Here is a 72089-nt window from a genome sequence, read left to right as displayed (position 1 = left end):
CTACAAATTTACTGAGGGTGCATTCGATCCCCTCATCCAGATCATTGATAAAGATATTAAAGAGAACTGGCCCCAGCACTGAGCCCTGGGGGACACCACTTGTGACCGGACACCAACTGGATTTAACTCCATTTACCACCACTCTCTGGGCACGGCCATCCAGCCAGTTTTTTACCCAGCGAAGAATATACCTGTCCAGGCCATGAACAGCCAGTTTCTCCAGGAGAATGCTGTGGGTAACGGTGTCAAAAGCTTTGCTAAAATCCAGGCAGATAACATCCACAGCTTTTCCCTCATCCACTAAGTGGGTCACCTTATTATAGAAGGAGATCAGGTTGGTCCGGCATGACCTGCCTTTTGTAAACCCATGCTGACTGGTCCTGATCACCCTGTTGTCCTGCATGTGCCGTGTAATGGCACTGAGGATGATCTGTTCCATAACCTTCACAGGTACTGAGGTCAGACTGACTGGCCTGTAGTTCCCTGGATCCTCCTTCTGGCCCTTCTTGTGAATGGGTGTCACATTTGCCAACCTCCAGTCAGTTGGGACCTCCCTGGTTAGCCAGGACTGCTCATAAATGATGCAAAGTGGCCGGGTTAGCACTTCTGCCAGCTCCTTCAGTACCCTCGGGTGGATCTCATCCGGTCTCACAGATTTGTGTACCTCCAGGCGCTGAAGCAGGTCCCTCACCTTTGGATTACAGGGGTTTCATTCTGCTCCCCATCCCTGTCTTCTAGCTCAGGGAACTGGGTACTCATCATTATCTGGTATTGTTTCCGCTCTGAGACTTTTTAAAGTTAACCACAGACATTCATAATTACTTGAAAAAATTAACACTTGGGAAATGAAAACATTTATAAAAATTGCTGCAGAAGTACTTTTGGCATGAATCTTCATGACAGTAGACATGAAGAGTCAGACCACGCAGAAATGGCAATATCATAAACCCATAATGAAGTGAAAAGTGAATGTTAGAAAGAATGGCAGTTATGAAAGTTAAATAATTCTGATATCAACTCCAACATCAGTGTCTGCACCCAGTTTACTAAAGGAAGAAAAATCCCTGTTGATCACCAAAGCATCATTGATTCTGCCTCTCACAAAGTCTATGGCATCTAAAAGGAACCTGACAGATCTGAACAGCTATCTAGGGCAAGAGCTACTCGCTCATCAAAATTAATGCCTCCTAAACGGCTTTGAAAAGCTCACCCTTGACAATCATTATACAGAATGCATAATATACATAGAGCTCCACATAAAAATTATAATGCCTTATTTTATTTGAAGGGAAAGGTTAAAACATGACCTCTCATTTTACATAACATCATTTACTAAACTGTTATTTGATTAAAAGACTACTTAACATCGTCTATGTCTAATTTAGTGTGTTTTAAATTTCCCAGAATAATAAATATGAAGATAAAATAAGATGAATAATCAAGGAGTACTTTCTGTCAGAACAGCCAAACCACCCTTACTGCATCGGCTGATGTAGCTCAGGCCCTCATTTTTCTTATTGTTTCTGATTTCATAGCATGGCCAGACATCCTCATCCAGACCCACTCAAGCTGGATTAAAGCATCACCAACATATCTCCTCAGCTCTGTTTGAAAAGGGGACATGCTGTGCCACCCTCAAGCTGTGCAAGTCAGAATGGTATAGCTGAAATGACTATGTTTACCTGAAGTGGTGGAGGAAGTGCTCCCACCCTTTACTTCTACAAGGAAAGGTATGAAAGCTTCCAATGCACCACACAGGGTGAGGAGGGATGGTATCATTTTTAAGCAGCATGCCACCTTGGAAATGAAGCAGTTTAGGTGAACGGAGCTTAGTTCAGGCACACTGCTGTGCAAATGCACCTTTGCTGCTTCCAGAGTAGGCTCAGATCCCCTTACATCAGGCAGAAACAGTGGGGATACCAGGGACCTTATGCAGACTTCTGCACCCTGTTCTTATAATCAACAGTGATCTATCATGAAATGATAAGTGTTTTTGATTCTTGGAGAAGCAAGGAAGGGGGTCAGCAGAATTGCCACCTTGGACTTCTGGAGGGTGGACTTTGGTCTTTTTAGGAGCCCGGTTGACAGAGTTCCTTGGGAGACAGTACAGAAGAGCAAAGGAGTCCAGGAAGGCTGGATGTTTTACAAGAAGGAAGTCTTAAAGGCACAGGGGCAGGCCATCCCCATGTGCCAAAAAACAAGCCGTCAGGTAAAAAGAGCAGCCTGGCCGAACAGAGAGTTATGGTTGCAACTAAGGGGAAAAAGGAGAATTTATGGCCTTTGGAAAAAGGAGCAGGCCAGTCATGAGGACTGCAAAGGTGTTGCGAGGCTATGTAGGGAGAAAATTAGAAGTGCCAATGCCCAACTCGAACTTAACCTGGCTTCTGATGTTAGGGACAATAAAAAAAGTTTTTATAAACACATTAGCAATACAAAGAGAACTAAGGATAATCTTAGTAGACAGAGACACAAACACAGTGACAAAGGATGAGGAAAAGGTTGAGGTACTTAATGTCTTCTTTGCCTCAGTTTAATATCTTTATGAATGACCTGGATGAGGAGATCAAATGAACCCTCAGTATGGTTATAGATGACATCAAGTTAGGCAGGAATGTCGACCTGTTTGAGGGTAGGATGGCTCTACAGAGAGATCTGGACAGGCTGTATCAATGGGCCAAGGCCAATGGTATGACGTTCAACAAGGCCAAGTGACAGGTCCTGCACTTCTGTCACACCAACCCCACACAGTGCTACAGGCTTGGGGAAGAGTGGCTTGAAAGCTGCCTGGCGGAAAAGGACCTGGGGTTGTGGGTAGACAGCTGGCTGAATATGAGCCGGCAGTGTGCCCAGGTGGCCAGGAAGGCCAATAGCATCCTGGCTTGTAACAGGAACAGTATGGCCAGCAGGACTAGGGAAGTGATCATCTCCCTGTAACTCGGCACTGGTGAGGCCCCACCTCAAGTACTGTGTTCAGTTTTGGGCTCCTCACTACAAGACAGACATTGAGATTCTGGAGTGTGTCCAGAAGGGCAACGAAGCTGGTGAGACGTCTGGAGCACATGTCTTACGAGGAACGACTGAGGGAACTGGGGTTGTTTAGTCTGGAGAAGAGGAGGCTGAGGGGAGACCTTATCACCCTCTACAACTGCCCAAAAAGAGGTTGTAGAGAGGTGAAGGTCAACCTATTCTCACTAGCAACAAGAATAGGATAACAGGAAATGGCCTCCAGTTACACCGGCTAGGTTTAGATTGGATATTAGGAAAAAATTATTCACCGAAAGGGTTATCAAACATTAGAACAGGCTGCCCAGGGAAGTGGTGGAATCGCCATCCCTGGAGGTATTTAAAAGATGGGTAGACATGGTGCCAAAAGACATGGTTTATCAGTGGATTTGGCAGCACTAGGTTGATGGTTGGACTCAATGGTCTTACAGGTCCCTTCCAACCTAGACAATTCTATGATTCTATAACACCACTGTTGTAGGAAGGTTTATTTGCTTGACTCACAGGTGGGCCTGAATTGGCCATTTGTGTTTGTTCCAGTAACTCTTCTAAGTAAATCCACACCCGGTTTTACAACAACTTTTATATTCACGGTCTTTGTCTGCATCAGTTTACCAAGCTACTCACTTCTGTATGGCCATTTTTACACATCTGACATCCTACTTCCATTTTGTTTGTCGTTTCCCCTATTTTCCCTACCACTGAAACACCGGAGTATTCACCATTACAGTACCATAGACAAATCACCCCCTTTTACAGCAACCATACATACAATAATGCCAATCATAGAAAGGGGAAGAATAAAGCAGCAACCCTTCCCTTGGCTGTTTCCAAATCTGAATGAATTATCTCCTCATTAGAAATCATACTAAATTATGACATAAAAAAAATTAGGATGCAAACACTAACCTACAGCATGCAATGACATTGGTTTTTTTCACAGTCATCATTTATGAATGTATTGATCTTAGACTTTCATTACTTTCAATGAAAATATCTTGCATTCAAGAAATGAAAGCTACATAAAAGCTTTAATTTGCTCAGTGCCCATGAACTTTATCAAATCTTAATACCAACTGCAGCTGAAAAAATGCATGCAAAATTCAATTATCAGGGAAAATAACCACGCTAGATTCTGAAGGAGTTTTATTTGCTAATGTCCATAAATAAACATATTTTCATCAACATAAAAATCCAATGTGTTTATCACAACTCAATTATTTTGTTCTCATACCCCTATATATCTTTCCCCCTATGAAGTAAGATTCTTACTGTTTTATTTATTCTTGTCACTAGATCTTTTTTTTTTTTCCAGATAAACTCAATTAGGAAATTTTTTTCCTACTCATTATAGTTAATTTTATTCGCTAGCTTAGAATTTGAGCTCACGCTTGAATTTGAGGAGAACTATCTGGATCACATGCCTGGAGAACTGGAGCGTGAGGATGAGAAGGGAAAAAGGAAGGAACTTTCTCAAACTTCAGGCAGAGTTTTGCTTTAATTTCTCTCTTCCACCACAGCTATGTTCTGTTGCAGTAAAACAAAGTACTCACAGGAAAACAGAAATGCTAAAATGATGTACTTCTAAAAATTACTAATAGACTCTAGCTGTAACTCCAAGCACACAAAAAAACATTCAGAATACTGAATCAGAAAAACTAAAGCATTCACTGCTTACAGAAAATATGGCACAAGAAAAATCACAAGTTTGAGTAAAATTTTCAAAAGAGCATAGTCCCACATTGATTGATAGGAGAACTGGACTTTTTGTTTTTACAGAGAATAAAATTAATCTGAAAGCTTTCTACAGTTCCGAGAGTAAAGAGGAATCTTAAACACCCTGGAGAAGTTATATTGCAAATGAAATTTTGTTTTTAATGGACTAAGATTTTATTTTAAAGTAATTAAAATGTTATTACTTCATTTCAACTCCTTTCAGCTTTTGGATTAAAGTAAAACACAACTTCTCAAAACAGAAAAGAGCTGTTTCAAAGCAAAGTCAAAGTATTGTGTTCTGTAAACATCAAAATAGAATGCAAATGAATTGTTTTATTTTGCTGGGCTTTTGCCTAAACAAGAATTCACTGACATGGGCATGCTTCCACAAAATGGCTGGGTTTAACAAAAACAACATTTTTGATAGAAAAACCTTCTGTCTGAAAGTTTCTGATTAACACTAATCATACTGTTTCTAAATGAAAGTAAATTAGCAAGCAGCTACATCCCAGATTTTCAGATTTATATAGACACCTAAATACACAGATAGTCCCCAGCTGGAATATTTTAAAGTACATAAATGTGTACATTGCTTTTCAAAATGAGAATTAGCCTTCTAATCCTTTGAGATACTTTTGAGAAATTAATTTAAATCTGATTTTGCTATCACATTTTGAACTATCCTTGTTTCCTTCTTTCTCAGAGAATGTGCAGAAAATTCTCATTTTAAGCTCAACAGTTTAATTTTTTAATTATATTTTGTTTAAAGAAAAATTGTTTGGGGAAATCTTGGCAACTGTTTCCCAGAACAGAAGGTAGGAAAGCTTCACCATTCATGTTGGACTGTGTTTTGTCATTCCTACTTGACAACACAGAGTCACATCACTAGCTGGACTAATGGATCATTAGGGAAGGACTGGGATATCAGCACAGTTGGCTCTGCTCTGCTCTTGGCTGCCTTGTTTGTTCTAAACAAGTAATCCATCTGTTGTTATTTTCCAAAACTTAGAGGAGGAACTAATAACCAGAGCTAGGGAGCTGCAGTTGCCACAAACCCCCTGGCTGGACAAAGCTGGCTGCTCTACATGTCATCCCAATTCCTGGCAACTGACAGAAAATACTGCCAGCGTTTCTAAAACAGCCATCTCTCGTCATCCATCGAGGTCTAGCTTTCATTTCTGCAATATTTCAGACCACCTCAATGCTGCTGAATGCAGCAAGAGTATGTTATTCTACACTTTGCTATAGTATAACCAATACCAGAGAAACTAAAACAGAACAGAAAAGCAGAGGAAAGAGAAAGAGGGTGTGTGTATATAACTATTATAGCCAACTTTCAGGGAGAGAGACCCACCTGCATCTGGCCAGGCCTGATTTACCTCACTGACCTGCATATTTTTGTACATAAATCAGCCACGGTGTTCACATTTCATTTTCGTTCTGCTAGTCCACCCAGTCCCACCATTCGGTGTTTCCAGTCTTGTTTCGGACAGCCAAATCAATACACCTAACATCTGCACCAGCTGTTGTTCAGCATTTCTGCATGCAGCTTCCACAATCTCCCCAGAGACATGTTATCACCTCTTCAAGACAACAAGCTACTTGTGTTCTTTCATTTGCATTCACTTGCCTTTCTCAAAATAAGAGTTATATGGTCACCAGCAACTGGACCAAATCTTGAGTTGGTTCTGTGCCTCCCTTCTACCTGGGGGAGAATCTCTGAGCTGCCACGTGGAGGATGCCATGCCAGAAGTGCTTTTGTTTACCAAGCTGATGGGTTAAGAGCACTCTTGCACATGGGCCAGATGTTCTCCCACAATATACTCCAAAAAGTTTCACAGAGAAGGGCTTCTAAGTGAAGTACGAAGGGCTCAGTGCTGAAATGGTGCCTAACTGCAGTTCCTTTATGAAGGCAACTACATGGGTATCGCTCAACATTGCAGATGCTCACACTCCTAAATCCCAGATAATGGCAGCAAAGAGAGAAAAAACAGAGTTTGCAGTTTGTCAGACAAAGATGGTAAGGTGTAACTTAGGTGTTAAAAGCCATCAATTCCACAGTAACCATTACGAGTAAGTGAGTGGCACGGTGCCACTTGGGATCTCAGCAGTGCTGCAGATCACAGCCTCTATGATGCTGTGATCACCTCCAGTCCTGTCTTAGCACAGCAGCTACACTGACTTGCAGTCCTTGTAGGCCTTCAGAAGATAGTTACCTGCTCTCCTCTACAACACCTACTGCAAAGATGGCCTCTCCCTAGAGGGCTGTTAAGTCCCCTTCACACTGACCCACCCCTTTTACCCAAAACTCTGCAAAGCCATGAGAGCCAGAACCCCATCCTGACATGGAGAGCAACAGCTGAAAAACATCGACTGCATAAATACAGCATAGTCATATCCACACTGCTTGGATTTATATCTCCACAAAAACGATCCTCTATCTCCTGCCATTTTCTTATATACATGTCCCATTTACTTTTTTTTTAAAATATATGCCCCAGAAGTTTCACATTTCCATTTTAAAATCTGACAGACTATTTGCAGTGTCCCTTGATACCAAAATAAACACTGTAATACTTAATGAGATTAGGCAAGTCAGCAAGTTTTCAATATTGCTGGAAAATAAAATGTACTTTTTCCCTGTGAGTTCATGAAAACAACCAGGAGAGCAGGATGCAGTATTAGATAATGCTATTATTAGAAAACAAGGCTAAGGTTCTCATACTAATTAGCTCCCTATTGAGACTACCTTAACACATTTGTTCTGCTTGACACACAGTTTAGTTACTAAAGAGCTAGGCTTCAGTGGTGCAGGTTTTCTTTCTTTACTTCATGGCTTCTGAATATCTCTAATCAGAATTAAAGTACTATTGGGAAAGCTCTAGCTAAATAATTTTCAGTTTTCTGAGATAACTTGTTATTTAGACTACTGTACGAATTTCTCATTAAATGAAAAATTTTGTAATTGATAACTGCAAGGACACCAAGCTTGTCAAGAGTCATCAACAGGTAAACTAGGGCCAGGCAAAACATTTAAAAAGCACAAATAAGATACCATTTGTGGTTTTTAAGTAAGTACAAATGGTTTCTTATTAATTCTTTTCATCTCTGTCCTGATGGAGACTGGCAGGACACAAAGATTATGCAGGACAACACCTCCTACAGCTGTGGTCAATATTACTTATTTGCTGCCATAATTCAACAAAATAAGGACAATGATGAGGTCATGGAAGAGTGTACTAGGAGTTTCATTTTTGCAAACAAGAAATTATATTTTTATCTCACAATGCACAAGCCAATCAGTAAGGGCAAAGTTCGATAGACAAAGCTGATCTTAGAAGAATTTTTCATCAAGCTTTATAAGGAAAAATTCAGTCACAAACTCTGGGAAAATGCAACCAAATGAGCTACACTAAACCTGTCTACTGTTTTCTATCTGGATTTTATAAGAAGCAGCATCAACCTGAAAGATAATTTTTTAAAAGCTTTATCACTTATGGTATCACTGTTTTATCCAGTTAGGATGGAGGAAGACCATTCCAAAAGGACCAGCGACTAGAGTCCTCGACTAGAGATGAGGAATGCATCCATTTCTTCCGTTGAGTAATTTTCCCCCTCTAATCAGGCTGCTGTTATGGCTACTTGCACCAGGAGGCCCTCAGGGCCAGCCAGGGGCAGTAAGACGTGGAGGTGTCCTCAAGGCCCTGACAATAGGAGCTCAAGAGACAGCTGGACTGGAAGGACCATGATCCAGTCTGGCACATCTCTTGGGCCATTCCCCTCTCCTTTAGGTGTGGTGGGAGGGAAAAAGGAGTCTTCGTACCAGGTATAAGGATATTAATGTGCACCATCTTGGGAAGAAGTGTCTCCTTGCACTAGGGACAGGCAAGAAGACTCATCCCCACCTGGAGAGTTTGTCCCTGCAGAAGAGAGTATAACAGTGTGAGCAGGACACATCCATGCAAGCTGGGAGAGGGAAGGGCCTCCTACCTGGATGCAGCCGCAGTGAAACCAGGCGTGATTACAGAAGGGGCAGACCACGGTGATTTAGGAGGTCCTATCCTCCACCAGCTCTGTGAAGATGATGCATGTGCTATCCTCCTGAAGCACCTCCACGGTCTGCAGCAGGTGGTGGTCCGAGCAGAACAAGCTGGGAGAAGAGATGGAAAACATGAGCAAAGCCAAGGTCTGCAGGAGGCCATCCACAGCTCTGTACGAGGCTTCCCCAAACACTGTAGAGGCCACTGCCTCCCTGGGGCACTGGGAATATCATAGAATTGTTATGGCTGGAAAAGACCCTGAGACCTTTAAGATCATCAAGTCCAACCGTCATCTAACTCTACCAGGCCTAATTCTGAACCATGTCCCCAAGCACCATATCTAGATGGCTTTCAAACATATCCAAGGATGGCAATTCAACCACTTCCCTGGGCAACGTCTTCCAGTGTTTGACAACCCTTTCAGTGTAGAAGTTTTTCCTAATGTCTAACCTAAACCTCCCCTGGTACAACTTGATGCCATTTCCTCTTGTCCTGTCGACTATAACTTGCGAGCAGAGACCAATGCCCACCTCTCTACAACCTCCTTTCAGGTATTTGTAGAGAGCAATATGGTCTCCCCTCAGCCTCCTTTCCTTCAGGCTAAACAACCCCAAGTCCCTCAGCTGCTCCTTATAAGACTTATTCTCAAGATGCTTCACGAGCTTCATTGCCCTTTTCTGGACCCTCTCCAGCACCTCAGTGTCCTTCTTACGCTGCAGTGCCCAAACTTAAACACAGTACTTAAGGTGCAGCCCTCTTGTCACTCCTTTTCTTCCAGTGTGCCTCCCACCCAAACTGTCTCAGCATGGTCACAGCAGATGTTTCTATGAAAACACCAGGATTCCCCTACCAAGGCTCATGTTTAAATCCCCACAAGACCTGACTCTAAAAAACAACCCATCACCTCCCGCAACACCCACTTCAGCACGGGCCTGACATCTGCAGGAAGGAATGGGCAGGTTCCCTCCCCAGCAGCACCTCATTGGCACAGGCCCTTGGATGGATACTGGAAGACAGAAAAGCCCAGGAGCTCATCAGGGCACTGAGACAGGTGCCAGCACAAACTCTGCAGAAGCTAAACCTGCTGAGAGTTGAGACCGTGTGTGGGCAGGCAGTGCTGAACTGCAGGTTGGTTGAGCTGCAATAGTCTTCATCTCAGACCTGATCCTGAGCAAGGAGCACAAAGACTGAATGGAGCTGGGCAGAGCCCCAGCAGCCCTCTCCATGGCTTGGAGGAGCCCTTGGTCAGTGCCATCAGATCTGGGGCATCCCTCCTCCTCTGGAAGTTCAGTGCTCCCCTAGGAGAGCTCTGTCCCTCCCCTCAACACCCCCCCTTCAGCTCTTTGCAAGGCTTTCGGAGACCTGGGCAGACCCTGCCCAGGCATTCACCTCCACCAAGGATGTGGGGAATTGCTCCTTTGAAGACTTACCTCTCCTCTTCCCACTGCTCCCTGCCTCCCCAGTACAGGCACTGGCTGGATGAATGTTTGCTGTGGTGCTTCCTCCTCTTCCCAAGCTGGCTTTCTGCAAGAGAAGGAAGGAAAGGACATGAGCCTCCCCCAGCCCTGCCCTTGCCCAGAGCAAGCACCCCCTTCCTGGAGCTGGGACAGGGTTTGTGGCACCCCTGAAAGCAGGCCCCTCCCCTCCTCTCCTCCAGGCAGCCCCTCTCCTTGGGGACAACCTGGCTGCAGGGACCATGGGCCTTTGGGCCATTCCCCTCCCTTTTAGGTGTGGTGGGGGAGAAGAAAGGAACCGACATGTCAGGTACAAGCACCCCCATGTGCGTCATCTTAGGAAGAAATGTCTCCTGGCCTTTGCAGTGGGGACAAGCAAAAAGGTTCTTCCATGCCCAGAGAGCTTAGAGTGTCTCTCCAACATCCACAGCCGTCTGACATTTTTGGGGAAGAGGGACAACTGAGAGGAGCAGAACCCTGCTCTGGCATGCCCTTAAGACATGTTCCCCCCACCCCCACCCCCATATACCAGACATTTCTGTTTAAAAATAGTAGAGGCAACAACATCGAATAGAGATGAACCTCTGCAGATCAAGAGCTCGTCTACACCACACAGGTCTGTTTGGGGAAATTACTCTCAAGTAAAACAGCGTATGAGTCTCCAGTGAGCTTTTTTGTTTCATGTTATCTCCTCATGGGAACGGCCTTGGTAAATAGTACATTAACATACCACTAAATGAAGTTGCACATACTACTTGACAAAAACACTTCACTGCAAAGTTGGTCATGTGTTATAAATTTACATTTTAGGAATTGTAAATAAGCTCTTTGCCACACTGCATCACTGTCAAACAGATCGGGAAAAGCTGATAAATAGCACCATCTTTTCCAATAACAGGTCAGTCACACCACTCTAGTTTTCATAAACATGGGAAAAAGCAATGGCAAGGGAGCAAGTATTCACCATCCTTCTGTAGCTTGTAGCTTTGACTCAAAACTTAGTCAAGCTCCTTCCACTGAATTTAATGAATTCCGCATGAGGATTTTAATGACTGTTACATGCACGTATGGATCTAGTCACAAAAAAATAGAAGACTGCAATTCAATTAAGAGTCTCCAGAGCAGAGAGCGCAGGCTTGCAGCTCTGGTCATGCCTGGTGCCTGCTTTCCTTTTATGAGAGCTGACAAAGGCTTCTCTGGAAGGTCACAACCTCTGCTTGCTACTCTAAGATCAGCATATGGGATTTTATTTTTTTTTTTTTTTCCTCAGAATGACAGCACTTTACCTTTTTCACTCTCCGCAAACAAAGCATTGTGTCCATGTTGAGAATGGGGAAAAAAAAAAAGGGCAAGGAGGAGGAATGTCTCATGAAGTGAGGTGTGGCCCCTTTTTAGCTTCTCTCTTTGAACTCCACCAGATAGCAATGATAAGCCTTTTCCTTTTGCAATAAAAAGAATTTACTGACTCGGTAGAGGGAATAAAAAGAAATGTGCTGTAAAATGTAACTGCTGGGAGCAGTTAAAAAGTTCCACACACTTTTGCCTTCCTTTTCTGAATGCCTCATTTTGTAGAAAAGCACCTCAAAACCAGGAGACAAAAAAAAAAAAATCAGGACGGGAAAGGAGCTGTCATTCAGGGCTTGTGCTGCCTATTACCTGTATTATTGCATGTGTGTATGCATATATATGGGGGTGTGCTTGTGCGCGTGTTCATATACATGTATGTTTATATTATAATATCACAATTTTATGTTACATAAGTGCTTGTGAGGTACGATAATCTCAGTTATCATTTTATTATAAAAGAACTGTGTATAACCTAGCAAAAAAGGCGGTGAAAGAACAATACTATCCATTAAACCAGAGGCATTAGAAAACACCAGCATACGGTAATACCTCCTCACAACAGCTGTCAGAGCCAGAGGCTGCTGGTGTAGCTGGTTAGGAGTAGAGCCTTGAGTAGTTCCACTCGAGATTGCAGACTGCCATCTTCTGGTGATCTTACTTAAAGTCACACTTTGTAAAAGAGCTGTCTTTTGAATAAGGTTACTTAAAACATCCCCTTTATTCACACTGACTTTTTCAGAGCACATTTTGCAAGCACATTTATTCCAGTATAATTTTTTTCCTGATATCCCACGAAGTAGCTCAGGTTGCATCTATATTGCTTTTCAAGGTTTGGTCCGTTGCCAACTCAAATCCAAATTCAACTTGTGTCCACACAAGCCCATCCTCAAGCACTGACTTGAGGCTTGGGTTGGGGTGGGATGGAAGACATTACAGGTGACTTGAGGAAATGTTCTTTCTACCCAGGGATGCTCTTACCTTAAGCATAGTAGATGGCCCAGGTATACCATGGCTCACCAAAGGGCTCACTGTACCAGCCTAGACCATCTGGTGTTCCATCTGCCCTTGTGGCAATGCTACACAGACAGTGTTACACAATGAAGACAGCCAGAGTGTCCCATAGTAAGGAACATCTTTTGGGTTGAGTCATTGGCAGCCTTTGCTCAGTAACGTCTGTATAGCACAGTACGGGCATTATACCAGTCTTGCATTCTACTTCTCACAGCGTGCTCGTACAAAGTTCAGGCGGGTTTAAGGTTGGGCTGGAAATTGGTTTTGGTTCAGCCTTATAAAACGCAGTACAGGTGTGGCAGAGGCACAAGTAATGTGAAAAAGTTGGCGTATTTTTCATTGAAATTAGAAGCACATTACCCACAGTTTTCTTATTCCCTTCCACTAGGGTATATGGCATTTGGTTTATTTTGTTGAAAACGACAAATCTGCTATCCTTTGGCACAGTCTTCAAAGCAAAATACATTTCTGAGATATGTTTCATAGGGAAAAAGTTTTGAGATAAAGATAATACAGAAACTAAGATTTGATTCATCTCCCTAACCACTCAAAAAGAAAATTCACTTTCATATACACACCTGGAAAGGCAAGACTAAAACCTGATTGCTCTGCTCTAAAACTACTGTCTAGTGTGACTCCCATAGCAGCAGCCATAAAATTATTCTTTATGCAATAGAGTTGCCAGTCTTCCCCCACTTAAATGAACAACACTCATTAATGGAAAATAATGAAATTAAAATAATGAAAAAGTTCATTATAATTTACTGCATTCTTTCAGGCCAAAGAAAAGTAAACCGAAAACACTACAAGCTCAGATATAACCATAGACCACTTGCATTCACTGTATTTTGACAAAGAGGTTTCCCAAATTACCTTTTCAAACTCCCGGGTTCTCTTCTGAAGAGTAGCATCTTTCCTGCAAGGCTTCTCTTCTACTAGAGCAGTGCAGAGTTTGGTTCACTTTCACACATTTTTCACTTTCATTGTCATGGCAACCTTGTGCAGCAACCTTGCCAATCTGCTCTCAACCATACAGTCACCAGCTACAAATTTATTTTCTGAATTGACTGCATGTCTGGTATATGTGGCCAATTGGGAAGGACTTGTATTTTTTGTCAGGCATCCTCTCCCAAAGCCCCGCTTCTCAATTAAAAACAACACCACCCGTACACCCAAACTACCTGGAACCCAGAACAGCAGCTGACACTGGAGTTCAGCTGAAAACACAACTTTTTCATATGCTTTTGTTCCGTTTTATTTACTGTCATTGAAGTTTTCAGTTTGTCACTTTAATGTCAATTTTCTTTATTATTGCCCTTCTCTGTAAACTACAGCTACGTACATCTTGCACACACTAACTCCAAGCTGAGCCTAAGTATTTTTCAGCAATGGTTCTAAAAGATTATTTTAAAGCACATTTTAGCTATTTATGTTACAAAGGTGGAGATCTTAAAGACAAGGGAAAAATCAGTGACATTTGTCATTTATAATTTGTGAAATAACAAACTGCAAAATTTGAGCCCCTTACTTTTCTCTCACTGGCTACCCGCCTCGCTGCCACTGCTTTCATGTTCTTTCTTAGACTAGATTATTAAACAAGAGATATACTACTGCGATGCAAATGTTTTTCTGACCTGAGCTGTAAATAAATTAGATTGATCAGGCCTTAGTTTTTATCAGACAATAACTTTAGGCAAAGGTCTGCTGCAAAACAACTACAAAAACCAAAACAACTTTCCCAAACTTATAAACTACTTTCCCCGCTTTGTTTCAAAAACTACCGCTTTCCTTTGCTTTTCAATGGAGGTTACAAAAGATCTGCTTCATCATCATTTTGTTGGTGTATCCCATTCAAAAGGTCTCAATTACAAAATACTGAAATAAAATGCTTTAACATTCAGTTGATAGATGTATGTATGTAACTTACTATTCTGTGAAAGATTATTCATAACTTCCTGTTCCTTTATTGGGCTTCAAATGGAAATATTTGCTTCAGTCCTTTTTTTTTTTTTTATAACAAGTCATATATTGCATTGTCTATTAATCAAACAGTATTACCTGTTTCCCCCACAATGCGTGTATTATCAGTATTTTAAAGAGGGAGGAAAAACCTGAATGCAACTGCAGTTCCTTAATAACTCTGTTTTTTTTAAATACAGTCTATCAAAAGGATTTTCTAGAAAAAAAGAATGAAAGGAAATAAATGCAGAAGAAATGCAGCTCAGATTATCAGATTTTAAATCCAAAAAGAACTAATACCATCACACAGCAAGGGACAAGAGTTTCTCTTAAACTGCATTTGTGAAGCAAAATCACTTTAATAATCCCCAGCATGAAAATTTACTGCATCTATTATTAGCAATGGAAGTAACCTCAGAGTTTAACACCTGTCCCATACTGGGTTGGGCAAAATTCAGAATGCCACAAATCCACCATAGTCCCATTCCAACAGGGAAGTTCAAGTGCTACTGTTCAGCCTGCAAAATATAATCGCAATTTAGTAGTGGAACAGTGATTCTTAGAGTCACTAATGACTCTATTAATCTATTCCTTAAAAAAGACACAAAAGAAGTGCTATTATAAAAAATATTTTCGCTCACTTTTAAAAACCTTTAGAAAATATAAAATTTCTTTTAGGTCAGAAAGAAAATTGAAAAGAGATTTGAAGAAAAAAAAAAAAAGGAGCTTATAACCTATTTTTCAAAGAATGCAGAAAGTTTTGATCATGCAACTTGAAATTTTCATGTTCTATTGTGCAAATACATTCTCCATCCACTTCCCATTTTCTTTAAAAAGCATCTAACATGGTCCCTGAATTGTGAATGAGAGTGATGCTAAATGGCGAAATTGGAAATACAGTGAGACACCAGCCATTTCCTAAGCATTGTATAACAGATGAAAAGCTGTAAAAATTTATCTCCACGCAGCCAACCATAGAATTAATAACTGTTCAGTTTTTAAGGATCAAAAAAAATAGATCTACACCATCCAGAATAAAAAAAAAAAAATTATGGGCAGAAGAGAGATTACAATAGCCCATATTATTTAAGTCACTCTGTCAATGGTGAACCATAACTAATTGCATCTCATTTCAGGCTTTAAATGTGAAGATAAAAACCTTTTAAGTGTCCATTTCTGTTTGATGTTCAAGAGAGGTTAAACTAAAGAAAATCTACAGTGAATACGACAAGAAAAAGATCCAAGGGAAAGGTCTGACCTCTCTTCATTCTGATTTAAGTTTGATGATGCACTATACATGATAAGGGTACCACTATCTCACAACCCATCAGCAGGTAATTCATAAGGAGGTCAAAGAAAGGAAAAGGCCGTAGGATCATGCATAATTTAGCAATTTCATCAATAAACAATTCTTCAGATAATAAAAAAGAGCACTGAAAGAGGCATGTGGAGAGAAGAATGGGAACAAAAATACCACCAACACCGTCTTGCAAGCAAACTTTGACTTTGTGTGTATACAGGAAACTAGGTAAATAATTCCGCAATTTGCATCAACAACCATGATAATGATGCAAGGAAATAAGAGACACACGTATATTTATACTTTGTACATTACACTTGATCCACTTGGGTTGGTGATGACACCGCAAAAATAACTATAGTAAATAAATAAGAAAAAAGAATGAGGGAAAAAGCAGTAAATAATTATTCAGTCACCTTGGACTTCACAAACTTAGCTTTACTAACGCAACAGTCAATATTAAAGGCACAAAAGCAAAACCTCTGAAAACTCTTTACAGCCACAATGGTCTAATCAGACCTGACATAATTATTCTGATTCTTGAATTCTGTAACAGTCACAAAGAATTTCTCCCTATTTTGTGTTGCACTCTACTTGATTTTTATTTATTGTAGTGTGGTAAAATTCATACTTCTAAAAGTTACTGCTAGCAATTCATATTTCAAATTACTGGCAAACAGAAAAGCACAAATAGTTTTTTGATCATCCCATGGTCACATATTTTAATTTAATTTTAAGAAAAACTGTCAAACAGATTTCTACTAAGTAACCCTCCAATTTATAATACTAGAAAGAAATATTAATATGCAACATCCTATAACATATAGAAATATTTTAATGTATTGTTTATAAACATTCATTTTTAAACAGAGACACTAATAATGAATAAACAAAAATTAAATACAGAATTTTTTTAACTTGTTTTAACTTTTATACACGTTAACTATAATGCATCTATTCCAGTCAGCCTTATCACCACAGATCTTATAAGTGCAAAGTCCCATCCTGCTAGATATTAAACAAGATAAGGGAATAGTCAGGGAGAGTAGGGATGGAGTCAAACGCTTTACTGAGTTAACTGCTCTTAGCTGTGATACTCTGAATTTCCTTTCCACGGTACTTCTTTTTTCAACCCAAATATCATAAGGTGACAAGCATAGGAATTTTTACAATGGAAGGTGATATTAAAAATGCAAAAATTTAAGATAGCAGAACAAAGCTAAAATTCTAGTCACTGTCTATCACATCGGCTAAACATACACTGCGTAGGTATGCAAGAATAGATACAGAAGTAGTGTACAGCAATGTGTTAAGTCCTCAGAGAAAATAAAAAGCAATTCTTTGAGACAAAGCAATGACATTTTTTACTTTCATCTCAATAGCACGTAAACAAAAAAAATCACTAACTCTAGGAGTTACAAAAAAGGTCAGTTATAAAGTTAAATGGAACAATGTAACTCTCTAATGCTAATTTTATATAAATTAGATTATTTAGTTTTGATTTTATTCTGGATTATCCTCTACTATCCAGGGATTATTTCACATACAGAACATTAGGTAATTACAGGCGCCTATCAGCCCGTATTAGGTCTATTGTTTTGTGAAAATCCCTCTCGTCTTTTCCTTTTGCCCTTTTTCAAGAGGAAAAGTGATAGCATTTTACATCCAGGCCTAAATTGAAATTGCACATGCAATTCCTATACCGCTGAGATTACGCAATGAAGACATCTGCTTTGCTTTATCCTTTCACTATCTTCACCATACTATGCCAAACTTGCAGGTTTAATTTAGTACATGGGTAGGGCCTGACAACTTTTAAATTTTGGTCACATGCATTCACATTTCAATCTCCATGTTTAGGTGAGAGCCCATTCTTACAGCCTAGAACAGAAAAATGGGATCAATTATTTATGGATTTTTACCTGTCTCTTCAAGCTGGCACAGTGTAATATATTTAAGTAGAAGCAAGTAACCTCAACTTTTTAATCACAGACCGAATCACATCCTCCTCAAATTTCAGTTCTTGGCGTAGTTCTCACACACTGCAACAGATGGACCTTGCACAATGGGTTTCCCCTAACATGTGAGTGAGAGGGAATAGGAAATCTTATGAAGACATATAGAAGGAAGATCAGGAGGAAAATCAGACCTAGTCAACAGTCACAAATATTTGGTAGCCCTCTTAGAATTATTATTTCCCAGATGGTCCAGGTGACATATAATTAGCACCACTGTAAGGATTTATATTTGGGGGAGAAGGGGAAGCATAATGTAACCCATGTGCTTGAGGTCTTCTGCCTACAAATTCTTCTCCTCTGTCCTTCATTTTTCACACAACACAATCAACTACATATTGACACTAACAAATAAAGAACAGTCTATAACTCATAAAAATTAAATGCGGCACTCTATTCTTAAATAACTTTGGCTAATTTTGCACAATCAAGGTAATTATATTATTTAGGAGAATACAATGTGTGTAGAATATATAAAAATGAAAAATTACAAATTTTTCTTTTAATTAGAGGTCAGAAATCAGTAAATAGAACCCAAGTGGTATGAGAACCAGTATCTTTTCACATGAAATCAATCTGTTCTTGAATACTGATTGCTTGCTTGTAGTCTTCTACAGCCTCTTTATTGAAACCCAATTTACCACGAATATCAGCTCTAAATTTATACATCAAGGCATCATTAGGCTGAATTGACAATGCTGTAAAAACAAGAAATAGAATGTTAGGCACCTTTTTTTTTTTTTTTAATATTATCACATAATTATAAAGAAAAGCATCATCCAAAAACTTGTCAGTGCTCAGATTCTTCTCCAGACATGCTTTCCCAAAGAAAACATACTACATACATTAACTTTACATGAAAAGGTAGGCAACTTTGTTATGTTATTTTCACTTCAGATTTTTTTTTCTCTTTTTGATGACATTTATGAATCTCACTTTAATTTTCCCCTGACAGCAGAAACTATGCTTTCCTCTGAAACACAAGCAAAATCCCAGAGGAGAAAACTACCACCATCCAACTTCTGGAACATGGCAATGAACCCAATATCTTATTCTGTTTCTTCATTGTATAAAGAATTTAGGTGCTTGAAAAGCTTAATCTGCTGTTTTAAAATTCTGCTTTAGAGAGAAAAATTTTTTAAAATAAATCAGCTCCCTGGTCTAGTCAGTTTTCACCACCTATCACTATGGAAACATTAGTCATGAAAGCCATGAAGTAAAAACACTATTTTGACAAACTTCACTGTAAAAGAAAACTTATTATTAAAAAAAAACCCAACCAACCAAACAAAAAAAATCTAAAGAGAGTTATCCTTCCAGGAAAGATCATTACCTGTGCAATCAATTGTTGTCAAATCAAAGTCACATTACTAAATTTTCTTTCAATAACAAATACAAACTACACATAGCTTTAGTTACTGGAAGTTTGCCTGTGTATACAGAGTTGCCGAATCTCATGTTAGTAGCAATGACAAAAGCAGCAATGGAGCAATATAGCTCAGCTGTTTTGAACCTGATCAAAAGGTTTGGTTCTTACTACGATGAAGATGAAAGTTTGATTCAGTTACTCTTCTCTATGAACCATGTCTGTTCCCAAAAGAAAAGTTTATGGAAACCAAATACTGTTTCAAAACTTGTTCTACAAAGAGCACGTTCAGTAAATTTCATGTTTATATATAAAATAAGCTACCTGAATGCCATTTTCTAGGCATCCAGATATCTCAACACATACACACAAACTCACAGAAATTTTTCAGACCTGGCAAGTATAGCATTTTTCCATTACTTCTTGCCACAATTTCATTTAGAATGGGGCTCTGTTCAGCTGCTTATGACCCATGTTATATGGAAGTTTATCTTCTAATTTACATATTCTTTCAATTTTGAGAATGCAAAAAAACCACAGTTAATTATCATGTTTACTTTAACATCCTCTTTTTAATCACATCATAATATCTGATCAAATTAGGTAGAAAATATACTAGCAAAAATGCACACATACTTTCTGAGTCATTAAATAAAGCCAAGTAATTTATTATCATAATTGTTAGTATGCTACCAAACAGTACCATAACAGGTAAATAGAGATTACCTGTTGAAATGTCTTTCTCAGCTAGTTCATATTGCTTCAATCCATTATAGAAATTTGCCCTGTTAAAATACACTGCTGCAGAGAATGGGCAGAGACAAATTGCCTTCTCAAAGTCTTCTTCTGCTTCTTCAATATTGTTTAGTAATGTATTTGTAATAGCACGATTCAAAACAGCAGATTCATTTCTTGGGTCAAGTTCTAATACCCTGGAATAATAGCAATAGGCCTACAGAACACATGAATTGGAGACAAAATATGCTGTTAAAATTTGAGGAAATGGCTTATGTACAACTTGTAACTTCCTGTTTGTTTCTTTAAGCCGTTAGTATTCTAAAATTTTTACTCATTCTGTTCAGCGTTCTTTGTGCACAGAAAAGAGAGAGACAGCACCAGCACGTTTATCCAAAAATAGGTTCTGATCCAAGTGTAACTTATGCTCAAGATCAACAAGGAATCTAACTCAGAGAAACATACAAGAACATCAAATTTTTTTCTTACTTGATCTATTTCTTGTGCTGTATGAAGTACAAGCTAGGTTTAAAATTGTATGCCAAGCCTGTACTATACCAGATGAATTCCTTAATAAGCGAACTGCAAGCTGAAGTGTTTACAGATGCAACTCTAGGAGAGAATTAATTCAAGTACATGAAGTGTGCTGAAGCATCCATTCTGGTTCTGGGAATATAAGCAGAATTAGGTGATTTAAAACTCCAAAGTTACTGTGGTAACAGGAGGAAGATCTGACTTGTTGATTAAAGTTCATCAGCAGGAGATTCTTTTCATTCTCATTGTCATGGTGCTAGAGTGAATCTGGGCAAGTTATTTAATGTATGGGAGTTAGGCTGGGGGGGACGTTACTGAATATTAATGGGATTTTGGTATCTCAATTATTAACAAATTTTTGTGATGTGTATCCTATCCATCATGAGTCTTAGTTCATTCATATCAATGATAAAATACATAGTAGTAGGGCAATTATTTATTAATTACTACAGATAAATTAATCTCCTGGTAGAGGACCATGAAATTCAATGTAAGAAAGCTCCATGTTAATTACACTTAAAGACAGCTTTATACCAACAGTATTTATTTGAGAAAAAAGTTCTGAAGACAGTATAAAGACAGACTGTAGGCTTACCTGTGAAAACTGTCGATTATGGAAGTAGATATTTGCTGCATTGAAATAGGCTAATGCATAGCTTGGGTCAACAGAAATCGCTTGTTGATAGTCCTTCATGGCACAGGGTAGATATCCCATTAACTGATTGATGACACCCCGATTTGTTAGGAGTGGAGCAGTGGTAGTGAGCTGAAAGGAAAATATAGACGCATTCTTACTCAGGGAAAATTTACACTTCTACGGTATTTTATTCTGGTTTTCAAAGATACATTTTCTTTAAAAAAAAAAAAAAAAAGAATTGGATTAACAAACTGGCAACTATTAATTTAGAATAACGGCTGGCTTCATAGCAGGAGGTTGATTTTAGTAAAATCACTTTAAGCTAACATCCACCTTTAGTGCAGCATTTGTATCTTGAAATGCAGCAAAAGTTTCTCCCGCTTGAAGACAGACTGAAGCTCGTCCATCATATGCAGCATGGCATTTTGGATCAATGCAAATGGCAGCTGTAAATTGGCTCCATGCTCTCTGAAGCTTTCCAAGGGCCTAAAATGAATTGCAATATGTTCACAATAAGAAACATATGAAATGCCAAACATAGTCCCACTTAAAAATTACAGCAGAGAATGCTTATGCTTATATTTACAAACACAGTTAACCAAATTACAGAAAAAATGAATTAAAATATCCTGTTAATTTTCAAGTATCTTGTTAATTATGCAATACCCATTGTCTTTGCAACTCTGTAATATACCTGTCAGAACTGTTTTAACTGCAAGTATTTCCTTTTCTACATAATAGAATCACAGAATGGTTGATTTTTGAAGGGATCTCTGGAGAACGTCTAGGCCAACATGCTGCTTAAAGCAAGGTCAGCTGGAGCAGGTTGTCCAGGGCCACGTACAGTCAGAATTTGAACATCTGCAAGGATGGAGACTCCACAACCTCTCTGCAAAATCTGTTTCAGTATTTAATAATCATCACATTAAAAAAAAAAAATTCTCTGATGTTTAAATGGAATTTCCTGTATTTCAGTTTGTGCCCATTGCCTTCTGTCCTGTCACTGCACCATTACGAAGAGCCTAGCTCCACTTTATTTATACTCCTTCATCACATATTTATACCTATTTATAAAACTCCCCCTTTAGCCTTCATCTCCGTTTCCTTGCTCTTTGTATGACAGATCTTTCAAGCCCTTAATCATCTTAGTGGCCCTTCACTGGATGAGTGCCAGTATGTTCATGTCTCTCATACTGGAGAGCCCAGAACTGGACACAGTACTCCAGATGTGGCCTCACCAGTACTTAGTAGAGGAGAGGGATCACCTGCCTCAACCTTCTGGCAATGTTGCTCCTGACACAGCCCAGGGTATCATTGGCCTTCTTTACCGCAAGGGCACATCACTGACAGCTTCAACTTGTTGTCCATCAGGACCCCCAAGTCCTTCTCTGCGAAGCTGCTTTTGAGCCAGTCAGCTCCCAGCTTGTAGCAGTGCATGAGATTATTCCTCCTTAGATGCAGAACTTCTCACTTTCCTTTGTTGTAAATTCATGACGTTCCTGCCTGCCATTTCTCCAGGCTGTCCAGCCCATCATCCCTCTAAATGGCAGCATAACCATTTGATGTATTGACCACACCTCCCAATTTTGTACCATTTGCAAACTTGCTGAAGGTGCACTCTACTCCATCATCCAGGTAATTAATTAAGATGTCAAACAGTATTGGATCCATTACTGACCCCTGATGATACTTCACTACTTACGTCCAGCTGGACTTCATGGCACTAATAATGACCTTTTGAGCCTGACAGTTCAACTAGTTTTCATTTCACCTCACTGTTCACTTATCTAGATCATGCTTCACCAGGTTTTGTATGAAGACCTTATGAAAGACTACTGAAAGCTTTGCTAAAGTGGAGATAAACAACATTCACTGCTCCCCTCTCATTCACCAAGCTAGTCGTCTCATCATAGAAGGCTATCAGGTTGATTAGCATAGTTTCTCTTTCATAGACTCATGCAGACAACTCCCAATCACCTTCTTGTCCTTCATGTGTTTAAAAATAGCTTCCAGAATTATTTGCTTCATCACCCTTCCAGGGACTGAAGTGAGGCTGACCTGCCCATAGTTCCCCAGATCCTAATTCTTGCCATTCTTGAAGACAGGAGCAACATTTACTTTCTTCCAGTCTTCAGGAACCTCTATTGATTATTTATGACCCTTGAAAGATAATTGACAGTGGCCTCACAGTGATGTTGACTAGCCCCTCAGCACTTTAGGTGGATTCCATTAGGTCCCATAGACTTGCGTGTGTCCATTTTGTTTAAATGTTCCCTAACCCGATCCTCCTCCACTAAGGGTAAGTCTTCCTTGCTCTGGACTTTTCCACTGGTCACAGGGACTTGGTATTCCTGAAAGCCAGTCTTACCAGTAAAGACCAAGGTGAAGAAGGCATTGAGTACCTCTACATGTCATTTGTCACTACATCCCTACTCACATTCAGCAGCAGGGCCATATTTTCTCCGTTTTTCCTTTTGCTGCTGATGCACTTGTAGAAGCCTTTCTTATTGACCTTCATGACACTCACCAGATTCAACTCTTGATGGGCTATATATGAGCTTGTGCCCTAAAGATTTACATATTGGACTTCACATAGCAATAAAATTAAACCACGAGGTTGTTCAGCAAAAATACCTCCCCGGGATGGTCAAATGGAACTCTGGTATACTGTTCCTTGTCCAGAAAGTGTTTAATTCTGGGCAAGTAAGCCATTTGGGACCACAGGCAAAATGTAAACATTTTACCTAATATAAGTATTAATTAAGCAAAGGTGGAAGGCAAACCATCTAGTTCCCCACATCAAAATACTTCTGCATATGTGTCTATGGTTAAGCCCCAAAAGGTATAATAAGGCTTAAGAGAAGGCATCTAATGAGATTTAGGCCTCTCAGAAATTAAGCACCTGCCGGTATGAGAACTTTCTGGGTTTCCTCCTGCACCTAAGATGTTTAATTCCTACCTACGTCTTATTCCTACCTACTGACCAATGTAGTCACTCCAGGTTTTTCTCACGCACAGTACTTCCCAAAGCACTGTGGAATCATTAGTTAGAATTTAAGTGAATTGGCAAAGCTGTAAAAGGAAATTTGCATGACACCTGTGCAAGACTACCTGACACAGGCTACTAACATTAGTCTCTCAATTACATTGACAAAAAATAATTTGCAACAAGATTCATGACAATTCAAGACATTTCAGACAACTGGATATAATAAAGCACAGTAATTAAATGACAGAAATTAGACACAGACAAAAACTTCCAAGCCATATTATATATCCCTTTACTAATATAGAAGTTCATTTTCCATGTAGGTAAGTAGTTTTCAGAAATCATTGGCCTTTACCAAGGGATTTTATCAGATTTGCTAACAGTATAGCTTGGATAATTAGGACATACAAGATTTTGTTTTACACATATCTGTCAACACTGGCTGCTTTTTACTTCAGTAAACAGCTCATACACACAAAACATGCCAGTTCTTAATGTTAGCCAGTCAGAGAACCATATATGCAAATCAAACAAGCATCACGTTACTTGATACTACATTAGTCAAGAGCAGAACTCCAACAAGATTGGGCACAAAAGTGAAAAGAAAATCACGGTCTATGCATTTACTTAAAAAGAAAGAAGATGCCATAAGGCTTGTCTAAAGTACATGAATTATTTTATGTTTACTATAATTACTTTATGCATTACATAAATGTATGCATATAAAATGGATGTTATTTTGTTTGATTAAACATAGTATTGACAATGAATTTTGGTGTTACCTGCAAGTTGTATCCTAAGCAAATTCTGGCTCTTACACAGTTTGGATTCAGATGAATTGCTCTCAAGAAATCTTTCTGTGCTAGTTTACAACCAGCCTCATGTCCATTTTCCATGTACGAATTTCCTCGAGCAACATAGGCATCCACAGAAACAGGATTTAGTTTGAGAACCTGATCAAATGATCTCACAGCTTCTTCAAACTCATGAAGTCTACAAAGAGATATATTAATGTTTGTTGTTTAAAAATTCTATAAACAAAAATCTTAATTTATGAATGATCCGCAAGTAGTACCCCATAACGCCCACTGAAAGTAGTTCAATTCTGACTGAAAGGGACACTTTTTTTTTCCCCTAAGTTTGCTTTCTGTATGTGCACCCTAATAGTTATAACAATGAAGGTAGTCAGTGTAAGACCTTGTAGAATTCAGTTGGAATTCCTTGGCCTGAGGAAGAAAACAGCAAAACTCTCATTAACTTTTGCTGAGCCAAGATTTCACCTTTTCAACAGTTGTACTCAACAGAGAGACTTTGTTGAGTTCAAGTCATTCATGCTGTCCAAGTGTCATGACCAAACATGTTTTTGCTAGTGTGTTCAGGTGCAGATGTTTCAGCCACAAATAATTTACTTCTCACACAAGCCTTCTCCCCGTTTTTTTCTCATACCAATTATTGAACTTATCCAAACTATACTAAACTTGCAAGGTAAAAAGAGGCAATATTCAGGGTTCTAAGCATAGACCATTCTGGTCTAAGAGTAAGCCAAATGTGGAACTCCATCCTTAGATAAAACATCTGAGGTATACTGAATAGGGATAAAAAGGATTAAATACCTGAAATATCAATGAATGCTAGTAAGTATCTTTACACATAAAGCAAAAACTTTAACACGTCAAAGTACAAAATTGTTTTACCAAGATGATACTGAAAGATAAGACATTGTTTGAATATAAGCTGCATGTGTCTACCTGAAGCACAGTCTGACTTCTTTACCAAAAGAGGAAAGATTAAATATACTTAGCTGACAAATAACTTCAAGGGGTGCAAACCAAATGCTTGTTAAAAGCACAACACTTGTTGCAAAAACAAATTAGAGCTTCATTCCAATCCTGTTGATAGGCAGTCATGCGGTTAGAGACTGCAGGATGGGTCCCAAATGTGTCTTAAAACGGCTTATACATCTGAGTTATATAGTTACTAGTGACTCCTTCTGACAGTTGAACACAGACATGGGCACCAAAATCCTATGCTCAGTTCTTCGAAGCAGGGTTCAGCGTTCCTGTGTGAGTTCTACATCATCCAGACACTACGGAAGATGGAGCCAGTTATGCCCTAACTACAGGCATGGTAACACAAGAATTTTTGATGCTACGGTCCTGAATACATCCACTTCCACACTGCCTGAGCAGCAACAAGCTTAAGTGGTGATAGATGGCAGAGTAACTATAGAATAAAATAGATTAGTCTAAACTAATATGCAGATAGCTATTAAAATTTCCTTTTTACTATAGGTGATATTTGTGTGAAAAAGGAGCTACCAACTCTGAGTGCCACTATAATAAGTAGACTAAGATACTAATGAATATCTTATTTCTTCTAATTTATATCTATTTTAAGTGATTAACAGATTTAATTTAGCCTTTATAAATAAATCTTATCTTGATGAAACTACACTTTAGTATTTCCAAATAAAAAATTCAGGCAAGGAAGACCAGTGAGGCTTTTGCTCTTTCTTAAAGGACAAAGTGTATAGTTAAACAGAAATTGCATCCTAACTAATTCTGAACAAAACAACCCAACTCTGTTTACCTCATAATTCTTTGTTCTTCAGTCCTTCTCTTAGTTCTATTTCATCATCCTAATATTTCATCCTGATGCTGACATGAACACATAGTTGCTTGATACCAGAAGATTTTAATACCTGTTGTTAAACTTGAAAAATATCTAATTTCCTTTTTTCCATTCCTCTTTACCATTTTCCCTTCCCCCAGTTCTCAGTGTACTCGATATGAACAGATGAACAGAAATATAAAGCTCAGGAACTATTTGATTTTTCTACTCCCATCAAACAAAACTACATATCGTACCTATGATAGCAGATTCCAATAGCTTGAAAGATCTGACTATCGTCTGGACTAAGCACTGTTGCTTCTTTAAAGTCCTGAAAAGAACAGACATTAAACCATGCAAATTGGTATTGTTTCACTTCACCTAAAACTGTGGGTTTAGCTAAATGGTTTTATATTTCTATATAAAAAGAGAGAAGACTTCTGACAAAGGCATTATATGTTCACAAGTACTGCAGATGTAATTAACTGTTTTCATACTTCTTGTCCCAGTCTTTGATAGAATAAAATCTCTAAAGGTACGTGGTATCACAGTATTTCCTACAAAGCTGGAGGCAACAGAAACAAAACCTTCCAGAAAGGTATTTTTTGTTGGGTTTTGATAGAAATACTGTACCTCAGCTGCTATTATTAAATATATATATAATATATATTTTGCTATATGCAATGTCAACAGAATTGTTTTTGTAACAAAATTATCTAGTAACTTTCTGTTATTACTTTGACAAATGTAGTAAAGCAAACTCATATTTGCATTGGGAGACTATGCACAATGTTCCAGTGAAAGACTTCATAGGGCTTTTGCCTTTTGCCTTTTACTAACATTCAGAACATTTTTCAAAATGCTTACGGTTTTGATATGTGCGGTTCAATTGTAAAAACTGTACAGGTGCTGTTAAAATCAAATACAAACATTTCAATTATGATGTAAGGGAGCACTTTAGACTTCTGCACGCGAAAGCAATCAATACATAGTAGGAGTGGTTCAGCTGATGCATCTACTGATCTACAACTTAGAAAGCATTTTTTACTTGTTCAAATTATAAAAATAAAAAGATGTGGAAGATTTTAGTACTGTTGGAATTATGAAAGTGGCAAAATAATGATGTGCAGATATAAATATTTGCATTTTGTTAAAATAAAATGTCTCTTCTGGTGAACATGCTATCATAAAATTATAGGTCTGTTTTTTAAAAACTGCTGAGAGACTGCTCTCACCTAGCAAAGCCTTTCAAAGAATACCAGCAAAACTAATGGGATTCTTCACGTGGACAATTTGGAGTACACACTCTGCTCTGTGTATGGAGCACAGCAAAAGCAGGATCAAAGTTCCAAGGACCAGGTTCGGTTTACTCAAACTAAAGGTGCTATCCCCACAGGATATCACACTTCACAGAATCAACAGGAAAAGACAACCCTATATAGCAATTAAGATCTTATATAGATGTAATTGTAACTTTTCCTTTTTCTTCCAGTGTATGCCATTCAATAATACACTCACTTCAAGTAGTATGTACCTGTGCTTAAATAATTATACCCTAGTACAACCAGTACTATGCATGTATACAGATATACTCCTTGCAATAAAGCGTTATCAGAACTGATACATAAGAAGGTATCAAGCATATTCACAATCACTGATCTTTTTCTTAAATTAGCTGTTATATTTTTGTCTGATGTTCAATTACCATTTTGTAAATTTGTCTTCACTACCATTCAAAGAACTTTTTGCTCATCCTGCTGGTTGTGTCCCAGTCTCTTTCTACTGGCCTTACATATCAGTTTGTACTGCCTTGGTCTCTCTTCTGAACTACTCTGATCAACTGTACCTTGAAGCATAAGAGACCAATAACACAATATTTCTGCTTGAATTATTTCTATGTAAGATCCACCAACTGTAAAGAGCTTTTGTTGTGCACTTCCAATAGGACATTTCTGAGTCATTGGAATGGGATTCATATTCAGTCTTCATTTTTTATTTGCAAATAAGAAAGATTACTCAATTTTTTAGAATGCCTATGCTGAAATTATTGCTATCACATAAAGAAGATAACACATTTTAAAGTAACTAGTCCACAATGGAAGCAATGAATGCACCAGTTGTACCGCAAATAAATACCCCTGCTTTTAAAAAAAGCTAAAACTTTTAGAAACCATAAAAACTATTTAAAATTCAAAACCAAAACCCCATCTGTGTGAAAGAGTAATGTTTAACACTTTGGTTTCAAGCCTGCTATTCCTATAGCAGATTGAGTCCCATGGAATGACAGAGTCATCTGCACTGTGAGTCAGTGTCAGAAACACATACTATTTTCTTACATTTAAGAAAATTATCTTGAGGTCGGACCCTCCCTGCCCTTTCAACAAAAATAGCCATTTACACACACAGGCATGCACACACAGAAGAACAAAACAAGCGCACTCAGTCATAACCTCCATTTACTTAGGCTTCTGCAATGAATTAGTGCTCATGTGTACCCAACATAAATTACTTCAAGATTCAAAAAGAAGGAAAAAATCAGGTTCTTGCTTACTAAATTTTGTGCATCTCCCCTGTTTAACTCTAGCAGCATAAAACTGTAAAACAAGTAAGACTGCATTTTATTTGCATCTTCACAGACAGACTGGTATTAGGTGTTGAGCAAACGAGAACTGGGCACCAACTATTTCAGAAAACTATAAAAACTGTCAAGCTGGTCTTTATGTCAACAATGGCTTACATTTAACAGAAAACTCTAAATTTCTTTTACTCAAAGAAGGATTTTATACCTCACATGCATTAGCATAATCACCAAGTTCCACATAGAGTAGTCCACGATTAATTAACACTTTAAAAGCTATTTCCTTACTCAATTCAAGCAGAAGAAGAATGCCATAGTCTTTCAAAGCCTACAGAAACATAAAATGCATTTTAAACCATAATTTATTCAGGGGAATACCATGTTACTTCAAAATTTAAAAGACATACTTTCAAATTCCTACAAATCATGTGCATATGCAGACTTCGGTGTGGCTATTCCAATGTTTCACTGTTTTCAGATTGAATTTAACTGAATTTGGAGCCTTCTATAATTACATAAATACCCATTCCTAGAGTATAGAAGCAAAGATAATGCAAATATATTAAATAGATATAATTAAAATTTATTTTGTCATTATACAAATTTCAGTTAGAAATAAATCTTAATTACTTCTACTGCTAAGTTTTATGTCCAAATTCTTATTAAAAAGAACAACAAATTATTCTAGATTATTTAGTCATGAGGTAATGTCAAAGTAAGGTACTTTTAAAATTAAGTATCTTCAAATATAATTTGTTGTTATTGTAAAATCTAAGCACTACTATTAACTAAATTTGGGTGTAAATTTTGAAAAAGGGTAAATAATGACATCACTAGGTACGCTGAAGAAACTTCAATTCTCAAATTTATCAAAACTTAACAGTATTTCAACAATGCTTGACCTGAAGAAGTTCTAGCTCAGCTATTTTTTCACCTGAAGAATGAACTTATATAGTATACTTAAGAATAACTAGACAGTTTAGAGCTAATATGACAAAAATAGAATCATAGGATAATTTGGGTTGGAAAGGACCTTTAAAGATCATCTAGTCCAACCTCCCTGCCATGAGCACGGACATCTTCAACTAGATCAGGTTACTCAAAGCCCCGTCCAACCTGATCTCGAATGCTTCCAGGAATGGGGCATCTACCACCTCTCTGGGCAACCTGTGCCACTGTTTCACCACCCTCATTGTAAAAAAATTTCTTCCTTACATCTAGTGTAAATCTACCCTCTTTTGGTTTAAAACCATTACCCCTTGTCTTATCACAACAGGCCCTGCTAAAACGTCCCCATCTTTCTCATAAGCCCCCTTTAAGTACTGAAAGGCCACAAAAATGTCATTGCAGTATTCCATATATTAGCCACTTAAGAGATGTTCTATTCTTTGTAACCTCTAAACTAAGCTCAATATTAGAAACAGCTTTAAAGAAAACAATACAGTTCTTGTTAGATCTAGTAAATTTCTTCTGTCAATGATCTACTACTCTACATTTTTTCTGCAACTTCCCTTGTACTTTCAGTGGCTTTTCTGGGGACTGAAAGCAAAGAAAAACCTTTATAATACCTTAGTTATGAAGGAACTATCACTTTCACATCTTATACTTTCAGCTTCAGTTACTGTAATCGCCTATTTTTCTTTACCCATCTGCATCATTCTTGGCCAATTAACCTCTAAGCACAAATGGCCTTTGCCCAAGGTGGACTTGACTTGAGACATGCAAGCTCAAGTACTTATGAACTATCCCTGTCTCAGAAAACCAGCCTCAGCAGAAAGACAGTTCAACATGATTGTGTTCCCAGCCTGAAGCTGCATGGTGTCTGGGTGTGCCCTGTTGCGCCTTTGCTTCATAACAAAGGTAGAAAGCAGAAACACTTAGAGGCAGCTCACAGGCAAGTTGACAGAAGTATAAACACATCCAGAAAAACAGAGCTGGGAATGAGGGTTGGATGTAGTCCAAATCCCTGTTTTGATGTAGTCTTCTGGATCTAATATTTTCTTACAGTTCTTATATTTTTTTCTTATAGTTCTTATATTTTCAAAGGGATATCAAATGTAATTAATATTACATTATTGTGGAGACCAAAAAGCCATTTTTTTTAAACAATTTCCTGAAGAGCACAATCATTCAGGAAGACATTGCAAGAGGTCAGAAGTTTTGACTAATTGTCAATATCAGGTTATTAGCTGATATGAAGTAAGTGTTCATGTGATGTTGAAAAAAAAAATAATACCAATACCTTTCTGAAGTCCTTTATTTGATGATAGCAGACAGCTCTATTATAATATGCCAAAATGCAAGTTTTGTCGAGGTCAATGGTTTTTGAAAGATCTTCAATTGCAGCATTAAATGTCTGCAAATGAAAAAAACACTATGTATAAATTTTAATTCAGAGTTCATGGCACTGCATGTTTTTCCTCAAATAATAGCCTATTGTAAAATTTTATTTCATAGTTTTACATTTTGTTCTTCATCAGTACTGGAAGACATCCAACCATTTCACTGTGTCCTCTGTGAACTACTTACTGCAGTCCTTACTACAGTGGGATCATTCCTTCAGAAGCTCTGTTTGTGCAAAGAACAAACATTCTTTGTGTTTTCTTACATCACATCCATATATTGCTACACATAATCAATCCTTAACTTTACTATCTTACATTTTATATCTTAACCTAACCTAGAAGGTATCTTTTGTGGAGTTTTGGTACTTCTGTCAATCACCAGGTAAGAATCTATTCTGTGGAATTTAAGAGAATGACCAGATAGATACTCAGTAGCTTCTCCAACACATCAATCATTTTCAGCTGCATAGAACAACCAGAGAATACCTCCAATGGGAAATGGAAAGTATAATAATCAAGTGGAATTCCTAGTTTTTATCAGCAACACTTTCAACATTATTTCACCATTATAAAGTGTCAAGTAAGAGACATTAAGTTTTAAGGGAGAGCACAAAAGTACAACAATAAAGACCCACCTTATTTTGATACTTTAAAGTTCCTCGGTAAAAATAAGCTCGCACACTGTTAGGAAGAATTTTGATTGCTTCATTGCAATTCAGAATTGCCTTAGAGTATCTACCTTTACTTCCATAGTAAGCAGCACGACTCATATATGCCTGTAGAGATGAAGACGGAATGATGACACGGCAAAACCCAGCTTTGTTTAGCATTATAAAACAAGGGTTAAATAGAAGACAGAAATTACAAGTTTATAAAAACATACATCTTATGAAGCTTGTCATTTCTTTTATTTAACGCTTGCCATGCACTTGCTGGCAGGTTACAAGGCAATACACCCAGAAATGCAAAACCTGTCAGTCTTTGAACCCATCCAAAAAAGCCTCACAGAAACAAACTATCAGGAGTCTTTATATTACCTGGAAATGTGATGGACAAAGGGCAAGTGCTTGATTGAAATCTCGGATGCACTTAGCTTGTCTGAGCTGCATTCTACACAGCCCTCGCTGATAAAAAGCATCAGGGTAACTTGAATGTAGTCTGATAGCCATACTAAAAGCATCATGGGCCTAAAAGGATGACATAATCTGGGTTAAATATGGTCCATTTGTTCAGCTGAAACCATAGGCTAACTGATTCTTTTGTACAGCTAGGTATGACCTATTTTTGCAGTTGGAACCCACCATGTATCTGCACTGGTTTTTATCACTTTCGTCCATTTACTGCTACTCAAAATTTTGTAATGTTTAGCACCCTATGGAGGCACAATCTAATTCATTTAATAATCTCATTTCTTCAGTGATACTGCAAAAGTTTAACTGAGCACATGGTCTTGCCTTTAAGAGCTGAAATAGTGAAGTGCTTTACTATAATGGATGATGGATTTACATGGCAGTATGCAACTCCTTTAAAATACATCCAGATAGATTTTTTTTCCTCTACATTGTACATTAGCTTACAAAGTCCCGGGCTTTTCCAGGATCTACAGCTGTAATATCAGATGTAGATTAACATAAAAAGTCACCTTTTGCAAATTTTCATGTATTACCACATTAGATCATTGAATGGGTTAGGTTAGAAGGGACCTTAAAGATCATCTAGTTCCAACCCCCCTGCCATGGGCAGGGACACCTCCCACTAGACCAGGTTGCTCAAAGGCCCATCCAGACTGGCCTTGAATACTTCCAGGGATGGGACATCCACAACTTCCCTGGGCAACCTGTTCCAGTGCCTCACCACACTCACAGTAAAAAATTTCCTCCTGATATCTAATATAAGTCTATCCTCTTCCAGTTTGAAGCCATTACCCCTCCTCCTATCACTACACACCCTTGTAAAAAGTCCCTCTCCAACGTTCTTGTAGGTCCCCTTCAATTACTGGAAGGTTGCTACAAGGTCTTCCCAGAGCCTTCTCTTCTCCAGGCTGAAACACCCCAACTCCCTCAACCTGTCTTCATAGGAGAGGTGCTTCAGCCCTCTGATCATCTTCATGGCCCTCCTCTGGGCCCAATCCAACTATCCACACCTTTCTTGTGCTGAGGACTGCAGAGCTGGAGGCAGTACTCCAGGTAAGGTCTCAACAGAGAAGAGCTGAGGGGGAGAATCACCTCCCTCAACCTTTGATGCAGCCCAGGATACAGCTGGACTTCTGGGCTGCAAGCACACATTGCTGGCTCATGCTGAACTCCTCATCTACCAACACCCCCAAGTCCTTCTCCTCAAGGCTGCTCCCAATCCATTCGTGGCACAGCCTGTATTTGTACTTGGGATTGCATTCTTCCAAAAGAATATCCCTTATGACACACGGCCAGGGAACCAGGTAGAGAATTTGGGAGTAAGGTTAAGCCTGAGAAGGCAGGGGTGGGGAGGAAAATGTTTTAAGATTAGTTTTTATTTTCTCATTACCTTACACTGATTTGATTTGCAATAAATTAAATTAGTTTTCCCTAACTCAAGTCTGTTTTGCCTGTGATGGTAATTGCTGAGTGATGTCCCTGTCCTCATCTCAACCCACAAGCCTTTCATTACATTTTCTCTCCCCTTTCCATCTGAGGAGCATCCAGCCAGCATCAACCCATCACAGAAGCAGACAAGGCAAGAAATTTTTCTCTTCCCTGTGAAATTGATATTTCAAATGTTTCTCATTTCTGCCTTGAGCCCTTTAGCAAATCAACAACTGAAACATATTTACTAAAATATCAACATAGAAAACATTCACATGAACTCACACTAGGCCTGCCACAAAGCTCACTGTTAGGCTTTCAACAGTAAGTCTCTAATACAGTTAAAAGTATTGATTTTGTTGAAAGAAGGGAAATATATTTTTCTTAGGTAATGCAGTTTATTTCTTAAGTATCATACATAAGTGCCAAAGAGAACCACTAGGGGTGTTATGAGCTACAGTAATATAGAAAACAGTTAACAAATTACCACCAACTCCATAACACAATAATCTAGGAATTCATTTGTCCAAGTTTACTACCAATTCACTAAGCCACCAATACTCCTACGTGAGTACTGTTTGCCTACAAGACCCATGAAGACAGGTCTTATTAACAGATAAGAAATTCAGGTAGTTTTTTATTCCATCAGAATGGCAATTAATGGCATATATTAAAAAAAATCATAACATTAGCTCTGGAAAAATTACTCTCAAACTTGCAAGACAGTCTAGTGTACATCATGAATCCAAAAGACAATTGCTAAAGGCAGCGGATGCTGTTTAAAATATTTAAATAGTTCACTCAGTTATCATAGTTGTTGTTTACAAGCAGTGGAGTCAAAGGCTTATATACTCAATATAATTAATACCAACCCGTAATAAACTTTTCTGCTCCATGTGACACAGGCCTGTGAGATAATAAATTTCTGCAGCCTCAAATGTATTAGGCAGGATTTTTGCTGTGGTCATCAGGAGCTTCACAGCTTTTTTAAAACTTCTCACAGCATCCTGCAATACAGAGAATATTAATAGTTATAAAGAACTTAACTGAAAATTGGCAAGATTTGTTAGAACTTTTAAATTATTTTTCAGTGTCTTTTTCTTAGTCTTTGGAACATTACGGTAAAAAGGACTAGTCCGGTGTTCCTTGATGCTGCTGGAGTTTGACACTCTCTTAATCTCTGAATGGTTCATATTAATAACTGATCAGAAAAACAGAGAAATATTCCTGAGTTTTATTTATATATGACAAAGTAGCTAATGTACATGATCTGGAAACAACATACAGTTCATTTATACTGTTATTAGGTACACAGTTAATTATAATTATTTATTAATATTTTTCCTTGGGAAGAAAAGGTATATCTTTTTATGGAGTCTGATAAGAATTAAGTACTTGCTACAGGTTTCTGTACATAAATAATGACAAACTATTCCATAGACGACTAACACAAATTTGACAACCATTACGAAATATATTGAAAGGATCAATTCTTTGTAAGCATTGAAGGAACTTAAGTGAATAGCCTCTCAAGATTTTACCATGTCTCAGAGCTGGACAATAATTTATGCATATTTAATAATAATTTGGTTTAAAGCAAAGTGTAAGGAAAAAAAACAAAAAAGTAACAGTTCAAGATAAGCTATTCATCAGCCTTTGTGGACTATGAAGGGACCACAACTGAAAGTTTCAATATCAAGAAGAGTAAAAAAATTACAGCATTTTTTTCTTAAGTGAGTCTATCAAGATAAAGAGGTGTTTGTTTAGAAAAATCAGTTTGAAATACCAATGCCCATAGGGCTGTCTGCAAATACTACACCTGCCTCACTAAGTTGTCAAGGTAGTAGAAGTTTTAAATGAAACAGGTCTGCATTTACTGCTATTTAAAAATAATTTTTCTCTATCCCTACAGTTCAAAAATACTCTTATTTTAAGAGGAAAAAAGAACTGTAGATAGCTGAACTCACTCACATATAATTCTAAAGGCACAGCTGATTCTCAGGGCACTACAGCCTGAAGTCTGCTCATTTTCCTGTATTGAGAGTATTGTGTCATTTCTCTCCAGGAGAGGTGGCAGTGCAAGTCCTCACCTCTGGGTGAAGCACTCTGAGAAATCCAGGAATGACTCTAATAGACATCCTCTTAACCATGACAACTGAAATGGGTTGAATTGGAGGGTACTAATGATGACCGTCTTTGACTTCTAGCATTCTTTCAAAGACAGCAGAACTAGTAACATCCCATTATGGTTTGAGACAAATAGAACACCCAAGACTAACCAAAAAAGCTGAACAGATCAAGAGGTCTTGTCTGGTACAAGCCCAGGGAGCAAGAGTATAAATTTTACAAAATGCATACCTTTTCGTTTAAAAAGAACCTGCAAACACAAGGCTAAGAGGAAACAAAGACTGTGCATTTCAAACATACAACTTAATATACAGGTAGATTCAAGTTCTTATGACCTGTTGCTTGCTGCTATTGTGTTTGGGGAAACAGGACTCTCTACATTTTGTATAAACAAATATGAGTGTACAAAATGAAACAGCTAATCCATACGGCCAATTTCAACAATGCTGCAGGCCTCAAATATTGGCTAACTGCAGGACTCAGAGCTAAGTGACTATATTAGTTAAACCCTATGACATATATTCACAAAGTTGAGAAAATACCTGTAACTATACACTATATATTCCGTTCACACACATGAATTAAACTTTATTTCTGCATTTTATTAGACAAAAAATGCTAGACATACTTCTGTATTATTTTATTTCAAAAGAAGCAAAATTATGACACATAATGGACTTCAATCTATTTAATTGTCTCTTTTAATTGATCATCTTAAGTGTCTTAAAACTAAAATTTCCTAATTTATGCCAAACTATTAGTGCTGCTGTTATTGAAAATTCTTACTCAGGTCTTCTTATAATTTAAACGATGAACTACTCTGAAGGGTTATTTATGTACTAACACATTTCATAAAATATTAAAGGAATATAGAAAGAAAAACATTGTCTTGCTTGGCATATATATAATGTAAACTTTTCTAACCTTAGTTTTCTTGGCTTTCATTTGTATTTTTCCTAAAATAACAAACATTGAAGGCTCAGGCTGAATTGCAGTAGCTTCACGTAAGCACTCTATGGCCTTATCGTGATTTTGACAAAATGACTGAATGAGTGCTTGCTGAACAGGCTGAGACGTAAAGGATTCTGGAAGGAAACCACCATGAAAAACAATAATCTCTTTTACTTTAATCTTTATGTTTCCCAAAATAAAATAACTTTAAATTATATGCAAACTTTAAAATGCTATTAAAATATTTGGAGTATCAAAGCTTATTTTAGCATCCATAAAAATACAAATGTAAACGAAATTCCTACAAAAGTCTGAAGTTGAACAGTTATTTATCAATGAGTGTAGTTTGCATGCTAAACATCTGCAAATATTTACCTTCCTCTTCCCACATGTAAGAAGGCTTTGCTCTGCGGAAGTATCACCATATGCCTGCTTTGTTTTTATATTCTTGTGCCCTGTGTATCTACACTTGATCACTACTAGAGACAGGAAATTAATCTCATACAGTGTGGCTATTCATATGGATTCACCAAGAGCTTCGGGACTGCCATTTTATGCCCAGCACATAACAAGGAACTACTATACTGCAACATTTTTACTGTTCAAACACATTGGGAAGGTTCAGTTCTAAAGCTATTTGATATTTTGCTAGGAAAGACTGTACATAAGTACAGAAAAAAATACTTACTCAATACTCCTTTAAAGCAGAAATTACCAATACTGAAAAGTATAATTAAAAAACAAGGACTCAAGATAAAATGAATTCTGAAATCACAGGTGATAGTACACCATTATTACCTTCAAAGGCTTCAGACATACAAACAAAATACTCTAGATAATAAGTTCCTATATTTTAGCTGATTCGTGGCACCTAACATATTTGCATGCTTCAACTTAATTTTTTTGAACAATTCCTTGGTTACAGACTGTTGCCATGGTTCACAGCTAGCTCGGAAAATTGATGGAAATTGACATTACCTTCATCCATTTCTGCAAGTTGGTGAATACATAAACTTGCCAGCTCATATTTCTTCAACTCCATTAAATAATGTCCCCTAGAATGATGTAATTAGTAAAACTATTTCCAGGCATTTCTTTCAAAGTGCAAATACTACTGAAATACGGTTTTATTAGTATAAAAAGAGAAACAGAAAAAAATAACGCCTTCCAATAAAAACATCTGAAGTTTTTACTTTTTTTTCATCAGAAATATCTGTCAAATTTTTATTTTTTTCTCTCACATCATAGTACCAAGAAATTCAGACTGTAGGAGTTACAAAAACACTTTTTTTTTTTTGTAGAGTCCACAGATAGTAATCCTTACAATCTCAAGAACTGCAACAATAATCTTAGTAATAGCGTTTCTAAAATCCACCACAGACTGATAGCCGATAGATACATTCTGTTTTAACAGACAATTTTTTGCCTCCTCAGACATCGGCATCAGTATAAGAGGTGATGCTAGCCAAACCACGCTCTGAGAGACAAGCTGAGCAAACCCAATATTAAAACTAGGAAACTACAGTATTATTGACTGGAACACAGTAACTAATTCCCCTAATACTCATGAGGAATAATATCCTAGCATTTCCTCCTTAGTTCCTATGGCTTTTCAGGGGAGGAAACAGCTTTATTTAGTAATTTATTTTTTAGTCTTGGTAAAAGTCACTACTTCTCACTGGGCTGAATATGGGTAAGAAGAATAGTTGAAATCTAAATTGGCCTGGACTCAATCCTTCACATTCTTTGCATTATGAGGACTCTGCAGACAAATCTGTGAAGGACCCATCCACTTGGGGAAAACTTTTCCAATTATTACTTTTAAAAAAGTTCAGACCTGCTTTTTTGCCATGGCACCTATTTACTTCTGTTTCCCCAGAAATTATATGTACTTCAAAGAGCAGAATCCTGTATATGCAACAAGGTTCCTCCCTCCAAGGTAACGATTACAATACTTGGGTGACACTATGCAGATAAAGTTCTTCAGGTTTGAAAATGCTATGAAAATACTACATTTTTTAAAACCCATTCAGAGCAGGCTTCAAATAATATAAAGGTATCTACCAACAGCATTCCAAATGGAATTTTTTAAATAAGTGAGATATCTCTGAAGTTCTCAACTAATCACTTTCCTACCTTAATATGCGAAGTTGTGATTTATTTGGATAAAGATGAAAGGCTCGGTTTATATCCTTCACAGCATTTGGTAAATTATGAATCTGTAATTTATAAAGAAAAAACAGCAATTTAATTGCTAATATGAGCACAATTTGGAGACACAATTGCTATTTCTGTAAATGTGGTTCTGCACGATGTAGTGCCCACATGGTAATAACTCACAAGGCACATATACCCTCTGTAAAGGAGCTCAACATGTTTTTAGTAAAGGTCTGAAACTTTTACCCTACATATTTCCATACTCTCCCATAGGGCAGATCCAGACTCCAGACAGTTTCTTTACTTTTCCAAAATCCAGAGAAGAGTCTGCACTATTGGGAAGGAGATTAGGTCATGAAATCCACATGCACGTATGTCCTGATGAATCTTCAGTGCTGTAATGAATTTGCATTTATTTTTCAAGTGTCTGTGCATGTGGTCCCATTCAGTGTGCTTCAGATGCTGAGAAAGGAGATCATTACAGTGACTGATCATTACAAGGACTGATTCATCCAGCTGGGATAGCTGCTAACTTGAACTCTCATTAAAGAACAGCATTGATGGAATGCATGTACTGAACTGGATTTTATTGCTTTATATTGAAATTAAAAAAAAGTCCCCAAAAAACCCTACAACAAAAAATAAGCCTAGAAGAGCAAACTGGCACAAGTTCTTAAAGACAGTATCAAAAAAAGAAGAATATCACCAGTCCTCTTAGATGGACTCTGAGTTAAAAGCCATTTCCTTTAGTTGTGGAAGAAAATGAACAGTGTGAGCAATTTCTCAAAATATTTTGAAAACAACTAAGCACTGTGAGACAAAACAGTTGTTTGAATTCTGCCAATGAAATCTACAGAAATTAGGTCACACTGAATACTCCATTCCTTGTACTCCTGAGAGGATCTCAAAAAAAAACCTGCTAGCAGAAACCATTCTCAAATCCCATGCAGAAGTAGAATACATTCTGTTTCACAGTAAATTAAAATATTGAAAAAGTTTTCACTTCCATTTGTGGGAAGAAAATCTGAGTTTCCTGAAAAATCAGTATTCTCAAGAAAACTCTGTTTAGAAAACATTATATTTCAAAATGTGGGGTTTTATATTTAAAACCACGTATTTTCAACAAAATACTTTTTTAAATGTATTTCAAGAAATTTAGTAAAGCTCAGATTAGGTGTACACTGATGTAGAGAAGATAAAATGACACTTGAAATATTCTGGGTCATTGCATTAGATGCAACAATATATTAGAATTGCAATGCAGGTAATCCTATTATGGTAACAAGGACTACTTGAAACATACAGCTATAAGCAGGTTCTTACATCTGTATAAGACCAAGGCATAAGTATTAAAATAGTCACAACAACCATAAATATAACTAAAGCTATATTAAGTTGCAAACAAAAGCAGAAGGAATTTATTACCTTATGATATGCTTGCGCTCTGCATACATAGGCTTGAACATTGAGAGGATCAATTTCAATGGCATTGGTAAACCTTCGAATAGCTTCATAGTATTGATCGAGATGCAATAGCAGTATCAAACCAATATTTAGGTAAGCAAAGACGACAGAGCTAAAAACAGATTTTTTTTTTCCTTTTGTTATTGCATGAAATATGTCATTGTATTAACCACAACTTATACAGGTTTCATCTACTTTTATGACATTTACCACACATCTATTTTACGATCACACTGAGCTAAAGAATTGTAATTTCCAGCAGAGGAGATAGCTCATTAAAAAACACCATTTCAGTAGCTTGTGATGTTTGGCTGCACACTAGAGGCTCTCTGATCACCAAAACCAGCACTCCAAATGTGAATTGTGAAGAAATGATGACAAGTCTCTGAAATAGACACTGCACTAGAAACAGAGCTAGCTGGTAATTTTGTACATACTGAATACACCAAGAAATACTGAATCCTTCAACAATAAAACCACATGGTAATTTCAAAAGACTGACAAAGCTCACAAGTTTTCCTAGCTCCCTTATTTTCTCCCACTAGCCTGCTCCCTTATTTTCTGTTCTTTCACTTGGCTAGCTGGTAGGAAGACCTGCGTTTCCAAGATCTGCAGGGGTCTTTAGGCCTGCCACAGATCATAACGGAAGCCTTTGCTCAAGACAGGACTGTTGAGGTTGCCAGAAGCTGAACAAGAACTCAATAGCTTTAGAGTATGGTAATTAACACAGCTAACTGGTATGGAGGTTTGTTGCATAGTGTAAGACCGTTTGCACAGCAGGGCTGCTACAGATAAAAATACTTCAGAAACAAATTGTAAGTGGTAGGAAGAAATGCAATTCAGCATCAGCTTCAGTTACCAACTATCAAGGATCACAAACAGCATTTTTTTTTTTTATTATTTTTATTTCAGGGACATCATTTACTTGCTCTTGCTAAAGAAAACATTGCGGCATTTTCTTCTGGAAAAAAAAAAAATGTAGTGTGACTTTTTACCTGTGTTGTGGACAGATTCCCCCCCCAAAGACTAATGAAATTATTATGGCATGAGTAGTCAACTTTAATTAGGACTTCAATTTCATCTTTTGTCTGCCAAACCAGAATCATTTATTTGCCAAGTGGCCATGTACAGCAAAGTAAAATTTAATTTTGAAATATATTAATAATTATTTTTATTATACTAAGACTATAGTAAATAAGGCAAAAGATACTAAAAGAAGACAACATCATGTTTTTATGTGGTTAATCCCAGTATATTTGCTGAATAACAGTTCTGATTCTACTTTCCTTTATTAGCACTTTTATGTCCCCAGGTAATCAGAATATAAACAACACATATTAAAATTCTCAAGTCCAATCACCTGTCCAAAGCTAGGACACTTTCAAAGTCAGAGATTGCAAGTGACCATTGACACTGTTCTGAGTACACAATCCCACGATGAAGAAAAGAACAGAAATTTTCCTGAGTGTCATTGATGAGTACTGTGGGAGAGGGAAGAAAAAAAAAAAGTCAACTGGTCAGATATTCACATATATTTCAGTTACTCCATGCCAACTTATTTGCACATTACTTTTTACTCTAGTTTTCTTAGAGTTTTATAAAATATAATAAACCATAACATAACATACTAGATCATAACAGAAACTGTTCATTGTGGCATGAAATACCTTCAAGACATATTTATAATTCTCAATTACACCCACTCAAATTGTTAAAGTGAAGCAGAAAAGCTTAGGAAGCAGAGGCCAAAAAAATGAATAAAAACAGCAGCAGCAAGAGACAATGTCTAATAGCAAACTTAATAGAAATTAAAAGGAGCAAGTTATTACCAAACACTGAATGACAACCACACATTTCAATATTTGCAACATGAAATTTCTATGTTATATTGCAGCATAGTAATTACTGGTGAGTGGTCATTCCTCTTTTCAATGATAAACATACACACCATTAAAAGAAACAAACAATACCAGAAACACTGAAGTCCTGCACAGCTCTTTTCGGATCAGTCTGTCGTAGTATACAGCCTCTATAGTAGAATGCTAACCAACAAGAAGGGTCTAGATGAACTGCTGCTGCTAAGTCTTGTATTGCATTTCTATACTGCTGCTGCTTAGCGTATGCTCTTCCTCGATACAGCCTAATAAGGAAGAAAGTTTCTCTTTAAATGTAATTTCCCTTAGAAAATTATACCTACAGCATGACTTATTTATAATATTAACAGGTTTAGTCAACTTAATATCAAGAGTTCTTCCACTGTTTTTGTAATGCAACCTTGAAGTAACTATTCAGGAAAAAATGTTGAAAAATAGAATAAACATTCAATTTTATTTCTGAATTGAATAAAGACAGTCTGAAGGATCAAAGTCCAGTAATCTATACCATATAAGCAGATCACCACACTTGCATAAATTGAGTTCAATATAATAGAAAACTGTATCAGCTTTGGGCATCAATGAGTTGAATGGAACTCTCTCCAAGTTCCACAGTCTATTGGTGCAGCAGTTTCTGTATGGGAAACACCAGATTTTGTTAAATCTGATTTAAAAGAAAAAATAGAAAACTTTCCTCATTACCATTAAAGCTTTCTGAAAATATCCATTCTTTTCTTCAATATTTCTTTCAAACAGACAAGTTTATAAAATCAGATCCTACCATTTTACACTATTCCTCCCTCAAATTCAGGAAGCTAGCAATATATTTAAACAAGATAAATCACAAGCATAGGTGAAAAAGTGTGAATAGACACCAATGGCTGTAAAAGTATTTTATCATAGGATCATTTAGGTTGGAAAAGACCTTTAAGATCATTGAGTCCAACCATAAACCTAACACTGCCAAGTCCACTACTAAGCCATGTCCCTAAGTGCCATCTTAGTGTACTTGAAATAGGGAAACAGGGTAAGACATAACATACAAAACTTATATTTTTGTATTACTGAAGATAGCTTTCACTTATTAACCGGGTCTTATGCCACATCCCACTTCTATGCAGAGTCATCATGCAAAATATATACTATTCTTTTTTCAATCTAACACCCTAAAGTCAGTTCCTCAAGAATTTAAATCACATGTTTAACTCTACACAAACACAAGGCACTGATACTAATAATACTCACTAGGATTATTCACAGAGCCCACACATCAACATGTGAGCTTCAATGAACTAGTGGATTTGAGGAAGCCAAATGCAGCTTTATGTTGCTTCAAGATTTTATTTCAAAGTCAGAGTTTTAAGGAGCATCTGTAAATTACTTTAGTAGCACAGGAACCTAATGTCATCAGAAAGCTTTGCATGATTCTGTGGTTCCCTGTGATGAAGGAGATGGACTGACAAGTAGAAGACACACACAGGGGAATCCTTCCCTCCTTCCTTAGCCATTTCTATTCAGTTTGGATGGGAATCAGTTCCGGAATAAGACACCTGAACGTATGTGTTTATTTGTAGATGTCTACAACATATGTTAGGTGTCTGACTTTCCCTTACAGTTGATGAAGGCCTAGTCAATATAATCCAAAGAGATGAAAGCAATTTAGTTAATCCAAAAATATACACTTAATGGCTGTTTAGCTGAACAAGTTTTCTAGGGCTTATAGAAGAGTCTATATTCAGTCTACCTAGAGTCTGCTAACTGTATTGATTAGAGTCTTTGGTGATAATGGCTGCTCAGAAACCTACATCACATGGATACAGCAAGCTGATACCTAAATTCAGGTACCATAACCTGGTATTGATTATCTTTTATTTTACATCTATTTTCATGAATCCAGAACAAAGTATAGAAAGAATGTAAATCTTTGCAGGAATGATACTAAAAAGAAGTCACATCTTCTAGTAGGGAAATCATATAATTTTTTTTCAGTCTTTGTAAGTCAAACCTCAAAATCATTGTTATAATTCAACAACAAAGATGCTTCTCATTCATAATTAAAAAATTTCATGGAAAACATTAATTCAGCACTACTCTAAAACTAGAAGTGTCAAGACAACCAATGGAAATTAGGCATAGAACTCTAATCCTTAAGGACATTCTTCACTTTGAGCATGTATTTAAATCCAGCTTTTTAGAGCAAAGCACATATGCACGTGCTTAAGTCCAACTGACTCTATTTGCATTACTCCAGTGGCATCTTAGCACATAGTTCTGTGCTTAGCGAAATTAAGGTCTAGGGACTAATCCAAAGATTCCCCAATGAATACCATGGCCTAGAAGTCCTGTTCTATTTCTATTAGACACCTCTTTGGAAATGCAATTGCTTTATTATTGTTTAACGCATATTCAATCTTTTACATAATAATATTATTTTAACAATCCACTTAAAATTCAAATACTTTTGTCAAACTATATATTCTACCTTGCCTGAGCATTGCTGGGGTCTTCCTTGATCACAGCTGTAAAATCCTGAATAGCTGTAGTCAACACTGAATGGTCAAAGAAATGTATTCCATGTTTCATAAGTGCATCTGTTCTTTTGGGGTTATACTGAAAACACTATAATGAAAGAAATAAAGTAATACATGGTGTTATTCCTCATTCTTATTATTTCTAATGAATAAAAGTCTTAGCCAAGCACAAAAAATAATATTCTTTTATTCTCAGATTTTCTATTATATTCCTTTGTCCTTTAATGTCTACTGTCATTTCCATTAACTGTAGAGAAATAAAAAATAAGCGATGCAAGCTTATTAGTGGCTGATAATTTTTAGACATTCAGTAATTTATTGAATTAGTCAGCAGGAGTAACAGAAATTACTTATTTATTTCCATAGCACTGATTATATTTTTTTTAAACATAATTTATTTGAACGGATAGTTGTTCTCCCAGCTACTATCCAAATACAGTTTACTTTTACTAAAATTACACAAAGTTACTACATTTTGTAACAGTACAAGAAATTGAACTTACTTTGGCGTAATCATCCATGGCCAATAACAACTTATTTTCCTCAAAATACAGCTCAGCTCTCCTAAAATAAATGTCGTCATCTGTAGGGCAGCATTGTATTGCAGAACTATAATTGATGATTGCCAATGTATTATCACCTTGTTTCCTGTAAATTTCAGCCATTGACAGGTATGTATCTGAAACAACCACCCAAAATATAAAAGGCATTATTTAGCAGCCCAAAACAATAAGTCATCTCCTCCTTACAGAGTAATTAACACAAGCAGTAGACATACAACAGTAGATTATACAAAAGGTTGGGAAGTCCTGTTTTAATCTGAGCAAGAGAACTCAAAAGTTTAGAGCTATATCTGTGTGCTCAAGCATGGAGCCCGTGCAGCTGTAAACTGATAGCTCTTCCTGGATTCACAGGTATGACAAATCTGCTCTCTGTAGAGCTCTGCAGAAATGGCCCATCAAGCCAGTTAGTAGACCTGTTGATCACTAACAAACAAAAAGATTTAGTTTAAATGAGCCAACACAAATATTTACCCCACTCTACTGGATCTGGTCAGGATAGAGTTAACTTAACTGCCGGTATTGTGCTGTGAGGCTAAAACAGTGTTGATTACACAACATTTTAGCTCTTGCTGAACAATGTTTGCACAGTATCAAGGCTTTTCCTCTGACCATTGCCTCCTGTTTTGCCACATGTGTCTCAGAAGAGTCTGACTCTGTCTTTTCTCTTAGCACCCATTATGTAGCCGATTTCCCTCTTGCCTTCTCCAGGCTAAGTAACTCATCTCCCTCAGCCTTTCCTTACACAACTTCGACTCTAGACCCCCGACCATCTTAATGCACTCTCTCCAGCTTCTCATTCTCATACCAGGGGTTCCAAAAATGGACCAAGTATTGGAGGTGCAGCATCACAACCTGGCAGAGAGGAATCACTTTCACTGACCTGCAGGGCCTGGTCTGTCAACTAGGTGGTATCTTTCCCTTTTAAGCTCCTTCCCAGTTCAAAGGGTATGGCAGAACAGGGCTGACTGACGCACAATAGCACACTGTCTCTGTTACAGGATTATTATCAGCTTTACCCATTAAATTAATGGATAAAATTTCCATCAGTCCTCCTTTTTTCTTTTTTTTCTTTCATTTTTTTTAAAAACACACTGAAGTTAAGTAGTTATTTTTGCCTTAGAAACCCAACTTCTGTCCCAAACCTTTGAATATTCATGTCTGCTTTACAATCTTTTTATAAAATGGATAAAACAACTAACGTAAGGTTAAGAACATACAAAAACCTTTGCAAAACTAGGACCAAAGGCAACCAGAGAAAAGCACTATGAAAAATTAACTGTTAAGTTACACTTCAATAGATACTTACCTGCTTTATTTTTGCTCCATTTAGTTATAAAATTCAGGTCACCCAAAGCAGCAGAAATTCTGTCTTGAAAGAGGTAAATCAAATGTCTATGCCAGTAAGCATTAAGCAGTAGTGGTTCTAAGCTTATAGCCTATAAAAATAATAAGTAAATAACCTATTTATATAGGAGAAGGAACAACAGTACATAGGAAATTAGAAAGTTTTTGCACGGAAGTGAATTTTTTTTAAGAAAATTCCTAGGCTGACAAACTTTTATTTAACCTGAAAATCTGAAAAAAAAATTACTAATGTCAGTTGTTTATTCAAAAGCATCGTGTACTTACACATATGCAGAATGAGAGTCCAAGCTACCAGTATATTCAGCATAAAATATTAACCACTTGGGATATTACCATGTTTGATGATTTCTTTAAAATAGTTATCTGAACTATATCTAGAAGTCAGAATTCTTCTGTGTGAAAGTAAGAAAAAATTAACCTGTCCTTGTGAAAAAGGATTCAGCTTTTCAAACCATGCTGTTATGGTTCCTATAGAAAGTACTTAACAGTCCCTAACAAAAATCACTTGACAGATATTATCAATCAAATAAGATACTTCACATATGTTCATTATGCATATAACACACACTTAACAGCCCTATGGAAACAAATATACAGACTGATACAAATCTGAGACTGTTCTGGTACAACAGTAATTCTCAAATTTTGGTACATAAACTATTTCTAGGATCCATAAACTATATAACAATTGTGTTCATATATCTTAAAAAGAAAAGTCAGTGATGTTTTCACTAAAATACACAATAGCAATGGCAAGCAATTTTGACAGTTGATGTCAGCCCATTGGTCAATGAACCACTTTGCCGTGGTGTAGAATCCTTAGCCCTTCAGACCCTTGACAGTCTGTTTCTAAAGACTGGGGTGAATAAAAAGGACACAAGATAATCACTGAGTTTCTATGAATATAGTAATTTTTTTTGTCAGATAATTTATCTGAAGTTTGGAAGATAATATATACAGATTGCAGATGCATAAAATAGGTACCTATGTCCCCTCAAAAATAAAAATTATAGATTTATCCCCAAGAGAAGCATTAACAGAAATGGTGTTATAAAAGTAAATTTCACCCTAAGACAATCTGAATATTGGAAAAGACAAATTCTAGAAACAGAGTAAAATCTGAAGGGTCAATTGCACTGCAGGACACACCGTGAGCCTCCTTAAAATTGAGACTGTTAGCTGAAAGGAATGCAGAAACCAACACGAAGCCATTGTTTTGTTCCTCTGCACATTTCCAAATATTTCAACTGAGTTTTGCATTTTAGCAAAAGAAATGCTATTTACATTACTTAAAGGTGCCTGTTGTTAAGATTGTGTTCAGGGACACTGGCAGATTGATGGTGTTCTACTCCCACAGAGCAGTATCAGCACAAGAGATCTGGATCACGAACCCCAAAGCACCTGCTTCTCTCAACACCTAATGCTGTGTTAAGAGCTGAGATGTTCATTAAGGAAAGAAGGACATCTTCTGCTGTATAACGTTATACATAGGATGAACTGCTTAAGGGTCTCAACCTGGTTATGAGTAGCTGTGTGTAATACAGATGTTAAATGACAACGAAAATATCATACCGGAAGTACAGCACATGACCCAGGTTTCACAAACATAGGAACTATACCATTGCTTAAAGAATGCCTTTGAAAGCTTTTACAGCTTCCACATTTAAATTATAGACTTTAAAAATACTCTTTTCATTTCCGTTTTTTGGGGGGGGAATGTTTTTATTCTGTTTTGATTGTTTCTTTCTAGTGGTGCAGGATCTTGGGTAGAAGTAATAGCAGGTTTGTAGCAATATAAAGGGAACTTAAAAGTGTTGAAAAAATAAACATACATGGAAAAACCCTAGTATTGTTGTATAAAATCTTAGTGTCAAGTGATAGTTTAATTATAACCAGGAAAGACATTAGTTTTCAATTTATTTGCTTACCATGCCTATGCAGAAATTAAAAATATATTTGTCAGCTTTGCCAGCAGAAAAACTTGAAGCAAACGACTTTGTCGTTTTTGTCTATTCTATCTCCAACTCCATTTAGGAGCGTTGTATCCTGAGCAAGGCTCTCCAAACAAACATTATGGTGCTCAGAGAACTCTAGGGTAAATAAACACAGTTTATTTAGAAGGGCCTTCTTCATTCTTGTGGGACTAAACTTGGATCATGCTATCATACAAAGGTAAAAGGTGGCAGCATTCAGCTAGTTATCAGCTCTCCTGCTTCTAGTTCTTCACCTGTTGAACAACTCAGACACTCAAAAAAAAAAAAAAGTACTTGATAGAAGTAAAACTTCATGTTAAACTTACTTTTTCCAAGTCATCCATAGCTGACTTTAACTTGCCTAACTTTCTTTGTATTGCTCCACGCCTGCAGTAGTGAAAAGCTGAAGGATGATCTTCGTTTTCTATTAGCTTAGTCAGTCGTCTTACTTCTTCTTCTAAATCTTCAATACTAACTGTTGCACCTTCAAGAAGAACAGGCTGCATTGAGTCAACTAATTCTATTTGTAGATTTGCTTCTTGAGAGTCCACCGTCTCAGTTCGTTTTAGTAATTCAGTATCCTTTTTCTCAGAAGCAGTCCCACAAGAAGGGAAAGTTTCATCAAACCAGCAGTTCCATATTTCATGGACCCACATGTGAGCAGAAGTTTCTTTTGGAATTCCACCCCTCATTTTTGCAAACTTTTCAAAATCTAACAAACAAGGGATGCTGTGGCTCGGATACTGTTTGGTTGTTGAAGACACCTTGATACTGAATTTATCATGAATAGGAAGCCTTCCCAGAGACACAGACCTAAGGAAAAATATATTAAAATTAGCTAAAGGTTCCCAGATACATTAACTATATCAAATTGCAATCTGCCAGTCAACAACTATTCAAAAAACTATTGTTAGATCTCTTGTTAATGATAATTTTTTAACTTATCAGCCATTTATCAAAATCCATTATTGAAGCAAAATTGTTCTGAATGATTCATGTCCCCAGAACGTTCAGCACTTATCCGTAGTTGCATACTTATTTCCTCCAGAAGCTTCTAATTTAGGTTTTCAAGGACAATAAAAAAGGACAATAAGAAAGGACAATACTTCTGAGTGTACAATTACCAGCACGGCTAAATGATGATAAATCCTAGATGGATGAATATATCAATGATAGATCCCAATGATATCAGGAAGAGGCCATGAAAATATAAGCAGAAGAAGCACCACCCAGAGGTGGAAAAAAAACACTTGCATTTACAAGGACATCTACAAAATGATAATCTGGGAAAATTCATAGCTTCCAAGATGAGCCTGAACAAATGTTCAATATCAACGTCTGCTTTGAGACATCAAAGTGAGAGTAACAGAAGCCTTTAACACAATCTTTATCACAAATACTAGCCTTGCTAACACAGAAGGGAATACAAGAAAGAAATGCAGGGAAAATATGTTATACATATATATATTTGTAGCACTATGTACCTAATATTTATACAATTTTATAATAAGGATCCTACTAGAAAAAAAAGGGAAATTACATAAAAAATGTAGCAGCCCAATGCATTAATGACATGCAAAATATTACAAAGATGAAGTCCACTTGGTTAAGCAAAACTGATATGAGAGCCTCAGACAGCAAAGAACATACAGTACCCCAGTCTAAAGCAAGACTTTGCAAAAAGGCCATCTTCTCCCTTAGTCACAGCTCACTATACCAGTATATCACACCATTTGAGTACCTTTGATTTTCTTAAGAATAAACCTACTGCAAGGTGCCCAAAAGCAGAAAAAAATGAGAAGCTGAATGGAAAACTGGCTTGAAGGACCAGGCCTGAGCATCAGTGTAAGCACAATGTGGACACATATGACTGTACACAAAAATAGACAACGTTTGAGGTTTTTTTGCAGGTCACACTTTAAGCATAGGAATTTAAGAAATATCAAAAAACTAGCAAGAACATTAATTTTTTTTTTTATACTTGCATGTTTTCTAAAGTACCCCATATCTGAAGTAACTAATAAATATTCACTAAAAAAAATATGTAGAGTGATACATGAAAACAAAAGGAAAAAAGCGAACTACTTGTTTGATGTAATCTACAAAGTTCATGGTACAAAGCAGGTTAGTCCAGCCTAGCATTTCTGTTTCCTAGGAATTTAGGATTTCCCCCTTGTCTTTCAGAAGAAAGAAGTTTGACCATTTTAATCATGCATTTAAACTTAGATAAAACTTTTTCGGTTGTTGCATGAAGCAACACCATTTCCATTTAAAGTGCAGTACATACTAAGTGTCCTAAAGATACCTGAGCAGTATGTATTTTTTCTTTGCATTAAAAAATATATATTATTCCCACATAACTAAACTATTATTACTTAATTTCAGGGCAACATTTAATATTTCAAAATATAAAACCTGTAATTAGATAATACGGCTACAAACTAAAATACATTCTTTAAAAAGGCTATACACATTAATTAAAAAAAAAAACCTTTTAAGAATCTTTGGGGGTATACTTAATTTCTTAATCACAGCTTCTAATTTTCTAGGATTTATTATTTTCTTTGATTTCTTTGTTTTCTTTCTTCTTGGGAAATCAGTGTATTTAATCCCAGCCTTTTGAGGTTGCTCCACAAGAACAATGTCATTCTCACTATCCTCTTGTCCAGCCAAAGTAGGCATTTTTTCTGCTGGTCTGTCTGTCTGCATTGACTGAGGATCATCACAGATTTGATTCAATAGATGCTTGGTAGGGGAACTTTTCCCGATCTCTGTCTCAACCTCTGGCTCAGTTATCTGTTGCTTCATAACCTTCAACTCTTTCATGCTGGTTTTGAAATTAGATGACATTTTTAACGTAATTTCATCTTTGAAAGCAGTCATCTCCGGCGCTGAGACTGATCTTTTAATCAAACTTGTCTGTTAATAAAAGGAAACTTAATTTATTTAGATGTTCATTTGAAATAAGATTTATATATCACATTTCCTTAGTTTTAATGGACTTGATTTTATTTTACATAAAATTGTAAAGGAAAAAGAAAAGTGACATGGTAACTACACTGTTGGAAAAAAAATTACAGTATTTAATGGGAAAAAAGATCTGCATACTTCAGGTTATGTGTCAAAGCAAAGAGATCTGAAACATTAACTCAAAGTTATTTGAAGCTCATAAACAGCTAAAATCACAAGAAATTTGAATTAAATACCCCCAGCTCCTGTAGGAAAGTTAAATTTTAAAATTAAAAAAATGACATTTACAAAAAGATGAACTGAGATATATTCATGAACTCAGAAGAAAAGACAGGAGAACTCTGTATAATGTTTGGAAGTCCAATTGTATTATGTGGAAACATAGTTAATATGTGAATGGAATTATGCCCATTTACTTTGTGCCCCTATCCCTGAATCACCTGAACCAAAAGAGTAACTGTTATCCTCTGGTGTGTAATTGTTATTAATTATTAAGTAAGTATTATTTGCAATAACAAATGGATTGCTTCCCAGTCTTTTTGTTAATTCCAGTTTACTGACTTGCACTATAATACTAGGCATAACACATCTTCGTCAAAGAAATTAAAACGCAATTTCATGGCCACTGCCTGAAATTTACAGACAGAAACGCTTGTTAATAATAAATAAAAATAAATGAAAAAATAAATGAAGCATTGAATAATTTTGAATCATTTTTAATTAGATACAAAGAAACATTTTCGCAATGCTTGGTTACAGACATCTGCTAAGAATTATTTAATTTATATATTTATTAGAAAGACACTGCATCAGCCTTTAGTTTATTTTAGTAATCATTTAAAGCACTCGATTTAAGTAACTAAATACCTTTCATTCTTTATTTGTAGTAATGCATTACACCCTGTGAGGTTTTGAAAAGATACAAAAAATCTCAATGTCACAAGTGTGCCACGTTTCTTTAGGAAAATTATATTTTAAAAAAATCTAGGCTTCATATTGATTTATTAATAAGCTGAAACTCAATGTAAAGCTGTCATTTATCACTACGTGTATGTATCATTAGGTGTCATTTATCACCAAATCAAATAGTTTGACTGCAAATTGCATAAATACTGAATTACTACTTGCTAAATTCTTTTAACGAACTATGCGTAGTTTTGCTAAAGGATCGCTAGCTAAAGTCAACAAGACTACTTCTATTTGAATATGAAACTAGTATTTTAAAAATCAAGCATCAATGGTTAGTTCAAATTGCAAATACGGTGTTTAAATTATTTTGTCATCGCATACAAACTATTGCCATGCTTCGTGTCCGTTTTTAAAATAACATGGTCACAACATTTTAAGCATGTCCTTATGGACTATCTAGAAGTTTTAAATAAATACATACTCCTCAAATTATTACAGAAAATCAATTTTTTTAATAAAATATTACTTGTATAATGCTATCAAGGTCATCTTTGCACAAGTATAAAATTTGCACCATTTATTGCTGCTTTATGTATTTTGTTTAAAAGCTAACTTCAATAGCCATAAAAGTACATAGCAGTTTACAGACTGGAAACTTGACAACATAGATGCCCTGATGTGTCTGAAATCCAAGGACCTGATACCACAAAGCTTTACGCAGATATGTTGTTCCACTCATTTTGAGTTAGCTAGAGTACAGACTACTCACACTTATCTCTATCCAAATGCCTGTGAAGTTAACAGGGGTTCTCATTGCAGAGCTACGTTCTCCTATTTAATGTTAACCAATTCACTTGAAAAAGACCTTTGAGACTCTCACTTTTGCATCTAATAGGAAAATATTAAGTTCAATTCAGTTCAGTGGAAGAATTTCTTCCACAAAATCACAATTCAGGAACAAATACAAGTAAATATAAAATAATACCTCTGAGCTCTCACTGTCAAAAAAATTGGGCAAGGATTGGCATCTTCTCAGTAAACTTTTTGTCTATAGATAAAACAAAAAGCAAAATAAGTCTGATTTAGTCTGACAGGAATATAAATAGAGCTTTCTGATACATTCTGCTTTTAAAAGCAGACTGCGAAAAACAGCGCTAATGTCCAAAGAAATATGTATTTTCACCAAAAAAAACCAACCCCAACTTTACCAGAGTGAAGGAAGGATTGTATTTGTCTGGATTTATGGATGTCTTAAACACATTCCACTGCCAGACATCCAAAAATCCAAGACACATTCAACATACGTAGATTAATGCTGAAGGAGCAAGCACAGTCAGTGGACATACTCTATATATGTGCTATCGATGCTCCAGTCTCAGAACACACTATGAATATGCCATACTGTTGATGTCATTCCAATGAACATTTTTTAAACTGGACACTTCTTAAAAGTGCCATACATGACATCAGTCACACACATATTCCTATCTTGGGAATCCCAGACAAAAAAATGGCCACATAACATCACCACAACAATAACTTCCAATGAGAATATTACTTCTTCCTGAGAATCTGTACGTGCTTCATCTGTTTTTAATTGTTGTTATTGATAGACCTACTTGTATCACAGTAACAGTTTTCTTTTTCAGTAAAAGAGATGTTCCCAATAGGTCCACACATAAACATGGACTAAAATACAATATTTTAGTAACTGCAGACTTTATTACTTCCAATTATTATATCTAATGGCCCAGTCAACCTGCAGGCAAAGGCACTTTTCACCTCTGCTGGACAATTCCAAATCAGTTTATAGTTACATATACAGCCATAACCTCTTTGTGCCTGAAGTCAAACATGATACAAAATTCCAAATAGTTTTTAGCCAAACACGAAATAACTATTTTAAGTTGCTGTTGCCAGAGGATGTAGGAGATGTGCAAAGCTGATCGCAGAATTCTTCCATTTTAACATATTTAATAAGATTCTCATTATTTCTAGCCAGCTTGTGCAAGAAATGTTTAAACCAGCAAGTGTTCCTTTATCATCATCAAATTTATCATTTTATTCCACTTCCATGTCATCTACAAGTCACATACTCTTGAATGACATATTCTCAGATCACCACAGTCACTATTAAAAAAGCTTCTTTCAAGGACAAAAGCAAGTGTGTCTTGAGTGAAACAAAGCATGTTTCACTTTCAAATAGGAAACACCTTATCTGACAGATCTTAACTGCTCTAATAGTCCAAACTGGCAGATGGAGCCCTAAATTTTAATATAAAACAGTGCCTCAAAACACCAAATTATACCTGGGAGCTCAGCTGCTGTAATAATGTGCTAGCCTCAGTTTGTCCATTTCTGGCTGCAAATACATCTACACATGCATCATTTTTCCTCAGTTCCGGCTGAGGTCTTGCCTACATTGCCAGCCAGTTCCAATCTTTCAGCTGTATTTTAGCTACCGGAACACTCAGTTGTACCTCAAATTCTCTGGTAAAGAAATATTTTCAGCTTACTTCCCACGGCATTTTGGTAAGCTTTTACCCACTTCTGTCTCTTGGATCTATTCACTTGAAATCGCTAACCTTATGTAAACACATAGAACACTATCGTTGGCCACTTCAGGTTCTCTGTGGAGCCTACAGCTCTCGTGTCCTACATTGCATCCATGAAATAGATCAGCAGTGTTTGAGATAGGATTCTGCAACTGGAAAGACTCACGCTGCATCTTAGAGCCACACTTCAATCTTTCACTTGCAAATCACCTGCATAGAATTGCCTATCCTTTAATATTACATTCAGATAAATTCTATATTAAAAAAAAAAATCACACACTTGGAAACATCTCTTTTCCCCTATTGTGCTTCTTGACTTTTCCAGTTTTTTAGATGTCTGGGCATAGTGGAACATCCAGTAAGCCGCTCCATTGAGATATGTCATACTACTCAAAACCTGTTATTTATATCATAGGACCTCCCCTAAATCATCATCTAGTGCCATAATAATGCAAAATAAAAATTATCTTTAAAATAGGCAATGACTCTCTCCAAGCACAGTCTCAAGTTTCAAAAAGTGCCATTTAGCATTTTCTACCAATTAAAAAACAAACAAATATCTAACATGACTGTTTCTTGAAATCAACTATATAGAAATATTTTGTCTTATGACTAGATCGTCAAACAATTGTTTTGCTCATCTTAATTTTCAGTGTTACATTAAAAAAAAAATTGTACCATAATACACACCAGTCCACAATCATAGAAACCACAATCATCTTGCTCAGCTTCTAACTCTTCTTCATGATCAGTGAAAAGGTCTTCAAATACAAGATCCTCAATAACATTGCTCTGAAATATTAATATATTTGCATATTTGAATATGTGCAATACTATTATTTTAGTCAGCTATAGGAAACAGTAACAGATAAATAAAGCCTATATTGTATTTGAGCTAAAGATTATGATGATCAAGACCAACATCACAGAAGTCATTTATCCTAGACATCTGATGGAGCACGCTCTTTAATGTGATCAAGAATTACATGGTGCAAAAGGGGTAGAGACCTGAGGAAACTGATTATTGCTACCTGATTGTCTGAAGATTTTATCTTTAGCTTCGGTAATTTATGTCAGGTCACAGTAGTCCAAATAGTAACGAGAACACAGCTCTCAATTTAATTAATCCATGCACAAGTCTGCTTTATCACTTGTACAGCAGTGTGAACTGGTCATGAAATGCTAGTTTCTCTGTAACCTTTGCCATATGAAGGTGCAGAGTGCTACAACAGGCATGCCCTTTTACGTGAACGGCTCATCTCTCGCGATAATGTAATCACAGTGGAGATTTTACATTCAAAACCTTGAAAAACTCAAAAACATTGGCATTTTCTAAAATGGACTTTGTTAAATATAAGAAATATTTTTCTGTTTTAATAGAAATCACTGCCAGCATACCATAGCAGAAGAAAAATTATGCAAAAGTAGCTTTCAAGATAAATGTAAAGACATTAAGCAAGAAAATACAATATCAAGGGATAATTAAGAATAATTACTACCAGAAACTATATTATTGTAGAAAATTAAATTAAACAATACTACTCAATACATATTACAAATTGTACAATGGCTTATATACCATGCTTATACATGCTTACAATATACGAAGTGTTAATAAGACAGCAGCATAAAATACAACTATTACAGTTAACAAATATAATGTTAGAAAAAGATGTATATTTCTGCAAAAGATGAAAAAACTAAAAATACATTTAAAATATTTACCTCACATGTAGGAAATAAAATTTTCTTTAATGAAGAAATTGGAGCAGAGAATTTTGGTGAAGCTGCAGCCCAAACCATTTTTAAAGCTTCTGGATAAATGGAAACCTTCAAAACCAATACAATTCAGTCATCAAATAACATAAACCCAGTTTATAAATGTCTGAACTGAATCTGAACTATTAGGTAATAAAATGCTCTTTTCTGCTAAACATGATTTTGTCAAAAACAATCCCATCAAACACAGTGAAATCTTAAGAGGTATAGGGCTCCACAGCCTGAATGAACTACCTGGTTTGCTCTTTTAGTGTTTTTGTTTTATATTAATTAGCTCATTAGCATACTTTATTACATCAGAAAAGGAATTGAGAACTGAGGCAGGACATTTCAGAACAATTCTCCCCATTGATGAAAAACTCCATACACATTTTTGTATTGCATATTGCCAAATGTTGAAAAATCAGCAGAACTTTATTCCAAGGTATTCTATTCTTCTGTTGCATGACACAATAAAAAGAAAACTCCCCCTGGATTGTGTGTCTTCATTTGCATCATTGTGCACATACAGCACATATTTATTAAAATTATTTCTTACTTTCTCTCCTAACAGTTGCGGTTGTGGCTTTTTAAGACAATATTCAGTTGCTTTTTGGCACTCAGTTAGACTTTTTGACATATGAGGGGGAAGAAAGTGAATCCCATCTGTCCGATTATTCTGGAATTGGTCTGAAATAGGAACTCCTTCATAACAAATTCTGCAGCAACATAAAAAAATGAATAAATTACTTTGATTATGTCAGATATTAACACCACAGAAATAGCTTGGTTGCTAAAGACAAAGAAAATTAGGTAAAACTTAAATCAAATCAGAAATAAATTATGACTAAAACTTGTTTTTTTCTAAACTACAGATTGAAATGACTTAATATACAATGCAAAGCTGGTGCCAAACTTGCAATTTTTGTAATCACACACCAAATAATTTTAAGATTACTTTCATGATCGGGTCCATGGTGTTTATAGAAGTCACAAGAAAAATATAACACTAAGCTCTAAATTAGTATGAAATGCATTACCTGCGTAACTTCATGCATGGCAAATACATCACTCCAGTGCTATGCTTACAGTCAGATATACTTAAATGCCAAAGAGAACCAATTTCAGCGATTACTTGGGAATCAGATTCTGATTATTTTTTGTTCACCCTTTTTTTAAAAAAACCTACCTATGGAAAACAACTTGCAAAAGGAATTTTTCACTTTAGAAAGTTGTAGTTTGAAGTAATTATACATCCCAAATTCCTATTTAAATACAGTTTCAATTTCCAAAACCAGTGAACACTTTTACACAGCACAGTAACTCGTAAGTATGGTTATATATGCATGTGCATACATATAAATATATATAAATTCCTGTAATTACTGTTGTACCTCCATTTCCTTTGCTCCTGGCACCTCTAAAAGGAAATTCAGATTTGAAGGATCTATCACTGCTACCAAACTGGTAAAACTATTTTAGAGATCAGTAGCAACAACTATTAACATTTATCACCTAAACAGATATTTTACAGGATTTATATAGAGAATTATAGTGGATATTTTTATTTAACAGAGTACAAGTTACATTTATATTTTTTGCTATTCTTCTTGTAGCTTGTTTTATAGTAAATAATATACTTAAGTTCTCACTTATATTGTTCTTACTGTACTAGCAATTACAAGCACAGAATGCAATAAATGATGAAATATGTAATATATATACAAAAGAACAAGAGAAAACACTCAATTTCATATATTCAATTGTCCATATATGCATTGAAATTAAAATGCACAATACATGAAACACTTGACTTTCCTCAACACACTGGGACATTGGCATATGCCAACACTGACATCTACTGGTGTTAGTCAGGTTCGGGGTAGTTTTTCTGCAAACACTAAATTAATAATGAAGTTTCTTTGTGCATTCATAGAACTAAAGTGTGTAACTTCCATTAATTGCAATTTCACTGTCAGACGTATGTCTGCTATAGTGGACTTGAATCCCATTTATGCTAATTGCAATGTATTTCCCTCTTAAGGCCTAGTTAAATTACCAGAATACTGTGTAAATGGGGGGGGATCTCAACACAACTGAGAACCAGCTGTTTGATTTATCAAACAAAATGCCTTCTGAAGTAGATTTGGACGTTAAAAAGGAATCCTTAAAATGTAGCCCTAGCCCAGAAGTTGCAGTTCTTACACCTAGAGAAAGATTATAGATCTGGGAGTAGTTCTTGAACTCTTTCTGGAATGTTCCTTTCTTCAAGTGGAAGTTTTGACGGAAGACCTATTTCTTAAAGAGAAGAAAAACAAGAACTGAAAACCTAACTTTTGATGAGTGTTTGGCCTTCCTAGTTTTTCTTTACATCTAAGTGTTTGGTGGTTCTGACTCTTCAAGGTGGGTGTCTGCATAAAAGGAATGTCAAGTGAAGCTATACAAGATACAAAGAGGTATAAAGCAATCAAAATATTCCTTAGTATTTGGCAGTTAAAAGTGTTTTAAGTGATCAATGTCAAAAGAGCTGCCCCTTTTTTAGGGCATTTTTGTCATAAATCGTTTTCACTTCAAGGAGTTTACACTAAGCAATCAACTGTGAGTTAATGCAAAACAACATTCAGACTTCTCATTTCTGGAAGAGAGAAGCAACACAAAGGAAAGCTCCAAGTAATAATAATACTAATCTAACAATGTTCTGTTTCCATCTGCTGGCAAAAAAAACTGTAAAAAAACCAGAATGTCTCAGGGAGATGCAGGCATTGCTGCATGAAGGAATCTTAACAAACACGAAGCTACAAATCCCATTAGAACTTTTGTAGGGTATCTGCCAGGAACAGGTTTGGCTATCCATACATAACCTTCATAAAATACATATTTAGCTTAATACTTGTCTTCATGTCTAAAAAAAGTAGGTTTTTTAGCTCTCAGACAACCAATGCCTGCAGAGTATGCCAAGATTAAACAGCAGAGCAGAAGCAAGGTACCTTTGCTATCTCATGAAATAATACAGTCAGTCCCAGCACAGAGTTGTAGCTGACCTTGAGAAGTATTGACGTTGATAAATTGATGCACCCTGCTCTGCAAGACATTATTTGCAGATGTGAATGAAAAGTTATATATATTTTTAAGCCTGTGGATATTTTTCATAGAGAAGACAAGACTTCAAAGCAAGAAAATTATTGCTTTCTTGATCTGATCTACCATAAAATCCTACCACTGAAGGCTTCTTTGGACTTCATTACAGTCAAACAAGATTCTTTCACGGAAGAACTCAGAACTAGTACAGAAAAAAAAAATATAATAGATCTATTGCTATTTAAACAACTGACAAAGTAATTTAAATTCTACTATCCACTACACAGAAATCATGCTTACTCCCACATAGATCATTTGTATTTGTAAAATTAACTAAAGGCAGGGAATTGGTCAGTAATGAAATGTGAATAGCTTCAACGGACCTAAATTAGTGTCACGTAAATGATACCTTTGACCTTCAAGGCTCACATAAGGCAATCAGTTTTAAAAATTAACAAGAGAAGATGATGGTAGAGTGTGCCACTAGATGGCAGTGCTCCAAAGAATTTAGTTTTCTAGATTTCCAGATTAAATGAATTCAGCAAGGAATTTTGGTATGGTCTTCTTTTTAAACTTTAATTCTCTTCATCTCTGGGGAATATAGCTCTCCATGTTAAAATTTCTTCCCAAAAATTTCTACTGATTCATAAAGCTCAAACTCACCTTCGATTTCCTCAACCTGTTGGCCACTTCTTGAAAACCAAACCATTCTCTTCTTCAAATCCCACTCTCCTGCAGCTTCTACAATTCTCCTCTCCTAGTTCCACTGCCATCTAACTCCTTCAACTTCTTGGACATTTCAAGGGGTTCCGTCTTCTAATCTTCTTCTACTCTATTTCTAGCAATGTTCTAGTCAAAGACCACATACAGGTTCTCTCTCCATGGTAATGAATCAGAGCGTGATTCATCATTCTGTTCTGCACCAACAAAAATATCAGATGATCTTCCTCTTCGGGATGCCAAGTTGCCAGTGCTAGCTCAGCAAGGCTGAAAGATAAGGATCTTACAAACCTTCCCCTTTTGAGCCTTCATGTCCTTCCCACTACTTTCTTTCTTCATCACTATGGCTAGCATCCCACCATTCACATAGACTCAGACAGAACATAGGTATCATTCACAACATTCTAAAATTAAAGTCCTTTTCTAATCTCTCTACAAAGCTAAAGTATTGTACCTAATTTCATATCTTTCTTGCTGCAGCATCCGTTTCTTTAGCCTAGACAAGCATCACCTTGTTCTGTTCACATTCATTCAAAGCGCTACTGCAAAGATCATAGTTGCGTGCTTTGAATGTTATTCTGTTCTTTGAAGCAATAGAAAAAGAGAAGCTCATTCAAATAAAAGATGCTCCTCTGCTTTCAAAGCCTTCACAGCCTTTCCTTTTTTGTCATCTCTAGATCAGCAAAGTGAAAACAACTTCTATTTTTGTGACTTCTAACTCCATCACTAACTTCCTAAGGTTGGGGTTTTTTTTCCTTTTTGAACATCTTTTTGCCCACTCTCATGCTGCCTCTCATATCTGAGAAAAGCTCAGTACAGCTGTGAATTTATTCTCTCAGAATTTCCTTAAATCTTCTTCCACCATGACCCGCGTAACAGTTAATGACTGGGCTACTGGTATGCTGAAACCCCTGCTTACAATGCCAATCAGTGTCCTTATTCTTATTGACTTCTCATATTCTCTGTCTGTCTCTGTCTAGGAAACAGAAAAGGCTGCTGAATCAAAAGCAAACACTCCAATTATGGCTATGAATGATATTCCCATGCTACCCAAATTCCTGACAGAAGCAGAAGCTCGCAATAACCAAAGGGAAACATCAGGGCCTGATGCTGTACCCTGAAATAATGCATCCTTGATGGTTAGGGTAATCTTGACTTCATCAAAAGAATTCAATGACTGAAAACTTTTATAAAGCAATTTATGGATTCATATTTTAAGTTCAGAGAGAAGCACCATGATTAACCAACCTAACCTTCTAAATACTACAGATAATAACATTTTATCGGTATTCCTGCATCAAGCTCACGATTTGCTGGGTGAAACTCAGGATATACCTCAGAAATAAATCTAGTTTTGATTTAAAGGCTGTAAGTATATGGATAATTTCAGAAGCTGCTGCTTTCGTTGCTATACATTGAAATCTTATTGCTACTCTCAATTTTTCTAGACTGAAACCTCAATATAAACTCTTATGTTTTCATTTAGCAAATCCTCTTGCATCAAACTATACCATGCAAGTAACATATTGAAACCAACTCTGTATCTCTTGTGTAAAACCAACATAATCATCTTTTAAAATGTCTTAATACAGAACTGGTATTCAACAAAAAGAGAGATCGCATACTGGAATTGACACTTCTGCTTGCTCCCCTAGAATGGTATTTGGAACACTCCGTTAAGTGCATTAAATGCACAATATTCCTACAAACCTTTATATGGAAGAAGAATCACAGATTTATCCAAGAGGAAATCTGCTGCCCCTCTCTGGAACTTAAATTTTTCAGGGACTGCAGGCAAAAATTTCCTTCCATTTCAAATCCAGAACAGGAAGCCCTCTTTAAGGGTGGATGCATCCATTCTTTCAGGGAAGGGAAAGGTGATTTTTTTTTTTTTCTTTTATAAGACGGGAAAAAAAAGCAGACTGGAGATTTCCACCTCTTTATGATAATTCATTATTGAAGCACAGAGCCAGGAAACGAGAATTCATTGCTTATCTGAGGATTCAAACCTCACTCACCATTAGATTATTTGACCATTCTGGGTACAGGAAGTTGTGCTGTTGAGCAGAAAAGAATGCAAAAGTCATGCAGCCAAGACAGAGAACAAGTGGTGACATGACTACCTCAGTTGTTAGAGCACTTACCTGGAACAGAAAAGCTTTGTATAATATTTCTAATCCCAAAACATTTTTTCTATATTATTGCTAATGTCTCACCTCCTTTATTTTAAGGTAAACATGTTTAATTTAAAGTTCAGAGAGTATTACACAGCCATCTTCTGTTGCTTATCTTTCAAGACTGTAAAGCTCCTTTCAGAGTTACTGCTTTTCAGGATACAACCTCCCCTCCTACAAAGGATGACCCTAATTCGCTATTCTTATCCTTATGACCTTGCATTTGGCTGCACTAAAATGCATGTTTTTCAAGTGAGCCCAAGTTAACAAGCTACACAAATTGCCCTGTAAAACTGACCTAGCCTTATCCTTATTTACCACTCTACCATTCTTTAGATCACTACATTTGTTATGAGCGATAATTTTATATTTCTGCAGCTGGTGATATACAGAAACTATAAGTAGCAAAATTCCAGTCTGAAAAACCAACAGGAAAAACTTGAGAATATTAAGGCTCCAATTCTGAGTTTTTTGACATTAGTATATAAACTAGAAAGGCATAAAAAAGCAACAATGTAACCAAAGTAATAAGCAATGAAAAAAGAATACGCTTCATATTCATTCATATGCATATTATTTGAGTGCAAAACATGTCCAAAAAAAGCAAATAAAAACCCAAAGATTTAGGAATTTATTATCATGAAATATAAAAACTGGTAATATAATAGCATGATAAAATGGAGTAGGGTTATTCCAAAATCCATTTACTTTTCCTCACTACTTCTTATAGAACAAATTTTTTGACAGATCTCTTTTTACATGCTGCATCAACCTCAGAAAATTTGACTATTCTCCATTTTGTTCTACTTCAGCTCTTCATTCATTAAGGATGCAGGACCCTGCAGTTATCACATGACCACCTTTACATACGCAAGGAATACTTTTGACTACAAGTTTATCTAGGTCCTAGTTCTGAATGTGCTTAACTTGGTGTATGTGTTGAGCTCAACGGAACTACACTCAATTACTTAAAGTTATGCTTGTTCCTAAGTGCTAAGGATTGAGGTAAGGCTGTCTCTGTGATAAAGGGCTAGTGGGTGTGCACTTTAAACCTATTGCAGAATTTTACATTCACAGAAAGCCTACTCTATTTGGTCAGTATTTCTTGCTATTTCAGTGATACCTCTCATGTAAGTAGAATGAAGTATAAAAATTAATATATTTATAACCTAAATTTTGACATATAACTTAAAATATGTCTACAAAATGCAATCTATTTTAAAAACCAAACATTTTACATTCTAAACAAGATACAAGCCTTTTAGTACCCTTGTTCTAATTCTTTTAAAAAACATCTACCAAATAAGGCATTTTTTTTCAAATCTACTTCTTTGCCACTTCTTTGAAACTACTAAATACTGAAACACCATGAAAATTATTTCTCAACATATAATCTTACAAAACTTAATTTAACTTAAACTTACAAAATTAATTAAATTGTAGTAACTCTGAAAATAAGTAAGTTCATACCTTTTCCTTTCAGCTTGCTCTTTCAAATAAATATATTTGGAACACATTGGTTTTTCCTCCTGATTGTCCGTGTCCTCTGTGGTAAGTAAGATACTGTGACCTCTTCTGTCTGAAGTATGATAAACTCTAGAAGCCCATTGTAAATAGGGAGGCAATATAAAACCAGGAAAAGCAGTGCATAGACGATGAAAGCCTGGATAATGTTGACCTCTAGAAAGGAAAACAAAGAAATCAAGAATCTTAATATCCATTTTCTATATTCTAAAGTACATAGTTTATCAAATACTACTTCATGACATACAGCAGACCATAGGATAGAAATTACTAACATAAATACTTCGCATAAAGTGCCTGGTAATTTCTACTAAAAGTAGAGATCATATTATTTAGAAAAGAAAAACAGGTAAAGCTAAAATGCTGGTAATAATTTTAAAGTGAAAAACCAAGTGTGATAATCACAATTTTACTTTCCCAACTTAACCAGAGCTTTCACTCGCTGCACTTAAACCAAGCAATGCATATTTACAGCTTAAACTGAGTATGTGAATAAATGTTATGTTAAAATGTTACATATACGTTCATCTGTAAATTCTCTCCCATAACAGAGTGCCTTGTAAATACCCTTAAAACTCTGAATTAGTTTTATGATATGGTATCACTTGAACCTCTAGCTTTTCAATTCAGCTGTTGATGTTAGAGGAAACACGGGGTTTTGACTATCTTTGAAAAGTTAATAACTAAAAAATTCTACCATTTAACCCTCCAATCTAAGTCGTACTGAAAGTGATGAAAGTCTATTGACTTCCACAGGCCATGGATCAAATTCTAAAAGCAGTCTCCGGCTACTGTATGAATGCTACCAAGTTAATAAATGTCTAATGAGCAGACAGTTACAATGTGAAGAACGGTATATGGAAAATGGCTGAGAAGTAAAAAACACTGAAATGGGTCCCCAAATTTATGCTACTTTTAATTAAAGTTCACAAGGGCCTTCCAATTTTAAAGAGAAAATCCTAAATGAAAATGGTTAAAATTCCACTTTGAAATTACACCGAATAGATTTCAGTTTTAACTATTTTTCTGAGGTTCCCCTGACACAATGACAGTTTTAACAACTTGTTTTTTAGTTTTACTGAGAACTACACCTTATGTTATAAACAGATATTATATAGGGGAAATCAGCAAGAACTATAAAATGAACTAAGGCAAAACACAAAATTGATTTATCAAACAATACATATTCAAGTTACAAAAATAATATTTTATATTTGCTTACATTTTCTGAAAAATAATGACAGCAAAATAGGAAAAGATAAAATAACATATGTAAAGAAAAAAACATTAAAATCAGTGTAATATAATAGAAATTTTACTCACAATCAAGAAATTATCACATCAAGTATATACCAGATATATCTCTGTTACATTAATATAGTTTGAGTCCCTAAGTTTATAGGCACACGACAACCCAACAGGAGTGTCAATAAGTCTTTTTATTTTAATTAAAACTACTCAAAATAATTTTTTTAATCCATACAACTTTAACATATAGAAAAGAGCCTAGTTACTTTATGCTTCAACAAGACAGTTTCACCAGATCTTACAATCCAAAGCCTTTACTGAAATCAGTGGCATTTTTGCCCGAATGAGAACAGGGTCAAGGTTATGAAATAAAATGTGAAAGTTAAACACAAAAATGAAATATCTGCTTTGAAAAGCAACTCTATCACGCAATACATAAGACTGATTAGGATTTAAGGCATGCCTACAGCAACCCTATTTAACGCAAAAGATAATTTTTTTTTAATTAATTGAATACTTTTAAAGCATAAATGGAAATAAGTAACTATTTTGGAGCATGAAATCAGAGATCAGTGCTTTAATAAGTAGATCACATAAATTTAAAATTAGAAAGAAATATTTTACACTACTTTTTTAACTCGATAGAGATAATATAATCTTCATAAATTTTTATTGTAGTTTACCTCATTTAATTTAAATAAATACAAACAATGTGAATGTTATTTTAATTGCATTATCATTACGGCTCTTCTATAGAAGTTTATCATTTCACTGAATGAACTAACTGAACGCTTTATCAATGTAAACTGAAATATTTGGGGCATGCTGCAGGTAAAGGTGAATGTTTTTACAGCACACACTCTCCTAAACCAGACTATTTATCATTCTTTGAAAAAAGGGGACATGAAAAAACAATACTATGTGTGTGGCCTACATTACCTTCACTTAATGCACTAAAAACGGGTTTTTTAGAAAATCGTGCAGTTTCTGCACCATTGATAATCTGACAGTAAGTATTTATTGAAGGTAAAACACTCATTGTCTGTTGACACTATTTGTTTTAATATATAATCTTGCTAACCAAATGATCTTTAAGCAATGCAGATAAGCAATGGCATGCAAAGGGTCACTTAAATGCCAATTTGACTGTTTCATAAACTTAAGCATTCTTTTCCCATGACTATTCTCAGCTACTTAATTGAAAGTATTATCCATTTACAAACTTTAGGCCTGCCATAAAAAGGCTCTCTTCTGTATCCAATAGACCTTTCAGGACCCTAAGAACAACAAAAGGTAATAATTAAAGCTCCTTTTTTTTTTTTTCCCTCCCTTTCCCCAATAGAGAAGTGAAGAAGCAACCTATGGTACATCTAAACAAAGCTATCTATAAAGATCTTATTAGCAGTGAAGACCATAAAACTGAAGAGTCTCACTTGACATGGGATGGACAGGATCAGTTAAATTAGGACACGGTCTGTACTACTTTTGTAATCTGCACTCCTACTACAGAATGACAGATACAACCTATGACAAGAGCAAAGTAATAAGCAGTTATCCTTAAATTACAGCTCTCCATGTAAAATCTCCTGAATTTCAGACAAGCACTGACTGTAATACAAATTCAAGTTAATGAATTTTTAATACATCTTCTCTATTTAAAGATGATGACTTACAGCTGGCATTGCTTATATTAAATTTGTGGTATTTTCCATTGTTTGTTTTTAATTATTTTGATTAGATTATGCTTGGAATTGTATGGACAAATTCAACCCCCACATAAGCAACTTCAGTTTCTGCTGCAGTCAAGAGAAGTTTCATCTGCATACAGCAGGACTGAATGGGCCCTCTGGATTTTAAAAACTGTAAATCAGAACTATTTCAAGGAGATAAATAGCAAATTAAAAGTAGAGATACCAAACAAAACTTGATAATTTAGATCAGAAATTGCAAGTGTTCAGATCCAAATTTGGGGAGATGGGATTATTTCTTCTCCAAACTTATCTATTGTGCTATGCACTAATAACTTGATGTATTTTCAGTATTTTTCTTATAATAATGAAATAAGATTAAAGAATTACTTGACATTTGAAGCCTGAGGAGGCAAAGATTGTTCCAAGTCATGTTCCTCTTGTAGCTCTTTCTGAACTTCCTCTGGTTTAATTTTTAATATTGCTTTTCCTTCCACCTGTAGCACATCCAAGGATGGAGCCTAAAATGTTCATGAACAGCAGATAAACACAGTGTTACAAACTGATAAGTTATACGGGTATTTCCACAACCACTCTAGAGAATAACAAGAAGCAATGGTACACAAGCAACTCTGACCATCAGAAAACACAATTCAATTCAATTAGTATAGGTTAGAACTGCTGTCACTACAAAGATTACAGCAGCACCCACAGCTATTCAGGATATGGAATAAGCAGAAAAGTGCGATAAAACAAAATTTCCAATGGGCTGTACCTAAACTGCATTTCTGAATAGTGTATTAGATGAGTGTATTTCAATATATTACAGAGAGAATAATCAAAAGAGCATCAAAATCATAATATTACTCTTCAGAACCATTAAACTTAGAAGAGCATGAACACATCTGAAATATTTATTATATTTTTAAGCAAGTTCAAGCAGACACACATAGTTTAAAGGATGACGTTTTTAGAAAAGTATCTTCAAGGTTATGTTTACTAAATACAGAAATTTCAGCTTTTTTTGCAGGAATACAGATGTAAGGAATTCCTACTGTTTCCACCCACAGCTGCTCATTCCTATTTATTAGAGCACCACCTGCTTAGTTGTGCCAAAAGTTGTTTTTCACACTGCAAAATAGATCAGATAACTGATCCATGTTTTAAAAAAAAAAAAAAAGAAAAAAAGGGGGGGAGGGAAGGCAGAAATTAATCTAGATCTCTGATTCCTTTTGTAGAGTATCCCCACATAGAAATTTTGTCAGGGGCAGCTCACTGTAATTAGGAGCACGAGCAAAGAGCAAGGAAAAGGAACTACTAAAATCATCATTGCTGCCAAGTGTCTGCATCTGTTTCATAAAACTCAGCTTCACTATCTACACCATTGTGCTGTTTTGTCCATATTGTGATGACCTCCAGAGATCCCTTTCGACCTCAACCATTCCACAATTCTGTTTCGCGCAAAATGTTAAACATCTTCCTAAACAGACTAGGATTCTTCTGAACTCCACTTAAAATCTTGCATGCATAACACAGCAAAGCAGGTTCACGGAAATAAAGAAGTATAATCATAGCATAACAAAGACACAAACAGAACACCACAGTGGGGAAAATGAATTCTAAAGTGCTTTGTCTTGAAAAAAAATTCTCTCTCAATATGAAAAGTAAGTCCACTTTTTTGCCCAACTCTTCCTGATACACTGAGCTAATTACTTCTGTAAGGCTGGCTAGCTTAGTTTATAGGAACCCAAAGAATAAAATTGTTGTGACCAAATGCCTTTCTAATTAAGATTTTCAGTCAAATATCTGGTTAGATGAATCACAAAAGCATAGGATTTTACTCCTCTTTACCACTTACATGCTTTATTTACCCCAGAATACAGCTGGGCACAATGTCTATGTCTACTGATAACTTCAGCAGTATTTCAGTTCTTAGAAGAAATCACTGCATGAAAAAATTATGGAATTTTATAGTTCATAGTCAAATATATTATCACCAAGTAGAAGTTAGAACTGTAGAAGGTACCTAAATGAGTCACTACCTTCTGAAAAGGCTTGTTCAAAATTAAAATGGTTTCATATTGAAACGAACACCACTGTTTATATCAGCACATACATAAAAAAAATATGAAGGACTGAAGTCAGATATTTGATGTTTACAAGAGAAACAGGAAGTCAATCAAAATTTTACATATAGAAAGTAGCCTAACAAAAATAAGGAAGTTTGAAAGTAGTGTGTTTCCCTGAAAATGTATCATTAAAATGAGCCAAATATAAGACTATGATTTCTGCTTCTGAATGTCGGGTAAATGTTTCTGTCATTATCTCTTGCCCAATTTAAAGAAAAAAAGAAACCTGATTGGATGCATTATTACCACCAGCTTTTGGAATGACAAGATCCTCAAATACTTTGAGTATGTAAATGCCATGTGATATCCAAAGTAACAGAAGATACTCAACAACATTTGTCGATGTCTTAGATTCCAATATGGCTAATGAAAACTTCCAAAACTAAAATTACAGCAGCTATTATTTTAAAATCATAAGCCAAAGTTCAATGATCTCATCTTTTAAGTGAAACAGATCATGAAGGGGGACTTCAACACACTCTTGCTAATGAATTATGAAGACTATACTAAGCAGAGAGAAGTTCCTTTAAGCCTAAAATCAGAGAACATGAGCCAACACAATTACTATTAGATGGACATTTTAAATGTATATAATATCACATTTTATTTCATTTTCTTTGTAGAAAAAACAGTGAACTAACACACTTTTTAATCAAAATATTTATGTAATTCAGTTACAGATGTAACATAGAATTACAATAACTAAAGCAAATATCTTCATTTTTTTATCTCACTGCTTTGTGTATAACCAAATTTGCAAGTTCATCTGCACAATCAATTTATCTTGAAATTGCATGGGCTCTGCAGCCCACAAAGCAAATTAATTTAAAAAATAAGATGTCACAAAAACACACCAATGGATAGTGTTCTATAGAAATACTAACGTACACTACTTAGCCATTACTCTATAGAAATGGTTCTGTTAAGGATACGGTAGAACATTTAGCTAATACATATGGGTTCTTAAAACCATTTCTCTTTCTAAAATTTTGTCTCCATTATTTTTTCTGTGTGTAAAGTGAAAGAACACACTTTCAGGTTAAATAATATATTTAAATTACATAGTATTTTTGTTAAATAGAAACAAATGTATGTTATCTTTTCAGGTCCCAATCTTGCAAACCACTTTGTGTTGTAAGATCACTGAGCACACACTGATGGGTGTTTTTGCAACAATACCACCAGTGCATTACAGAACTGGCATGCTGCCCAAAATAATACTATCTAAAAAACATCATCACAGTACCCCAGTACTGTTTAAATAACTGGGAAACTTTCTGTTGGGAAATAGTATATAATTTAGAAGTAATAAATCATCTTACAATATTCTTGAATATTACAAAAATTACCAGCAGCCACATTGTACTGTGTTTTGTTTACACACCATTTTGCATAGTTTAGTAACCAACAGATAACTGATGTTGCAGAGTATACTCTTAAAAATACCTCCAAACATCATTATCAATATTAATTATAGAAAGCATTATAGGCAAATGCAGATGGCACACAAGATTTCAGTTACTGAATGATTAGAAACATTTCTGACCTATAGACAGATAAATATTGTAAGGAAAATTTCAAAACAATATTTTTTTCTAATTTAGCAGAATTTTTTAAAAGTAATATAATTTCATCTTCATCCATTGTCTTCAACAGAAGAACTCTAACCCATCTAATACGAATAATTTTGCTACCACAAACAGTTGCTAGGAAATACGACTTCTTAGCTGTTGAAGAATGCCTACCAACTGGAACTGCTCAGGCCAGCATCACCAGGTCACACAGGGCTCTACTTCATGTCCGCTGTAGCCCCATTGCAGAATGCACTGCCAGGACTGAGGGGGAGCTTCTGTTGTCTCCCTATGACTCACTCCCAGAACTCCCTTGTCCCTTAGCTCTTGACCCTAAGCTGCGTCCTTTTTTTCTCAGCTATCCCAAAATTGACCAGGGAAGTTGGTGGCTAATGCTCCGGAATTCTAGGCAGGTACCTACCTCCGCTATCCCTTTCTCCATGCAGCTTGAAAAGACACAATCAGGGCCAAACTACAGCGAGTGAGAGGAACTGAAGAAGCAGCTGAAGCACAGCCCTTAGACGTTCAGAAGGTTTCTCATTTTGACTAGACCTTGAAAC

The 72089-nt window shown here is 36.2% G+C and overlaps 1 protein-coding gene across 1 annotated transcript; it reads right to left on the bottom strand.

The window, feature by feature from the left end:
- Positions 1-18406: 18406 nt before the first annotated feature.
- Positions 18407-49897, bottom strand: TTC6 (tetratricopeptide repeat domain 6). Its single transcript, XM_009887018.1, has 13 exons — positions 49532-49897; positions 37252-37395; positions 35073-35207; positions 32677-32826; positions 32275-32415; positions 31537-31650; positions 29503-29622; positions 26974-27047; positions 24889-25099; positions 21451-21603; positions 21076-21246; positions 19938-20163; positions 18407-18543 (listed from the first exon to the last, which is right to left on the bottom strand). The coding sequence occupies exons 1-13, from the start codon at positions 49895-49897 to the stop codon at positions 18407-18409; spliced, it is 2142 nt and encodes a 713-aa protein (XP_009885320.1).
- Positions 49898-72089: the final 22192 nt, after the last annotated feature.

Source organism: Charadrius vociferus, unplaced genomic scaffold (assembly GCF_000708025.1).
Source record: "Charadrius vociferus isolate BGI_N301 unplaced genomic scaffold, ASM70802v2 scaffold14, whole genome shotgun sequence".
In the NCBI taxonomy this organism is placed as follows: Eukaryota; Metazoa; Chordata; class Aves; order Charadriiformes; family Charadriidae; genus Charadrius; species Charadrius vociferus.
Note: the sequence above shows the minus strand (reverse complement) of the source record. Positions and strands in the feature narration are given on the sequence as shown.

Excerpts from the sequence above, each read along its gene's own strand:
- TTC6 (XM_009887018.1), bottom strand. The coding sequence starts at position 49,897 with ATGAGGGGTGGAATTCCAAAAGAAACTTCTGCTCACATGTGGGTCCAT. Across the intron at positions 37,396-49,531 it reads CTATGGATGACTTGGAAAAA|CCTGTTCAGCAAGCACTCAT; the intron begins GTAAGTTTAACA and ends TTTACGTCTCAG. Across the intron at positions 35,208-37,251 it reads TGAAAGCCAAGAAAACTAAG|GATGCTGTGAGAAGTTTTAA; the intron begins GTTAGAAAAGTT and ends TCTGTATTGCAG.